At 39.6% G+C, this 72,089-nt stretch overlaps 2 protein-coding genes and 1 long non-coding RNA gene across 4 annotated transcripts; 1 reads left to right on the top strand and 2 right to left on the bottom strand.

Moving 5' to 3' along the window:
* Nucleotides 1-8,851: 8,851 nt before the first annotated feature.
* Nucleotides 8,852-9,483, bottom strand: LOC149663524 (myb-related transcription factor, partner of profilin-like). Its single transcript, XM_089841884.1, has 2 exons — nt 9,007-9,483; nt 8,852-8,899 (listed from the first exon to the last, which is right to left on the bottom strand). The coding sequence occupies exons 1-2, from the start codon at nt 9,481-9,483 to the stop codon at nt 8,852-8,854; spliced, it is 525 nt and encodes a 174-aa protein (XP_089698010.1).
* Nucleotides 9,484-13,767: 4,284 nt separating this feature from the next.
* LOC149663525 (myb-related transcription factor, partner of profilin-like) lies at nt 13,768-14,399 on the top strand. Its single transcript, XM_089841885.1, has 2 exons — nt 13,768-14,244; nt 14,352-14,399. Exons 1-2 carry the CDS (start codon nt 13,768-13,770, stop codon nt 14,397-14,399), a joined length of 525 nt encoding a protein of 174 aa, XP_089698011.1.
* Nucleotides 14,400-16,132: 1,733 nt separating this feature from the next.
* LOC149663526 (uncharacterized) lies at nt 16,133-17,245 on the bottom strand. 2 transcript variants are annotated; one of them, XR_016368421.1, is made up of 4 exons: nt 16,672-17,245; nt 16,550-16,594; nt 16,406-16,488; nt 16,133-16,306 (listed from the first exon to the last, which is right to left on the bottom strand). It is a non-coding gene; the product is annotated as an uncharacterized LOC149663526 (long non-coding RNA). The 2 variants fall into 2 exon arrangements; XR_016368422.1 differs by having other exon boundaries at nt 16,133-16,334.
* Nucleotides 17,246-72,089: the final 54,844 nt, after the last annotated feature.

Here is a 72,089-nt window from a genome sequence, read left to right on the forward strand (position 1 = left end):
GAAGATCAGAATCTGACACTAGACATGGTATACGCTGCCTTTGACAAGTACTACGAGCCTTACAAGAACTTGATTGCCTTCCGCTACACATTCTTCACCACGTACCAGGGACCGCATCAACCCTTCGACGAGTACATAACGGACTTGAAGACCAAAGCCCGCAACTGCGACTTTGGTACCTTACATGCATCACTTCTCGCCACACAAATTGTATGCGGAATCCGGAAGGAGACATTACGGAAAGACTTTCTCGCCATACGGAACCTCACTCTAGACACAGCTATAGCCAAATGCCAAGCAGATGAAGCATCAACTAACCACGCTAATGCCATCTCGGCACCTATGGACAAGGCAGAACCGACTCCAGTAACACTGGATTCATTGCGACGCAGAGAGAATCGACCAAATTCCACAAGGGGTCAACGCTTTGTCACTCAACAAGCCAACAGAACACAACAGCGCCAGCCCATGACACCGTCTCACCACTTTTCAAATCGCAGGACGCAGCAACCTAATCCTTATTCGCAAATCCGACGGGGTCAAGACGCATGCCGCAACTGCGGAACCATCCACACGCAACAAGGGTACTGCCCCGCACGCAATGATACCTGCCACGGATGTTCACGAAAAGGGCACTGGATATCGTGTTGCCGCTCCACCCAAACACACGAACTTTCAATGCACCCAGCCGTCTACATTGACAACCCTCATGGACAGTACCAAAACCAATACCTGACAAACGGTGACGACGACACAGAAAGCGACTGGCAATCATTCCACTGCACTGCACTTAGCCTCTACTGCCACGACATGAAGACTCCGCTAGCGCCAGCGGAAGAATGGCTGGAAACCATCTACTTTGCCAACTTTCCCGTCACGATGAAGCTTGATACTGGATCACAAGTAAACATAATTCATCAAGGAATTTACGACAAACTACCAGTAAAGCCACAACTATACAAGCCACCATTCACGGTACGAGCATATTCAGGACACCAAATCGAGATCATTGGCATTATATATATATCGTTTGCGCATCATTCGCTGCCTCCACGCTACAGTGTTTTTACGTGACACCGCAAAGGATTATACCTATATTGGGCGCACAAGCATCAGTCGAGATGGGACTCATTACCCGCAATACAAAACCCGGAATCGTAAAGTATAGTCATATAATACGAACGCACAGCGAAGCGACTCCCAACAGCAACAAGATCACGAAACCACCGATGCGCAGCCAATATACTTCAGCGGAAAATCGAACGGATGATGCATATACAGGACCACCATGGCACTTAACCTCATCCAGACATCTACAATTACCGACTCAAGTACGTAAACCATCACCAAAACCAGAAGACATAGACAGGATGACGCCAGCCGAGATAGTTCAGATGTACCAAGATGTCTTCGACCACATTGGAAAATTACCAGGGAAATACCAGGGCTTAAACCAAATGTAACCCCTACTATTTCGGCGCCAAGACAGATACCACAAGCACTACAGGCAGGCGTACGTAAAGAACTAAGACGACTCCAAGACTTAGGGATCATAACCCCAGTTTCCGAGCCGACTGATTGGGTCCACCCGATGGTAGCGGTAGCCAAAGAGAACGGCGGAACAAGAATCTGTCTGGACCCAAGAAACCTTAACGCTGCGATTAAAAAGGAACCATTCCCAACGCCAACAGCGCAAGAAATATTCTCAAACCTCCATGACGCAGAGATATTTACAGTCTTCGACGCAAAGAGCACATTTTGGCAGGTAGAGCTGGATGAAGAGAGCTCCCTACTTTGCACATTTGCAACACCGTACGGACGGTTCCGATTTCTTCGCCTGGCTATGGGAATCGTCACTTCTTCTTCAGTATTCCAAAGGGCGATGAGTACAATATATCCGCATAACGAATTCCCACACACATATATATCAACGGACGACTTCCTCTTGGCAACAACAAAAGGGAACCACAATCGAGCGATTGTAGCGGTGCTAGAAAGGGCTCGCCAGACAGGATTGACGTTCAGTTCGGACAAAATGCAGCTGGCGGTTGAAACAATAACTTACTTGGGAATGACAATCACACCCCGCGGCCTGGAAATAGCTCCATCAAAAGTGCAAGCAATAAAAGACATGCCAGCACCTACGGAACGTACGGCTCTCCAAAGATTCTTGGGGATGGTAAACTTCGTCGCAAGATTCCTCCCTCAGCATTCAACGGAAGCCGCACCATTACGGGCGCTGCTCAAAAAGGGTACGACCTTCATATGGGACGCCAATGCAGACCGCACATTCAACACTTTAAAACGACTAATAACCACGGCTCCAGTCCTTGCCATCTTCAACCCGAGAATCCCTAGTACCATTTCAGTCGACAGTAGCGGGATAGGAGTCGGCGCCGTACTGATGCAATCCAACCGACCAGTCGAATATGCCTCTACATCATTCACGACCACGCAACAAAATTATGCTCCGATTGAGCGGGAACTTCTAGGCATCGTCTACGCGTGTGAGCGTTTCAATACTACATAGCCGGGACTTCCTTCACGATTGAAACAGACCATCGACCCCTGGTAAATGTCGTACGAAAGCCATTCCACCTGCTCTCACCCAGATTACAACGACTGGTATTAAGATTAACTCGATATGATGCTCACGTAACTTATGTACCAGGATCCAAATTATACGTTGCCGAAACCTTATCACGGGCTCCCCGAACTGAGAGAGAGATCGACACATCGGACCTGGAAGGCACCAGCATCGTACTACACGCAACAACAACGCTACCGGATGAGAAAATAAAACTATATGGCAAAGCCACACGAGAGGATGACACGTGCCAAACGCTTCTCCAATACATAAAAAACGGATGGCCGACATCAATCAAGAAACTAAACCCGCCAATAAAACCGTTCTTGGGTATCCAAGAGGAACTTCACGTCAGAGACAACTTAATATACCGCGGTGAACAACTATACGTTCCAACGGTCTTGAGAAGAGAAGTCCTCCGACAGATTCACGTCGCGCACCAAGGAATCACAGCGTGTATAGCAAGAGCAAAACTACACGTATATTGGCCGCAAATGACCGAAGAGATCACGACCTTTGTACGGCAATGTCCAACATGCCAGCAACGCGCGAGAGCAAATACACAACTTCCATTACATCCACACGAAATTCCTCAACGCCCATGGGAAATCGTGGCGACAGACTTATTCCACGTAGGAAATAAAACCATAATCCTTCTAGTCGACTACTTTTCGAAATTCGTGGAAGCGCAAGAATTAAACTCGACAAATGCAGAAGCCGTGATACAGTTCATGCTACCCCACTTTGCACGACACGGAACTCCTCAGAGATTGATTTCCGACAACGGACCGCCGTATAACTCAAGCGCCTTCAGAGAATTCCTGCTAAAATGGGAAGTGCAGCACGTAACATCGAGCCCGTACCACCCTCAGTCGAATGGCATGACTGAACGCACCGTACAAACACTAAAAAATCTTCTTATAAAGGCCCAACAGGACGGAGAAAACCTGCATCGGATACTTATGGAGTACCGTGCCACCCCGGTTGGACAACTACCCTCGCCAGCCGAAATGTTAATGGGCAGACGAATTGGCACTCCACTCAGCACATCGTCTGGCCCTCTACACCCGCAGTTCCCGACAGATCACATAAGAGGAACACTACAGGACAGACAAGAGACTATGACACAAAATCAAAGTAGCAGGAAGATGCCGGACCCGATCATTTTTAAGAAGGGCACACGAGTTTACCATCAGATCGGCCCAAGACAATGGGGCAAGGCAACTATCGAAACAGTAGCACAAGCACCCCATTCATATAACCTGCTGACAGAGGAAGGGAAACGGATACGACGGACGCGGCACCAATTAAAAATGAATCATGAACTCGAACCAGAGAGGAGACAGTTGGGGAAAAGAGAGAAACAACCCTTACCAAACACGCCATACTCAAGGGACGCAGGCCAGCCGACAACAACTACAACACGTCATAGCACGACTACAGTTACCTCAACTGGGAATGGAACAAACAACAACAACCAGACTCAACAGGAAGAGCCAATACAGATGTCCAACTCCACGGGAAACGCACCAGGCCGGGCATGTGAACCAGAGAGAACAAGAGCTCGGCCTACTTCTAGCGAAATAAGGCCATCCGCAAAACCAAGCACCATTCCACCATTCAACCCAAGAGACTACATTTCGGTGCAAAAGACGAGGACAAGAGACAATATAAAGCCACCAGTACGCTACCCAAATGAGTATTAATTTCAACGGCAAGCCATAGCTATTCCTACGGCGGAAAGGAAAGATGTTATATACTTAGGATATAGACTTATGATATATAGACTTATGATTGAAACGGGGTAATGTTTTAGATTTATGTAAATAAAGCTTAAGATAAAAAACTTGTAAATAGATAAGAGAAATGTATATAAGAAAAACACAATTGAGACAAGGGCCCCTCACACGCTAGAAAATGTAATGACAAGTCGCTCAATAAAGTCTGCCGCTAAATCTTAAACTTAGTCGATGTCTGCATTCAAACATATAACAATAACGATTATTATATTTTACTAGTTTCTTTATTAATTAAAATGATTTTGCGTCTTTATGTTATTAGTTACATTCTCTATTTACACATTTGCGGTTTTTCTCTCCCTAGACTACTACATTCGGTGGCTACATTAATTCAAAATATGCTATTATACTAGGAAGGAAGACTTTCCCTACCCCTCCCACAAACCTATATAAGAACCCAACCAAAGTGGGATCAAAAGAAAAGCTGTCTACAGAAAGTTAGAAAGAATCACAGATCGCTCCACTCTTCCCCTTTACCGTGAGGTTACCCCGGCGTTGAATGTCTGTCGCATGACGTCGGGGAGGAGAGAGAAAGCGTTCAGTGAAAACAATTTTTAGATCCTTCTATAGGGGTAGTAGGCCTACTACCTAGTCTGAAAATCTAAACAGGCTAGTATCGTTGGATGGGGGGCAAATAAAACTATAACATACTCGAAGGACATAGCCTTATCTCTAGTAGGACCAGAGTTATGAGCCTCGAAAGTTTTGTGTAATGTTAATCCTACGGAGGGAATGTTTATGAATATTTTGCTTAATTACTCGGCCCCTAGCTGTTTAACACCAAGTGCCCAGAATATTTGTTAAAATTCTAAATTTCCCTGAGGTCTTAGTCAATATTTATTTCCCTGATTTTTCCAGGTTTGTTTGAACCCTCACAACTCGCAGCAAGACAAGGTTGAAAAGAGGCGAAAATAAGTCAAATATTTTCAGCTTCCAGGAAATTCTCGGGAGCGGAAATAAGCAAAACATTTCAAAAGTATCCATAGACACTATTTTCTAAAGATTTAAATGTTTTGAAACCCAAATCTGAACAATAGGGGTGGGTACATATGGAGAGGGTGCTTAAAACCGTATTCTCTTATTTTTCTAATCGAAATCGACATTTGAATCTCCTGCCAAACAGTTACCCACCCCATATGTACGTCACTGCCTCTTTTTACCTAATGAGACGTCATCATCCTAATGAAGCGCAATGGGACTCGCCACGTCAAATTCCCAGGCATTGGTTCAACCTATCACTCTCCAGACTAGGGTACAGTTCAAGCCCTTGATGACGCCAATAGTGTGCTTCCCATATCGATCAAGCTTTCGCTGTAGAGCCTGGTAACTCTGAAAAGGAAATGAATTAATTAATGGACATTTAACATTTACGACCAAATAATATAGATATTTGTTAAATGAGTGCTGCTCTTTGCTGATGATGTAAAGCGTATCTTCCGTGAACCTATGTGATTGGACGATGGTCAAAGTAATGTAAACTGAACCTGTGAAGTAAGAGAAGATGATTATATGCAATGAAAATAAGCAATAGAGTAATGAAAATGTCCAATATACCCTAAATGTCATAAATTAAGCCCGAAATAAATAATACATGAAACTCAGCAATACATTAATGAAATTAAGCAAGACATGAATGAAAATAAGCAATACAGTAAAGAAAATAAACAAAGAAAATCAGATAGAAATTAAATAGAAAAAGGCGCGTCATAAATTAGGTGAAGTAATTTAAAAAAAAAACAATTTGCAGATCACGTTTTGCATGTAATAAATAAATAAATAAAAAAGAACAAAAAAGAAGACATCATGGAAACATGCGTGCAACTAAGGTTTTTAACGATTCAGCCTGAACAATTGCAGCCTCAGCCTGAAGCTTTGCAGCCTCGGCTTGAATCTTAGCAGTCTCGGCCTTCAACATTTTCGTTTTAATTTGCATGCTTCTTATTTTCAGCTTTGCACTCCATCTTAATTTTCTTATAGTCTAGCCTGGCCCCTTCTTGCTCCAGCCTCGCCCGTTCATTTTCCGCCAGTACTCTCATTACGGAGTGAAGGTGTTCCTCATGCGCATAAGCAGCTCTTCTTTGATGGACAAAGGTCTCTTGCGAACGTTAGGCAATTCAGCTGTAAAAAGAACTATGTTCAGTTATGATACCAAATACTAAGAAGCCTATAAACTAAGCAGCGGACAATCACACTGTAAGTGTTAGATGTACGTCATTTATTCGCTGTTGTGTTAATGAAATAATTTCATTTGCAATGTCTTTTACTAATAGTTCTCGCAAGATGACAACTGTTTTTAACGAATGTTGCGACAAAAGGTAATGTCATCCCGTGAGGTTCAAATGTTTACGAACAAAACAAGGCCATTATTTCCCTTAGATGATGCCAAATAACTGTGTCGAGGATTATGTTCGTTACCGCAGCAGGCGGTACCAAACATATGAGGAAATAACTATTCACAGGTAACGTTATGATAAACGCCTGGGCACGTGAGTAAATTACCCAATTCATAAAACACTGACAGTATGTATAGTATACGACTTACAATTGCTATGAGACAGTGGCGGTAGGCCATCACTGGTGGTTCCGCTCACAGTTGTTGAGCAGCTTGCCTCGGGATCTTGGATAATACGGAATTAATTAATATTATTCACCATCTGTGTAATATGTCATCTTACCAAAACTCGTAAAAAAGGTTGAAACATCTTGCGAAAGAGAGTCAGATTGATCTTGAAAGGTAAGAAAAATATTAATTTGAGCGCTTGTTAAACGAAGTAAATTATATTCGCATCGCATGAATAAAGTATGTGCAAGAGGCAATTTGTTTTCACGCTAAAGGATAGGCAACTCCCTTTTTCCGACGGCAGCTTAATAGATACATGCTCTGTTCCGGCTTAGGTGTCAGCACGCACATACCTATGTGACGAAGCTTTGTGCGTGCTGACAAGAGACGAAGAAATACTGATTTTCAGCAACTGAAACCTCGTGAATTTAGGTCCTGAAAATCAGTAATTCTTTGGTCTCTTCAAACAAATTTTCATGATATCACTATATACGGAAGGCTTTCACACATACTGGAATCATTGACGCTTCCAAATCCCTCAACGCAACTGACATCCAAAACGTCGTCAAGGCGACTATTTAACGGACAAAAAAAGAACTTGGTCTTATTTTAATGTATTGAATCGTGTTAGTAATGTAATATGTGTAGGAGTTCAATGCTGACATGGTAATTGAAATATGAGAGGGAGGCAAATCGCAGCCAAATATTGAAATGTGTTATAGGACATGTAGGAAAGAATTGTATACAAACACTATACAATAAGAAGCTGCTTTGAGCGTTTTTGATATGACTATTCCATTGTTTGAATTAAACATTTAATTTGGCCATGAATTATCTCAACACTTATCATAACATTGTTGCGTTTAGACCTTTTCAAAATGATTAAAACCGGTTTCAATGTGTCTAGTTCATAATGTTGTATTGTATAATAATAATCTTAAGCTTTTGTTTATGAAGGGATATCCACACGAAGCCTATGGCCTTCATGTTCGTTCAACTGGACATTTGGCAACTAAAGGTAAACTACCCGGTCGTACACTTGCATTTCTACTGGGAAAAGTCTTTGAAAGCATATGATTATTATGTTTATACGACAAGAAAAACTAAAGTATATTACAATGTGAGACGAAGTCACAAATATTGGCATTTTTAGGATTGTTTATGAAACTATCAGTGAACGTTGGTAAGGTGACAAGTATTTGACAACTAGGCCATTTGCTACAGTATGTTTAGGTTACTTACACGACTTCGCAAGGTACAGAGCTGCAAGTCTCGCTGTAAATGTAACAATAACTCTGTTAATAGTTACTAGACCAACAAGTAACAATCTACAATTGTCCAGGAACCCTCTGAAGAAGGGTTAGGTCACAAACAACATTGCATAATTCCTCAAGGTGCTTGCTTTTACATCTTTGGCCTCGTAGTAAACAAGTAAAACAAATTATAAGATTTCAAGCCCACTTTTGATGTAAATCCACCGTTTGGAGCTGACACTAACTTTAAAGATGCAATAGCTATTGCTGTCAAGGAGTACACAAATATTGTGTCAGTCATCGAACATTAGCAAATCAGGAACTCTTTTCTTAAGAAGCCAATGTTCATGGACAGAGCAATTCTTGCAGTTTAGGCTCTAATCATTTAGGTAAAATGCACCGGGATGTAGGGCTTGAAATACTTATGTGGCAAGCATTACACTTTAGGGCCTTGATTTACAAATAGATAAAATCACGCAATAGGTACCATTAACAACAATCTCTAATAGGGAACAAAATTGTACGAATAACAGCGGAAAAGACCACTTACCACAGGTTCACTTCTCATGCTTTTGAAATAGGGAAATGAATTGGAATAGTTTCTTAAACAGTGATGAAAATACGTACATAACACGTTAGGTCACACCTGTCATTAGATGGGACTGTTGGTACAAACAATAACAATAAGATGAGGAAAAATCTGAAAGAGGTAGTTCCAAATGTAAATGCTCTCATTTATGGGTTAGTGAAACCATTTTAACTCACGATCTTCCAACCTTATCACACTTGTACAAAATATGGACTTACCGGCATAATGTGTTTACTATTCTTACCATATATCTTTGGATTACAATAAGTTACTTGCGTTTCATAAAATTGTGGCGCTGACGAAGGTCCTGGAAGAGAGGGTATTTCCGAAAGTTCGTAGCCTCCGGCTATCCCAAAAATGGAGGCCCTAGGAATCAATGCAGCCAAACGAGACTCAATGGGTGTGAGCTCGATGGCACGATTGATTCCTCCCCCAGTCTTTTTTGTTTCAGAGGCTATTGTAGCCACTTTTACATAACACTTTAATGCAGCCCACTTTTTTCTTATTTCTTCGCCAGTGCGCAGTTGCCCACTGATGTGGTTCACACAATCTGCAATCGTTTGCCACATTTTGCGCCTCTCCTCTTGGGATTTCCCGTACTGATTATTGAGTAACGAGGGTACTGCCTCAAGTTGGGAGACAAGACATTCCATCTCGTCATCGGAACATGGACCCTTCCTCAGTTTCGGTGCCATTTACTAAGCTATATGGCTTACTAATTAGAAACGAATATTAGCAAAACTAGAATGTATGAACATGTATCTGCCATCGTGTAAGATGGAGTAAAATGTATCAACCTTGATAAATTAACAGTTTCATTTATTTCCTATTTAACAATTTCATTTATTTTTGTATTTGACAAATTACAAACATGACAAGGGAAAACAAAATGATTAAAACGAATGTTTGTTAAAAATTAAAAGTCACATTTTAAATATAATCATTCAATCATCATTATTACATTACCTTATTTCGTGCAGTAAAAGCTATCGAAATGAAAGTTCGTGAATTTGTTCAAGTTTGATTAGGGGTTTCGGCGCTAGATGGCACGGTACACCGAACAGTAAGGTCAAAGGTCTCTTGCACTGACCTTTAAAAGTTCAATACACTTTCAAGTTGTGTTAACTGGCCTTGAACCAAAATATAGTTCCGATTACTTAAAGAGCTGAACTGCACCAGAATGTTCAGGTCCTGCCCATATGGACGTTCAGGTCCTGCCCATATGGACATCCAATCCCCACCCCTAGGTCAAAATGGCGTCATCAGCATGATATCCAACCAACAGCCCTAAGTTCGATCCTGACCGACTAATCAGCGAGCTTAAGTCTGGGGGAGGAGCATTCTTTTTCTGCAGAATACGGCCGTAGGAGACGAGCGGATAGTAAACCGACAGGGTCCTGTATGACGTCACTCACATAGACCAATGGGAGTTATACTTCGATAGAGGCGGGACCTATGGTTTGTTTACCTTTTTCTGTTCACCACGTGCCCTTTTCCCTTTTTTAAGTTATTCCCACGCTTTTAAGACATAGCTCACTAGCTCAGTTGGCTATCTGACTCAGCCTCTAAGGCAGTAACAGTATTGTTAATTTATGGCTGTATTTAAGAGTTTATTTTAATTTTCGATACAAATGGCTGAAAGCTCAAGAAAGAAAGAGTTCTACAAAGTTTGTGGCTGTAAAAAAGAATTTCGAACCAAGACATGGTTTTACACTCATAGAAAATCTTGTTCACTTCCTCTTCCAAATGAAAAAGATATAAAGCCTGGCAACTTCATATGTAAAGAAGGTGACTGTACTTTTACAGCAAAATATAGTGAAGATTTTAAAGAACATTTGCGAATTCCCCACTAAAAGTGAAGAAAAGAAATTCAAGAGCTATTCTGGTAAATACATTTTATTTTTAAAGCCTTTGCGAGACAGATTTAAAAATTTAAAACTACTTTCACAGATTTGAAATATTTTAAGTAATTATTAATTAGAATGTATTAGGATAGGTTCATACGAGTAATATGCATGTGAGTACGAATACCTTTTAGGGAGTGACTATTGCCACACAGTGTATGGGAATAGCCAATCAACAATTCCCACAGTTCCCTTGGACAAGTTAATTAAATTTTTACATTAAAATAGAAGGTCACATTTTGTGTGTGTCAATAGTGATGGGCCTATCAGTACGGTGGCCTGCCTGTCAAGGTTAATTGGATCAGGGACGAAAATATTTGAAATAATTATACAGGATCGTAGAACCTGTGAACTTTCTAAATGGAAAAATTTAATTAACTAATTGTCATAGGTACAAATTCAAAATCAATTAGAATTTTTAGCTTCTTTACTTTTGTGTCTTTATGTGCTTTTTATTTTCACCATTTTAGAAATTTAATTTATAGTGGGACCGGTAAAATAATAATTAATGCGAGGATCACTGGTCCCAAGGACCAGTTTAATAATTCCAACATGAGGGTCGCTGGTCCCGAGGACCACTTACAAAATTCACCTTATTTCCAACCCTGTTCATATCTTGAAGCATACATGCAGACGACCTGTTTCGTCCAATTCCCGAGTATTTTTGTCACATGACTTACATATGGCCCCTAATTGGTCTATGAGAGTGACGTCATACAGGACCCTGTCGGCGGGCCACTATCCGCTCGTTAAGTACAGGACTACGTTAACCCAGATTCGCCAGCCTTTCACGGCAAACGGGGCAACACTATATTACCCCCAAAACTTCAACATCAAAATCTAAAATAGGAGAAATAATAATAATAATAATAATAATAATATAAGCTTTTGTCTATGAAGGGATATCCACACTAAGCCTGTGGCTTGTTTACAGGTGGGTCCCTTTACAGTGCATAGAGGGGTGGTGGCTAGCCCCTATGCCACAGCTAACCTACAGCGCCCTATACTAACTATTACCGTTAACCTCTGCAAGTTTTGATGGAAAGGAGAAACCGGGTAAGACCGCGGAGGAAAACTCCTTTTAACAAGCGGGGAGAGAACTTGCAAACTCTACGCAGAAGGATTTGTTCCCAGATTTTCACCCGGTGCCACAGTTCGGGATCGAACCCGGGATCCTCTTGCTGCGAGGCGAAAGCGCTAACCGCTACGCCACCCCACTTAAATAAATCGAAACATTCCCAGTCTTTCAAGATATGAACAGGGTTGGAAATAAGGTGAATTTTGTAAGTGGTCCTCGGGACCAGCGACCCTCATGTTGGAATTATTAAACTGGTCCTTGGGACCAGTGATCCTCGCATTAATTATTATTTTACCGGTCCCACTATAAATTAAATTTCTAAAATGGTGAAAATAAAAAGCACATAAAGACACAAAAGTAAAGAAGCTAAAAATTCTAATTGATTTTGAATTTGTACCTATGACAATTAGTTAATTAAATTTTTCCATTTAGAAAGTTCACAGGTTCTACGATCCTGTATAATTATTTCAAATATTTTCGTCCCTGATCCAATTAACCTTGACAGGCAGGCCACCGTACTGATAGGCCCATCACTATTGACACACACAAAATGTGACCTTCTATTTTAATGTAAAAATTTAATTAACTTGTCCAAGGGAACTGTGGGAATTGTTGATTGGCTATTCCCATACACTGTGTGGCAATAGTCACTCCCTAAAAGGTATTCGTACTCACATGCATATTACTCGTATGAACCTATCCTAATACATTCTAATTAATAATTACTTAAAATATTTCAAATCTGTGAAAGTAGTTTTAAATTTTTAAATCTGTCTCGCAAAGGCTTTAAAAATAAAATGTATTTACCAGAATAGCTCTTGAATTTCTTTTCTTCACTTTTAGTGGGGAATTCGCAAATGTTCTTTAAAATCTTCACTATATTTTGCTGTAAAAGTACAGTCACCTTCTTTACATATGAAGTTGCCAGGCTTTATATCTTTTTCATTTGGAAGAGGAAGTGAACAAGATTTTCTATGAGTGTAAAACCATGTCTTGGTTCGAAATTCTTTTTTACAGCCACAAACTTTGTAGAACTCTTTCTTTCTTGAGCTTTCAGCCATTTGTATCGAAAATTAAAATAAACTCTTAAATACAGCCATAAATTAACAATACTGTTACTGCCTTAGAGGCTGAGTCAGATAGCCAACTGAGCTAGTGAGCTATGTCTTAAAAGCGTGGGAATAACTTAAAAAAGGGAAAAGGGCACGTGGTGAACAGAAAAAGGTAAACAAACCATAGGTCCCGCCTCTATCGAAGTATAACTCCCATTGGTCTATGTGAGTGACGTCATACAGGACCCTGTCGGTTTACTATCCGCTCGTCTCCTACGGCCGTATTCTGCAGAAAAAGAATGCTCCTCCCCCAGACTTAAGCTCGCTGATTAGTCGGTCAGGATCGAACTTAGGGCTGTTGGTTGGATATCATGCTGATGACGCCATTTTGACCTAGGGGTGGGGATTGGATGTCCATATGGGCAGGACCTGAACGTCCATATGGGCAGGACCTGAACATTCTGGTGCAGTTCAGCTCTTTAAGTAATCGGAACTATATTTTGGTTCAAGGCCAGTTAACACAACTTGAAAGTGTATTGAACTTTTAAAGGTCAGTGCAAGAGACCTTTGACCTTACTGTTCGGTGTACCGTGCCATCTAGCGCCGAAACCCCTAATCAAACTTGAACAAATTCACGAACTTTCATTTCGATAGCTTTTACTGCACGAAATAAGGTAATGTAATAATGATGATTGAATGATTATATTTAAAATGTGACTTTTAATTTTTAACAAACATTCGTTTTAATCATTTTGTTTTCCCTTGTCATGTTTGTAATTTGTCAAATACAAAAATAAATGAAATTGTTAAATAGGAAATAAATGAAACTGTTAATTTATCAAGGTTGATACATTTTACTCCATCTTACACGATGGCAGATACATGTTCATACATTCTAGTTTTGCTAATATTCGTTTCTAATTAGTAAGCCATATAGCTTAGTAAATGGCACCGAAACTGAGGAAGGGTCCATATTCCGATGACGAGATGGAATGTCTTGTCTCCCAACTTGAGGCAGTACCCTCGTTACTCAATAATCAGTACGGGAAATCCCAAGAGGAGAGGCGCAAAATGTGGCAAACGATTGCAGATTGTGTGAACCACATCAGTGGGCAACTGCGCACTGGCGAAGAAATAAGAAAAAAGTGGGCTGCATTAAAGTGTTATGTAAAAGTGGCTACAATAGCCTCTGAAACAAAAAAGACTGGGGGAGGAATCAATCGTGCCATCGAGCTCACACCCATTGAGTCTCGTTTGGCTGCATTGATTCCTAGGGCCTCCATTTTTGGGATAGCCGGAGGCTACGAACTTTCGGAAATACCCTCTCTTCCAGGACCTTCGTCAGCGCCACAATTTTATGAAACGCAAGTAACTTATTGTAATCCAAAGATATATGGTAAGAATAGTAAACACATTATGCCGGTAAGTCCATATTTTGTACAAGTGTGATAAGGTTGGAAGATCGTGAGTTAAAATGGTTTCACTAACCCATAAATGAGAGCATTTACATTTGGAACTACCTCTTTCAGATTTTTCCTCATCTTATTGTTATTGTTTGTACCAACAGTCCCATCTAATGACAGGTGTGACCTAACGTGTTATGTACGTATTTTCATCACTGTTTAAGAAACTATTCCAATTCATTTCCCTATTTCAAAAGCATGAGAAGTGAACCTGTGGTAAGTGGTCTTTTCCGCTGTTATTCGTACAATTTTGTTCCCTATTAGAGATTGTTGTTAATGGTACCTATTGCGTGATTTTATCTATTTGTAAATCAAGGCCCTAAAGTGTAATGCTTGCCACATAAGTATTTCAAGCCCTACATCCCGGTGCATTTTACCTAAATGATTAGAGCCTAAACTGCAAGAATTGCTCTGTCCATGAACATTGGCTTCTTAAGAAAAGAGTTCCTGATTTGCTAATGTTCGATGACTGACACAATATTTGTGTACTCCTTGACAGCAATAGCTATTGCATCTTTAAAGTTAGTGTCAGCTCCAAACGGTGGATTTACATCAAAAGTGGGCTTGAAATCTTATAATTTGTTTTACTTGTTTACTACGAGGCCAAAGATGTAAAAGCAAGCACCTTGAGGAATTATGCAATGTTGTTTGTGACCTAACCCTTCTTCAGAGGGTTCCTGGACAATTGTAGATTGTTACTTGTTGGTCTAGTAACTATTAACAGAGTTATTGTTACATTTACAGCGAGACTTGCAGCTCTGTACCTTGCGAAGTCGTGTAAGTAACCTAAACATACTGTAGCAAATGGCCTAGTTGTCAAATACTTGTCACCTTACCAACGTTCACTGATAGTTTCATAAACAATCCTAAAAATGCCAATATTTGTGACTTCGTCTCACATTGTAATATACTTTAGTTTTTCTTGTCGTATAAACATAATAATCATATGCTTTCAAAGACTTTTCCCAGTAGAAATGCAAGTGTACGACCGGGTAGTTTACCTTTAGTTGCCAAATGTCCAGTTGAACGAACATGAAGGCCATAGGCTTCGTGTGGATATCCCTTCATAAACAAAAGCTTAAGATTATTATTATACAATACAACATTATGAACTAGACACATTGAAACCGGTTTTAATCATTTTGAAAAGGTCTAAACGCAACAATGTTATGATAAGTGTTGAGATAATTCATGGCCAAATTAAATGTTTAATTCAAACAATGGAATAGTCATATCAAAAACGCTCAAAGCAGCTTCTTATTGTATAGTGTTTGTATACAATTCTTTCCTACATGTCCTATAACACATTTCAATATTTGGCTGCGATTTGCCTCCCTCTCATATTTCAATTACCATGTCAGCATTGAACTCCTACACATATTACATTACTAACACGATTCAATACATTAAAATAAGACCAAGTTCTTTTTTTGTCCGTTAAATAGTCGCCTTGACGACGTTTTGGATGTCAGTTGCGTTGAGGGATTTGGAAGCGTCAATGATTCCAGTATGTGTGAAAGCCTTCCGTATATAGTGATATCATGAAAATTTGTTTGAAGAGACCAAAGAATTACTGATTTTCAGGACCTAAATTCACGAGGTTTCAGTTGCTGAAAATCAGTATTTCTTCGTCTCTTGTCAGCACGCACAAAGCTTCGTCACATAGGTATGTGCGTGCTGACACCTAAGCCGGAACAGAGCATGTATCTATTAAGCTGCCGTCGGAAAAAGGGAGTTGCCTATCCTTTAGCGTGAAAACAAATTGCCTCTTGCACATACTTTATTCATGCGATGCGAATATAATTTACTTCGTTTAACAAGCGCTCAAATTAATATTTTTCTTACCTTTCAAGATCAATCTGACTCTCTTTCGCAAGATGTTTCAACCTTTTTTACGAGTTTTGGTAAGATGACATATTACACAGATGGTGAATAATATTAATTAATTCCGTATTATCCAAGATCCCGAGGCAAGCTGCTCAACAACTGTGAGCGGAACCACCAGTGATGGCCTACCGCCACTGTCTCATAGCAATTGTAAGTCGTATACTATACATACTGTCAGTGTTTTATGAATTGGGTAATTTACTCACGTGCCCAGGCGTTTATCATAACGTTACCTGTGAATAGTTATTTCCTCATATGTTTGGTACCGCCTGCTGCGGTAACGAACATAATCCTCGACACAGTTATTTGGCATCATCTAAGGGAAATAATGGCCTTGTTTTGTTCGTAAACATTTGAACCTCACGGGATGACATTACCTTTTGTCGCAACATTCGTTAAAAACAGTTGTCATCTTGCGAGAACTATTAGTAAAAGACATTGCAAATGAAATTATTTCATTAACACAACAGCGAATAAATGACGTACATCTAACACTTACAGTGTGATTGTCCGCTGCTTAGTTTATAGGCTTCTTAGTATTTGGTATCATAACTGAACATAGTTCTTTTTACAGCTGAATTGCCTAACGTTCGCAAGAGACCTTTGTCCATCAAAGAAGAGCTGCTTATGCGCATGAGGAACACCTTCACTCCGTAATGAGAGTACTGGCGGAAAATGAACGGGCGAGGCTGGAGCAAGAAGGGGCCAGGCTAGACTATAAGAAAATTAAGATGGAGTGCAAAGCTGAAAATAAGAAGCATGCAAATTAAAACGAAAAGGTTGAAGGCCGAGACTGCTAAGATTCAAGCCGAGGCTGCAAAGCTTCAGGCTGAGGCTGCAATTGTTCAGGCTGAATCGTTAAAAACCTTAGTTGCACGCATGTTTCCATGATGTCTTCTTTTTTGTTCTTTTTTATTTATTTATTTATTACATGCAAAACGTGATCTGCAAATTGTTTTTTTTTAAATTACTTCACCTAATTTATGACGCGCCTTTTTCTATTTAATTTCTATCTGATTTTCTTTGTTTATTTTCTTTACTGTATTGCTTATTTTCATTCATGTCTTGCTTAATTTCATTAATGTATTGCTGAGTTTCATGTATTATTTATTTCGGGCTTAATTTATGACATTTAGGGTATATTGGACATTTTCATTACTCTATTGCTTATTTTCATTGCATATAATCATCTTCTCTTACTTCACAGGTTCAGTTTACATTACTTTGACCATCGTCCAATCACATAGGTTCACGGAAGATACGCTTTACATCATCAGCAAAGAGCAGCACTCATTTAACAAATATCTATATTATTTGGTCGTAAATGTTAAATGTCCATTAATTAATTCATTTCCTTTTCAGAGTTACCAGGCTCTACAGCGAAAGCTTGATCGATATGGGAAGCACACTATTGGCGTCATCAAGGGCTTGAACTGTACCCTAGTCTGGAGAGTGATAGGTTGAACCAATGCCTGGGAATTTGACGTGGCGAGTCCCATTGCGCTTCATTAGGATGATGACGTCTCATTAGGTAAAAAGAGGCAGTGACGTACATATGGGGTGGGTAACTGTTTGGCAGGAGATTCAAATGTCGATTTCGATTAGAAAAATAAGAGAATACGGTTTTAAGCACCCTCTCCATATGTACCCACCCCTATTGTTCAGATTTGGGTTTCAAAACATTTAAATCTTTAGAAAATAGTGTCTATGGATACTTTTGAAATGTTTTGCTTATTTCCGCTCCCGAGAATTTCCTGGAAGCTGAAAATATTTGACTTATTTTCGCCTCTTTTCAACCTTGTCTTGCTGCGAGTTGTGAGGGTTCAAACAAACCTGGAAAAATCAGGGAAATAAATATTGACTAAGACCTCAGGGAAATTTAGAATTTTAACAAATATTCTGGGCACTTGGTGTTAAACAGCTAGGGGCCGAGTAATTAAGCAAAATATTCATAAACATTCCCTCCGTAGGATTAACATTACACAAAACTTTCGAGGCTCATAACTCTGGTCCTACTAGAGATAAGGCTATGTCCTTCGAGTATGTTATAGTTTTATTTGCCCCCCATCCAACGATACTAGCCTGTTTAGATTTTCAGACTAGGTAGTAGGCCTACTACCCCTATAGAAGGATCTAAAAATTGTTTTCACTGAACGCTTTCTCTCTCCTCCCCGACGTCATGCGACAGACATTCAACGCCGGGGTAACCTCACGGTAAAGGGGAAGAGTGGAGCGATCTGTGATTCTTTCTAACTTTCTGTAGACAGCTTTTCTTTTGATCCCACTTTGGTTGGGTTCTTATATAGGTTTGTGGGAGGGGTAGGGAAAGTCTTCCTTCCTAGTATAATAGCATATTTTGAATTAATGTAGCCACCGAATGTAGTAGTCTAGGGAGAGAAAAACCGCAAATGTGTAAATAGAGAATGTAACTAATAACATAAAGACGCAAAATCATTTTAATTAATAAAGAAACTAGTAAAATATAATAATCGTTATTGTTATATGTTTGAATGCAGACATCGACTAAGTTTAAGATTTAGCGGCAGACTTTATTGAGCGACTTGTCATTACATTTTCTAGCGTGTGAGGGGCCCTTGTCTCAATTGTTACCTCTCCGTGTGACGTAGTCCAGGAGAGGTTCTGTAACGGCCGTGTCTGTGTGTGTGTCTGTCTGTGTGTGTGTCTGTCTGTGTGTCTGTCTGTCTGTCCGTTGTTACACCCACGTGACCGCGTTCGCAGTTTGCGTATCGGAGCAAACGTGTTCGCCATTTCCGAACTGCTTTCGCAGTCACGGAAATGGCTCCTCTACTTGAGTTCTCACACCACCATCTTCTGGTCTTTGTCCATCCCACACAGACACCAGTCTGTTCTTACTGGCTTCTAATCACCACCATATTTTGTTCTTCATCCATCCCCATGGACACCAGTCTGTACATAATGGCTTCTAATCACCACCATCTTCTGGTCTTCGTCCGTTCCACTTGGACACCAGTCTGTACATACTGGCTTCTAATCACCACCATCTTCTGTTTTTTGTCAATCCCACATTGACACCAGTCTGCACTTACACTGGCTTCTAACACCACCATCCACTGGTCTTCCGTCTATTCCACATAGACACCAATCTGTATCATTGGCTTCTACTCCATTATCATCGTTTGGTTTTAGGATATACGCGGCGATCAGCTAGGGTTACGAGAAACGTCTAGCCTCCCTAAGGTGGGATCGCCACCAAAGGTTTTCGCAATTGCGCTTTTTCCTTACTATTATAATGGAAACGAATCGTATATATACCCCAAAATTTGAAGAAAGTGGGCAAGAGGGGTACCCTTCAATTTAAACGTCAATATTAGCAAAGTTTGAGAAGATAATAGGTTTAACTTTATTTTAAACGATTTAACTTTTATTAATGTTAATTATTGAAGATTAAAATAATTAAAAATAATTATATTTATTTAAATATTAAAGATAAACCTCTCGTGCAAAGAGAGAGATTATCATCGCCTCCTATATCTGCCAAGGCCCGTGCATGCGATATATTTCATTCATTGCCTCCTATATCTATCAAGGCCCGTGCATTGCGATGTATTTTTCAAAACAACAACCAAAATGGGAAGCTCCTCTCAGAAACATAACAATTTCTTTTCTCTGTATATGAAATGAAAATATGGATAATATTGCGCTCCTTCTTTAATGCCTGTCTGTTAATATTTTACGTAGTAGTAATACGTTTTTAGCGAAGTTTAGAGAGGATAAACATAAGCGAGATTGTTTCGGAAAAAAAATACTGCTTCCACTAATGGGTTTATACTCCTTGTGTCTGTGTGTGTCCGTCCATTGTTACACTAGTGCGTCGCGTTAGCAGTTAGCCTTGTGTTGATGTGTTAAGAAATCATACAGAACCTTAATATTCCCTTTTTCCATAATATAAAGTGAATATATTTTTCGTAATTATGATGCATTAAGTACTTTTGTAGCTTTAAAGCTCTGTTTCATTTTGATATTCCAAAGAGTTTTTTTAATATTGTTATTTGAAATGGCTGTTTACATATTGCTTAAGCTATACTACATCTGTATATAGAATAATCCTTGGTTTAGTGATTACATGAAGAAAACTATGACCTAGACTCCGGCGGGTATAACAAGTATTATCCGCAATAGGCTTAGTGAAATAAAGAGTGAATAATTGAGGCCTGAGGTGAAGTAAACTTGTGGCTTTGATTTTCGTGTCTGTAATGAAGAGACATCAACGGTTCAGAGTGAGCCGAAAGTTAAATACACTCTTAAATAATCATGTAAAGATTTTATAATGGAAGAAAAGATCATGGTGGCAATTTAATTAGTAAAAGGGCTAATGGTGAACGGGTAGTAGCTTCAGACTTATTATTCTCTTTATGGTGCGCATTGACTATTAGTGTGTCTAGCTACAATTTAGCTTTGGTGTTATTTAACGTTAACATTCATGTTGGCAAACTAAGAATATTGTTGAGGTGAGACGAGACGATAGTGTTTACACTGCAAACCAGTTGTGAATGTAGCTATCAGAATATAGGCTAAACAGCTGAAGCGCAGACTTCATTTCCTGTTCTTTTCCCCATTGACTGATTTCCATGTGTCCAAGATTTATCCTTATTGGATGTAAAATGTCGTCTGCTTTACTGTACATTCGCTATGTTTGGAATACTGCTTCAATATTTCGTAAATTTTTACTTCAAAAAAAAAGAAATAATTCCATATCTAGGTAAATAAGTTTGTAGTAGTAGACCTCTTGACACGGAGAGGTAATATTTTGGTTTTCCCAACTTGTGTTTTTCTTATATACATTTCTCTTATCTATTTACAAGTTTTTTATCTTAAGCTTTATTTACATAAATCTAAAACATTACCCCCGTTTCAATCATAAGTCTATATATCATAAGTCTATATCCTAAGTATATAACATCTTTCCTTTCCGCCGTAGGAATAGCTATGGCTTGCCGTTGAAATTAATACTCATTTGGGTAGCGTACTGGTGGCTTTATATTGTCTCTTGTCCTCGTCTTTTGCACCGAAATGTAGTCTCTTGGGTTGAATGGTGGAATGGTGCTTGGTTTTGCGGATGGCCTTATTTCGCTAGAAGTAGGCCGAGCTCTTGTTCTCTCTGGTTCACATGCCCGGCCTGGTGCGTTTCCCGTGGAGTTGGACATCTGTATTGGCTCTTCCTGTTGAGTCTGGTTGTTGTTGTTTGTTCCATTCCCAGTTGAGGTAACTGTAGTCGTGCTATGACGTGTTGTAGTTGTTGTCGGCTGGCCTGCGTCCCTTGAGTATGGCGTGTTTGGTAAGGGTTGTTTCTCTCTTTTCCCCAACTGTCTCCTCTCTGGTTCGAGTTCATGATTCATTTTTAATTGGTGCCGCGTCCGTCGTATCCGTTTCCCTTCCTCTGTCAGCAGGTTATATGAATGGGGTGCTTGTGCTACTGTTTCGATAGTTGCCTTGCCCCATTGTCTTGGGCCGATCTGATGGTAAACTCGTGTGCCCTTCTTAAAAATGATCGGGTCCGGCATCTTCCTGCTACTTTGATTTTGTGTCATAGTCTCTTGTCTGTCCTGTAGTGTTCCTCTTATGTGATCTGTCGGGAACTGCGGGTGTAGAGGGCCAGACGATGTGCTGAGTGGAGTGCCAATTCGTCTGCCCATTAACATTTCGGCTGGCGAGGGTAGTTGTCCAACCGGGGTGGCACGGTACTCCATAAGTATCCGATGCAGGTTTTCTCCGTCCTGTTGGGCCTTTATAAGAAGATTTTTTAGTGTTTGTACGGTGCGTTCAGTCATGCCATTCGACTGAGGGTGGTACGGGCTCGATGTTACGTGCTGCACTTCCCATTTTAGCAGGAATTCTCTGAAGGCGCTTGAGTTATACGGCGGTCCGTTGTCGGAAATCAATCTCTGAGGAGTTCCGTGTCGTGCAAAGTGGGGTAGCATGAACTGTATCACGGCTTCTGCATTTGTCGAGTTTAATTCTTGCGCTTCCACGAATTTCGAAAAGTAGTCGACTAGAAGGATTATGGTTTTATTTCCTACGTGGAATAAGTCTGTCGCCACGATTTCCCATGGGCGTTGAGGAATTTCGTGTGGATGTAATGGAAGTTGTGTATTTGCTCTCGCGCGTTGCTGGCATGTTGGACATTGCCGTACAAAGGTCGTGATCTCTTCGGTCATTTGCGGCCAATATACGTGTAGTTTTGCTCTTGCTATACACGCTGTGATTCCTTGGTGCGCGACGTGAATCTGTCGGAGGACTTCTCTTCTCAAGACCGTTGGAACGTATAGTTGTTCACCGCGGTATATTAAGTTGTCTCTGACGTGAAGTTCCTCTTGGATACCCAAGAACGGTTTTATTGGCGGGTTTAGTTTCTTGATTGATGTCGGCCATCCGTTTTTTATGTATTGGAGAAGCGTTTGGCACGTGTCATCCTCTCGTGTGGCTTTGCCATATAGTTTTATTTTCTCATCCGGTAGCGTTGTTGTTGCGTGTAGTACGATGCTGGTGCCTTCCAGGTCCGATGTGTCGATCTCTCTCTCAGTTCGGGGAGCCCGTGATAAGGTTTCGGCAACGTATAATTTGGATCCTGGTACATAAGTTACGTGAGCATCATATCGAGTTAATCTTAATACCAGTCGTTGTAATCTGGGTGAGAGCAGGTGGAATGGCTTTCGTACGACATTTACCAGGGGTCGATGGTCTGTTTCAATCGTGAAGGAAGTCCCGGCTATGTAGTATTGAAACGCTCACACGCGTAGACGATGCCTAGAAGTTCCCGCTCAATCGGAGCATAATTTTGTTGCGTGGTCGTGAATGATGTAGAGGCATATTCGACTGGTCGGTTGGATTGCATCAGTACGGCGCCGACTCCTATCCCGCTACTGTCGACTGAAATGGTACTAGGGATTCTCGGGTTGAAGATGGCAAGGACTGGAGCCGTGGTTATTAGTCGTTTTAAAGTGTTGAATGTGCGGTCTGCATTGGCGTCCCATATGAAGGTCGTACCCTTTTTGAGCAGCGCCCGTAATGGTGCGGCTTCCGTTGAATGCTGAGGGAGGAATCTTGCGACGAAGTTTACCATCCCCAAGAATCTTTGGAGAGCCGTACGTTCCGTAGGTGCTGGCATGTCTTTTATTGCTTGCACTTTTGATGGAGCTATTTCCAGGCCGCGGGGTGTGATTGTCATTCCCAAGTAAGTTATTGTTTCAACCGCCAGCTGCATTTTGTCCGAACTGAACGTCAATCCTGTCTGGCGAGCCCTTTCTAGCACCGCTACAATCGCTCGATTGTGGTTCCCTTTTGTTGTTGCCAAGAGGAAGTCGTCCGTTGATATATATGTGTGTGGGAATTCGTTATGCGGATATATTGTACTCATCGCCCTTTGGAATACTGAAGAAGAAGTGACGATTCCCATAGCCAGGCGAAGAAATCGGAACCGTCCGTACGGTGTTGCAAATGTGCAAAGTAGGGAGCTCTCTTCATCCAGCTCTACCTGCCAAAATGTGCTCTTTGCGTCGAAGACTGTAAATATCTCTGCGTCATGGAGGTTTGAGAATATTTCTTGCGCTGTTGGCGTTGGGAATGGTTCCTTTTTAATCGCAGCGTTAAGGTTTCTTGGGTCCAGACAGATTCTTGTTCCGCCGTTCTCTTTGGCTACCGCTACCATCGGGTGGACCCAATCAGTCGGCTCGGAAACTGGGGTTATGATCCCTAAGTCTTGGAGTCGTCTTAGTTCTTTACGTACGCCTGCCTGTAGTGCTTGTGGTATCTGTCTTGGCGCCGAAATAGTAGGGGTTACATTTGGTTTAAGCCCTGGTATTTCCCTGGTAATTTTCCAATGTGGTCGAAGACATCTTGGTACATCTGAACTATCTCGGCTGGCGTCATCCTGTCTATGTCTTCTGGTTTTGGTGATGGTTTACGTACTTGAGTCGGTAATTGTAGATGTCTGGATGAGGTTAAGTGCCATGGTGGTCCTGTATATGCATCATCCGTTCGATTTTCCGCTGAAGTATATTGGCTGCGCATCGGTGGTTTCGTGATCTTGTTGCTGTTGGGAGTCGCTTCGCTGTGCGTTCGTATTATATGACTATACTTTACGATTCCGGGTTTTGTATTGCGGGTAATGAGTCCCATCTCGACTGATGCTTGTGCGCCCAATATAGGTATAATCCTTTGCGGTGTCACGTAAAAACACTGTAGCGTGGAGGCAGCGAATGATGCGCAAACGATATATATATAATGCCAATGATCTCGATTTGGTGTCCTGAATATGCTCGTACCGTGAATGGTGGCTTGTATAGTTGTGGCTTTACTGGTAGTTTGTCGTAAATTCCTTGATGAATTATGTTTACTTGTGATCCAGTATCAAGCTTCATCGTGACGGGAAAGTTGGCAAAGTAGATGGTTTCCAGCCATTCTTCCGCTGGCGCTAGCGGAGTCTTCATGTCGTGGCAGTAGAGGCTAAGTGCAGTGCAGTGGAATGATTGCCAGTCGCTTTCTGTGTCGTCGTCACCGTTTGTCAGGTATTGGTTTTGGTACTGTCCATGAGGGTTGTCAATGTAGACGGCTGGGTGCATTGAAAGTTCGTGTGTTTGGGTGGAGCGGCAACACGATATCCAGTGCCCTTTTCGTGAACATCCGTGGCAGGTATCATTGCGTGCGGGGCAGTACCCTTGTTGCGTGTGGATGGTTCCGCAGTTGCGGCATGCGTCTTGACCCCGTCGGATTTGCGAATAAGGATTAGGTTGCTGCGTCCTGCGATTTGAAAAGTGGTGAGACGGTGTCATGGGCTGGCGCTGTTGTGTTCTGTTGGCTTGTTGAGTGACAAAGCGTTGACCCCTTGTGGAATTTGGTCGATTCTCTCTGCGTCGCAATGAATCCAGTGTTACTGGAGTCGGTTCTGCCTTGTCCATAGGTGCCGAGATGGCATTAGCGTGGTTAGTTGATGCTTCATCTGCTTGGCATTTGGCTATAGCTGTGTCTAGAGTGAGGTTCCGTATGGCGAGAAAGTCTTTCCGTAATGTCTCCTTCCGGATTCCGCATACAATTTGTGTGGCGAGAAGTGATGCATGTAAGGTACCAAAGTCGCAGTTGCGGGCTTTGGTCTTCAAGTCCGTTATGTACTCGTCGAAGGGTTGATGCGGTCCCTGGTACGTGGTGAAGAATGTGTAGCGGAAGGCAATCAAGTTCTTGTAAGGCTCGTAGTACTTGTCAAAGGCAGCGTATACCATGTCTAGTGTCAGATTCTGATCTTCTGGAACCGGGATAGTGAAGGTGTTATAGATGCGTCTTGCTGCTGGTCCGATGATGTGGAGAAATGTGGCGATTTGGATCTCGGCCGTTTCGGTGGAGAGTTTGGCAGCCATGGCGTAAATTTTGAAGCCGTCGCGGTACTCGGACCAGAGCGCTGCTGGATTATTGTTCCCCGGGTTGAAAGGTTCCGGCCCTTTAAATGATGTTGTCGTCATCGTGGAGCGGCGGAGTTGAGGATCTTGTGCAATGGGGTTGGAGCGACGTCGGTACGCGAACTATCTCGGGAGGCGGTGTTCGTGAAACTCTATCACCATGTTATATGTTTGAATGCAGACATCGACTAAGTTTAAGATTTAGCGGCAGATTTTATTGAGCGACTTGTCATTACATTTTCTAGCGTGCGAGGGGCCCTTGTCTCAATTGTGTTTTTCTTGTATACATTTCTCTTATCTATTTACAAGTTTTTTATCTTAAGCTTTATTTACATAAATCTAAAACATTACCCCGTTTCAATCATAAGTCTATATATCATAAGTCTATATCCTAAGTAAGTCTATATATAACAGTTATATCTATTTACAAAATTATTTACAAAATTATTTACAAAACTATAGACAAAATTATTTACAAAATTATATACAAAATTATTTAAAAAATATACATAATTATTAACAAAAATATATTCAAAATTATTTACAATACTGTTCCTTCCCCCTTCTGCCCCGATTTCAGTTATTCAGGGAATCTCCCTGGTTGAAACCCTCGATAGTTCCCATTTGGGAAATGAATGTCGGATGCGCTTGACGCCACAGGCTGGCAATACCATCCTGTTTCCCAGGCCAAGGAACCCAAAGAGGGTTAGACAAAGATTTGCGTAAGCCTTGTAAGCCCCACAAAACTGGTAGGCTTACCCTAGAGTAATACAAGTACTTTTCTAACGAAACTTTATTTTCGATTCACCCAGCCATCTCTCAAAAATATTACAATGTAAAAACTTTTGAAGTAAAATAAACAAAAAGGTGCTCGGGCCTTCCTCCTTCGTCGCTGGAGCCAAAAAGATAAAGCCCCTTCTTGGTCCCCGGCCCCTCCTTTTATAGACACAGGGTCTCGAGTCGGGTCTAAGGGTTCCTTCCCCCTTGACTTTTGGTCAAGGGGTTAAGTCTCTGTCGGGATTCCGACGAGGACAGTTGCACGGTGCAATAGGACTTTCTTAGACCCCCCTGATAGTTTTACAAGCGTATGCTCGTTCCGCTGCCACCCCAAGCTCGCTAATTTTAACGTTATGAGGAGCAACGGCCTACCAGGGGTAACGCCATTTCGCGTTTGCGATATGGCCGTTACAGCTCCCCCACCCAAAAAATACATATTGGGTAGGGCTGTGCTAACCCAATGCTGGGAAGAAAAGGTCTTCCTCCTCCTCCTCCAGCAATGGCGAAAAATCCAACGCGTCCGAGAATTTGGACGAACTCGACGGGACCGATGACGTCTCCGACCACCGGGGAACCGCGGCTGCGGCCCCCCAGTCCCCTCACTCAATTTAAATTGCGCGTATGCGCCAAATAAATTAGTCATCGAATATTTATAGGGGTTCCTATAAAACTCGGAAATCGCAAATCAAAAGAGTGTTACCCCACCCAAAAACTTTACAAAGGGTTTCCTCTGTTAGAACGTAAATTGTACGAATGCCTAGGGGGGCTCTTTTCGCTCTCTCTCCGCTCTCTCCTATCACGTCTAGGCTGAACTTTACTGATAGCATTGTCAGGTGAGTTTTCACCGGCGACTTTGCTATCCAGCGGAGAGTCTCCCGTCCAGGGTGGAGTGTACCGTTTCAGGTTTGAAACGTGAGAGATACCAGCGAATTTTCGCGTAGTTTCCTCCTCCAACCTGTACGTCAACGGGGTAGTTCTTTCCTGCACTACGAATGGGCCGTCGTACTTTTTCGCGAGCGAAGCCGTGAAACCACGACTCGCATCGGAAAGTGGGTGCGTACGGCGCAAAACAAGGTCGCCACGTCGAAAATACACGTGTCTCCGACGCTTGTCGTAGTGCAGTTTCTGCTTCAGCTTCGAGTCCTGCAGGTTATGCCTTGCATGATCGATAACATCATGAAGTCTAACCTTCAGTCTCTCAGCAAACAGATCTGGGTCTCGGTTCTGGTAAGTATTTACCGGTTCCAATTCCCAATCTAACGGAGCGCACAGCTCCCTACCGAAATTCATCGCCGCGGGCTTGAACCCAGTCGAGCTGTTTTCAGCCGACCTTAAGGCGAAGCCCAACTCAGGAATACGAGCATCCCAATCCCTATGTTTCTCAATATAAGAAATAATCATAGGCTTGATATTCCTATTCATGCGCTCAGTAATGTTTGCCTGAGCATGATACGGAGATGTATTTTTCGGGCGTATACCCAATCTTTTACATGTCTCCTTGAATTTCGGACTGGAAAACACAGAAGCATTATCAGTAATCAGTTCCTTTGGGAATCCAAATCGACAGAAAACTTCAAATAACTTCTCCCATATTTTCTCCGTAGTCATTTTTCGTAAGGGATAGGTTTCTACCCACTTAGTGAAATGGTCTACGATGACGAGCAGGTATTGATTACCCTTGGAGCTGCGGGTATAGGGACCAATAAGATCACAGGTCACTAATTCCCACGGCCTTTCGCTACGAACGCTTGATAGCAATCCGGGCTTTAATTGTGCAGATGGCTTCGATTTTTGACACATCTCACAACCCCGAACATACTTCAAAACGTCGCGCTTCATACCCGACCACGTGACTCGGGATTGTAAACGTTCATACCAGGAGCAGATGACAAAGGAGTCTCGGACGCTAGCTTCCATAATGTAGAGGGCAATGGGATCCGCGAACGTCACGGTTATTAACCAAAATCATTACGCCAGTGCCACCACTCGTAGGAAATTTGAGCTTTATTTTCCAACCAATAGCGTGGCTGCAAAGTCTCGAAAGGAGATCTGGGAAATCGCGTCTGGAAACTCTTTTTAAAAATATGTATCGTCTGCTTATAATTAGCCTAGGCTTAACGAGTATTAGAGTTAAAAAATGGATTTCAACGGCTTTTTAATCTTTTTTGGGGCTAAAATTGATAATGAAAAACCCAGCGAGTAACGTATGTACACTATTAAAAAACTAAAATGTGTTTCAGTGCCAATTTTTTCTAAATTTCTTCTAGAACTGAATGATAGCTACAAGAGGTTGGGAAAAGAAATCACTCACGATCTTTTAAAACCCAAAAAGTAAGAGACAGTGATTTCGTTTCCAACCTCTTGTAGCAGTCAATTAATTCAAAAGAAATACGGAATATTTTGGCCCTAAAACACATATATAACATTGTGTTTCGGCATCTTTTAAAACCTTGCTTTTATCTTTTGAAAACCCGACCCCAATCATTCCAGTGGGTACAGACTGTTAATTAAGCCTTGGCTTACCTGGGTTTCTCTGCTAGTTGGGACTTAATTTGACTATTTAGTAGGTTGAAGTCACAAAATGTAGTTTCTTTTATCTTAATACCAACGTTTACAGCTGTTTGAATAATGTAATTATATTGTGTATATTTATGTCGCGATCGGATAAGACGAACCTCAGTATCCACCGTTAGTCCGTTCATAGCCCACTAGCTATAGCGCGAGCAGCTTGCGTCGTGACGCGCGTGATCGAGTGGGCTATGGTCCGTTATTACAAAAAAAAATTCCCAGCAGACTTTGGTGCCAGATATAGTCCACCAAAAACATCGTCTGCTATAATGTCTGACAGCGCCTCTATGGCAAACGATACCGCTACAGCTGTGACGTACGCAGGTGCCATTGCCCTCTATATTGGGGAAGCTAGCGTCCGAGACTCCTTTGTCATCTGCTCCTGTTCATACGTTTTACAAACTCCCAGGTGGCCGGCAAGGGGCTCGTCATGAAAATATTTAATTGCCTCTAGCCTCAAGCTTCGAGGTAATACTACCTTCCAAGCTTTCTCTAGGGCATCCTCATCCTCCTCGTCCCATGGTGCGAAGTATCTTAATAGAAGACAGTCTTGATCCATTACATACTGATCCAATACTGCCCCGGCCTTTATTGCCGTTTCCGGGTCTACAGAGCTTCTAACACGCTCTAACTCCTCGATTAAACTAGATAACTCTGGATCAGTAGCTTGGGATTTTATTATCGCCTCTCTATTAAAAGGTAAACCCAACTTGGGTGTGTTACCGCCCACTACTTCATTTGCAACCAATATGACGGCTTCTTCATCGGCCAATTCGGTTTCAATTGGTGCCCGACTTAGAGCATCGGCTACCAAATTTAATTTACCAGGGCGGTATCGCACCTCGTAATTAAATGGTTGGAGGCCTAGAGACCAGCGGGCTAATCTTCCAACTGGCTCTTTCATCTTTTTAAGCCATTGAAGGGCCTGATGGTCGGTTTCGATTATCACATCAGTACCTTCAACATACATTTTAAATTTCTTCAGAGCGAATACTACTGCAAGACATTCTAATTCCGTAGTGGAATAATTAAGCTCTGCTGGAGTCAGCCCACGACTTATAAACCAGATAGGCATTAACCCTCTATCTGTCTCTTGTGCCAATACTGCACCCAAGCCGTGGCTACTAGCATCGGTTTGAATAAGAAATTTCTTATTCAAATCCCGGGAGAGCTAATTCCGAGGTACTCTTTACCTTTTCCACTAACTCCCGCATAGCGTTGGTATGGGTTTCCTCCCAACGCCACGTGGAATCCTTCTTGAATAGGTTATACAAAGGACGAGCTATTCCCGCAAAGTTCGGTATAAACTGGCGGTAATAACCTATCATGCCAAGAAATCTTTGTAATGATTTCACGTCTCGAGGGATGGGGAATTCCTCAATCGCTCAAAACTTATCCGGATTTGGCATACATCGCCCTGGACCAACCTTATAACCGAGAGGATTAACGGTATTCGTGCAAAGTTGCACCTTGCTCGGATTAATAGTTAATCCGGCATCTTTAAGGCGGCCTAGAATTTCTCGAATGTGAATCAAATGATCCTCAAACGTCTCGGAATATATGGTTATATCATCATAAAAACCGAGAGCGAAATTCCATTTACAGGGTCCTAACACACGGTCAACTAATCGCATGAAAGTTGCCGGTGCGTTTTTAAGTCCAAAGGGCATCTTTACGAATTCGTAAAGTCCCCTATGGCACACGAAAGCTGTCTTTTGTATATCGCTATCTTTCATCCTCACTTGGAGGAACCCCTTTGTGAGATCTATTGTCGTGAAATACCGCGCCTTCCCTAAGTACGCTAAAATATCAGGTATCGAAGGCATTGGATACCTATCCGCGGTAGTCACATCGTTTAACCTCCGCACATCTACACAAAGCCGTTTGATCTCACCCGGCTTTGGGTTAGCTTTCTCAACAAGAACTATCGGGGACGCCCAGGGACTATTGGATGGTCGTATAACTCCCAGTTCCAACAACTCATCAAAAGCCCTGTCTATTTCCTCCCTCATCTTATTGCTAACCGGACGGGGATGACACGCTATAGGCCTAGCGTCGCCCGTCTCTATAGAGTGCTCAATTAGCGAGGTTTCGCCAGGTTTCTTTGTGAATATACTTTGGAATTCCGAAAGCATATCCACCAACCTAGCTCTTTCCTCTTTGCTACAGGTCGATTTCGACGCTAAAGCTTTTAACACATTTAAGGTTTTTTTTTAACTTTCGACGATTTCGCCAAAGCCATTATACGCCCCTATTTCCATTTCTTCGGTATCGAACGGGATGACTTTTTGAGGGAAGGGGCCGATTGACCACCCACCTTCACTTAACCTAATGTCTATCCCCGTTCCTCGAAGAAAATCTCTCCCAAAAATAACTGAGGGTGTAAGACCTCGGACAATAAGAAAGCGCTGCCTTCTTTTCCCTCCGGGCCAATATACCTGGAGACGGATATCTCCGGCTACGCGGCATGTGCCGCGACCGAATCTAACCATTGTCCTATTGGCTTTTATCGCCATTTCTCGTTCTTCGAATATGGGTATGAATTCATCGCCCAACAAAGAAACTGACGATCCGCTATCTAACAAGCCAAGGAACGATTGCCCCATAGCTTGAAATCTCAACAATGGGGGAGTTTTCCCGCCAAAATCGGAACAGCGATTAACGGATGGCGCGAAAATTCGATTTTTCGAATTTCTTGCCTGTCTTTTGGCCCTCGTTATTTTATTTCTAAAACCATACCTATGCCCCTCCCAAGAATAATTCGGATTTCCGATTATCTTGGTTGCCTCGGCTTCCCATTTCCCGGATTATTGCAATCCCTTTGGAAATGCCCGAGTTGGTTGCACTTAATACAGCGCCCCATACTACGCTTACCTTTCCTTTGGTCTGGATTTCCGCCATTGGAATGCGCATTAAAAGTAGCATCTGCTCTTTTACCCGAGCGAATGTTCACTCCGCTCAACGCCTGTCTCTGTACTCTAAAATAAGAGTACGGATCTAAGGCTGCTAAGCCTACTCCCACCTGATTTTCCGAAAATGCGTTTACATTTGAGGAAACTGACATACTAACGGCATTATTAACCGATTGAAGCGATTGCTCAATCGAAATACCTGCCCCATATGCCAGACCAGGCTCTAAAGACTCCGCCATTGACGGTGGGGGTCTGTACATTACCTCGGCTAGGAGATCAGATTGAATAATCTTAGCCTCCTCAGCCAATTCAGCAAGGGTAGCGAAAGCTTTCCCCCTTACCATTCTACGGTATGTCGGATGACACTGCCGTAGGACTCGCTGAATTTGTACCAACTCAGACTCCGGTGTTTCTAATCGGCGAGAATACTCCGATAAACAATGGATGTACTTAGTCAACGGTTCATTTTCTCCTTGAGTTCGGTTATCCAACTCAATTTGAATGCGCCTAGAGTAATCAGTGGCCTGATACTCTTTTCTAAAACAATCTCGGAATTCCGAAAGGTTTTTGAAAGCGGCTGAACCCCCCACAAATTTAAACCAGCGATCGGCCGGCCCTTGTAAAGACAAAGGGATCACGTGAAGAAGGATATCCTTATCACTATAGCCGGTCGATGATTGATACCGCAGAAGAGCCTCGAGGAAATCCATCGGAGATTTCTCATCTGCGGGTCCTAAGTAGGTTGGAGCGTCTACTCGCAACCGTACCTTGCGTTGGATTTCCAACACTAGCTACCCCACTACCTGAGACAAAACCTTGAAAGGCTTGACGCAGGGCATCACTAATAAGTTGACTCATTTGTAGCGCCGGATCTCCGGACACTGCGCCTTCGTCATTATTAGTGGAAACCCCGGATCTAGTTTCCGGCATAATTCAATATAGTGGTATCACTTTACTAAAATCACTAATTTCTAAACTAAACTAACTTTCAATCAACTAAATCGGCTCGCGACCACAACACTCTTTTAAATTAAACTTAGAGAAAAATTAAACTAAGTACATGCATTACTCTATGTTCTCAAAGCCCCACGTTGGGCGCCAGTTTGTAAGCCCCACAAAACTGCTAGGCTTACCCTAGAGTAATACAAGTACTTTTCTAATGAAACTTTATTTTCGACTCACCCAGCCATCTCTCAAAAATATTACAATGTAAAAACTTTTAAAGTAAAATAAACAAAAAGGTGCTCGGGCCTTCCTCCTTCGTCGCTGGAGCCAAAAAGATAAAGCCCCTTCTTGGTCCCCGGCCCCTCCTTTTATAGACACAGGGTCTCGAGTCGGGTCTAAGGGTTCCTTCCCCCTTGACTTTTGGTCAAGAGGTTAAGTCTCTGTCGGGATTCCGACGAGGACAGTTGCACGGTGCAATAGGACTTTCTTAGACCTCCCTGATAGTTTTACAAGCGTATGCTCGTTCCGCTGCCACCCCAAGCTCGCTAATTTTAACGTTATGAGGAGCAACGGCCTACCAGGGGTAACGCCATTTCGCGTTTGCGATATGGCCGTTACAGCCTGAAATCTCAGGTTTTCGTTATCAAAGTCTAACCCTCTTTCCAGGATTAATTCCCTCCTCAAGCGCATCGTCAAAATGAGAAGCATGGGTTCTAAGCAAAATAACTGAAATTGGGGCCCAATGGTCAAGCGCCTGATTCTTCCACAACAGACATTCTCTCTGTCTGTGGGCATGGGCTGGCAGACCCCACAAACACATCATTGTGGCTGACCTGGGGGGGGGGGCTGAGAGATGTGGGGTGGTTCTAATTGGGGCGGTGATAATTTTAAATTTCAAATACACGTGAAAAAAGTAAATAAATAAATAAATAAATAAATAAATAAAGGTAAAACAGAGATGGGTTGACTTAGTATACATTAATTGCATTTATGGAAAATGTTTTACTTTCGCCTAAAATGGATTCCGTTTCTGGAACCATACGGGCCAACCGACGAAGCAAGTGGTCTTTCGTTGGTGTAGCTATAGTGTAGATAATATTCTAGGAAAATTTCGTCAGGTTAATTAACAGTTCGATTATGAAGACCATTTAGTTACCATACAAAGACAGATCTAGATATTTCAACGCCTGATGACGTTGGCGTTGCTTCGTCCGAAACACCCATTTCGGCGAATGCCACCCTCATGGCTGGATCCATTGGGTATCTACCTCTCCTGGCCAGGCGAGGCCGTTTCCTAGGCCTTGTTTCCGCGGGAGTAGGCTATGGAAATGATAAACGAGATCATTAATCATATACACAAATTAGCCTATACTGAAATTAGATGGGTGCTAAGTACGTAATGTGAGGTCCATTTTAAGGTATTCTCTTACCAAGAAGCTTACCTCCACCACAGAAAGTTCTTCAGAGGCTGCCTCTGGTGGCTCTTCATTTTGGGAGCCCGACTCCTCGCTGGCCGTTCCTCTTCCACCACCAAGTTTTCACGACCGAGAATTTCCGGTGGTGGGGCACTCGAGGTACTTGGTCTTCCCTAATTTTGGGAAATAAGTATCTTCTGCTCCACCACCCCACAATTGCAGCGCTCAGTGCATTCCACACCGTTGGCATTGCAATGGCAGGATAGGCGGCCACTAGCGCGAGAGCATATCGACCGACATGAACAACAGTTTTTGAACGGGTCCAAAGCGCCCGATCTCATCGCGATTAAATTCCTTAATTTCACTTTTTTAACGTCTTATTCTAGGCAAATCTTCACTAAATTCTGACTAGCTCTCCTCAAACCAAACATGTCAAAAAATGTGAGGTCATTATTGACAAGCCCCAGTATAATGAAAGTGTGACACGGGAATTCATCGCTAAAAGTCCCCTTTATGATCTTTTATGATTTATGATTATTTACCAGCTGAATAAAGGATTGCAAACGGGAGCTTCTACATTTAATGGTGGTACTTCATATAAAAATGTTCAAGTTTTCTAAACCAAGTCAACGCTAATTAGAAGGGACGGACTCATTGTAGGCTTTACCTACCCTGCCCCTTTATGTACCCCCTTAGAAGGTATAAACAGGAGCTAATCATTCAGTAAAATCGAGGGGCTACTCACTCATTGCAATGCATGTGCCTTTCATTATACTAAAAGGACTACACGCGTTCTTTATTGCTGTGCAGTTCTTAAATGACTGCGTGTAATTCGAAGGTAGTGTACTGGGAATATGAGAGTTATTTGTCCACCTCTAGAATGTAGAGTTACATAGTTTGGAATATTTACATTAATTTGTATTACTTTATTCATTCAGCTGTCAACTACATTTCCTTAAACCAGCTGTTGACCGTTTCTGGGCTAAAACCCAAAAGGAAACTTTTCAGTCCTTATCTGGACGAAAAGTCATTCTAGCTGGAGATGGAAGAATGGACAGCTCCGTACACTCTTTAATGTTTTGTTCTTACACTTTGGCGGACACGGAGACAAAAAAATTGCCTCTGTTAAGACCAAAGATGTAAGACATGGGAAGGGCAAAGTCCTAACATGGAACTTTTAGCATTCAGAGCTGCTGCCCAAGAAGTGTTGACCCTTGGCTCACAACTGAATGTCACAGTTGTGGAGGTCGTTATAGACGCACATTCGGGCATTTCAGGAGAGCTGAGTTAGTTCTTGTCTTCTAGACTAACCACGGTTGTGCCAAAGTTTCCTTTACACAAATTTCATCTTTTTCCAGGAACAGAGGAGTCATGTTTCCCTGGAGTCAAACACTCTTGGGATACTTAGCAAGGGGGAAAATTATTCTCAAGAGATTAAATGATGTATGCAATATTTTTCAAAATTTTTAATGGCAGTTAAAGTTTTATTCGAACTTCCAATAGATTGGACTTAAAAGTAAAGAGCACCTGGCATTGTGCCATTGGGCTGCTCTTTTAAGGAACCTCTTCTGGTGGTGCTCAAAGAATTGCCAGGGTCAGGTGTTTACCATGAAGGCAATTTAACAATTTTAAAAGATCGACACACATTTTGCATTATACAAAAACGCAGAATTTGTGGTTGACTTGCCTCCATCATGTGCTGAACGAGCATGAGTGGCATATGGAAATTGGCAAGTTCAACCACTGCGATCACGAGCCCCTAACCGAGGAACGGCGGGAGAAACATCCGTGGCTGGAAGCCAACTCTCCCACGTTCATCAAACTAAGGAGTTGAAACGTGCCCTTGGGGAATGCAAATATCTGGGATTTGAAACGTTCCCTTGGGGGCTGCAAATATCTGGGATTTGAAACGTGCCCTGGGGGCTGCAAATATCTGGGATTTGAATCGTGCCCTTGGGGCTGCAAATATCTGGGATTTGAAACGTGCCCTTGGGGAATGCAAATATCTGGGATTTGAAACGTGCCCTTGGGGGCTGCAAATATCTGGGATTTGAAACGTGCCCTTGGGTGCTGCAAATATCTGGGATTTGAAACGTGCCCTTGGAGGCTGCAAATATCTGGGATTTGAAACGTGCCCTGGGGGCTGCAAATATCTGGGATTTGAATCGTGCCCTTGGGGGCTGCAAATATCTGGGATTTGAAACGTGCCCTTGGAGGCTGCAAATATCTGGGATTTGAAACGTGCCCTGGGGGCTGCAAATATCTGGGATTTGAATCGTGCCCTTGGGGGCTGCAAATATCTGGGATTTGAAACGTGCCCTTGGAGGCTGCAAATATCTGGGATTTGAAACGTGCCCTGGGGGCTGCAAATATCTGGGATTTGAAACGTGCCCTTGGGGAATGCAAATATCTGGGATTTGAAACGTTCCCTTGGGGGCTGCAAATATCTGGGATTTGAAACGTGCCTGCTCTTGGGGGCTGCAAATATCTGGGATTTGAAACGTGCCTGCTCTTGGGGGCTGCAAATATCTGGGATTTGAAACGTGCCCTTGGGGGCTGCAAATATCTGGGATTAGAAACGTGCCCTTGGGGGCTGCAAATATCTGGGATTTGAAACGTGCCCTTGGAGGCTGCAAATACCTGGGATTTGAAACGTGCCCTTGGGGGGCTGCAAATATCTGGGATTTGAAACGTTTCTTGGGGGCTGCAAATATCTGGGATTTGAAACGTACCCTTGGAGGCTGCAAATATCTGGGATTTGAAACGTACCCTTGGAGGCTGCAAATATCTGGGATTTGAAACGTTTCTTGGGGGCTGCAAATATCTGGGAATTGAAACGTGCCCTTGGGGGCTGCATATATCTGGGATTTGAAACGTGCCCTTGGGGGCTGGAAATATCTGGGATTTGAAACGTGCCCTTGGGGGCTGGAAATATCTGGGATTTGAAACGTGCCCTTGGGGGCTGCAAATATCTAGGATTTGAAACGTATTACTCCCTCGTAAAATATTAATAGACAGGCAAGGATTCATACCATTAAAGAAGGAGCGCAATATTATTATTATTATTATTCATATACAGAGAAAAGAAATTATTATGTTTCTGAGAGGAGCTTCCCATTTTGGTTGTTGTTTTGAAAAGTATATCGAAATGCACGGGCCTTGATAGATATAGGAGGCAATGAAGGAAATATATCGCATGCACGGGCCTTGGTAGATATAGGAGGCGATGATAATCTCTCTCTTTGCACGAGAGGTGTATCTTTAATATTTAAATAAATATAATAATTTTTAATTATTTTAATCTTCAATAATTAACATTAATAATAGTTAAATCGTTTAAAATAAAGTTATACCTATTATCATCTCAAACTTTGCTAATATTGACGTTTAAAGTGAAGGGTACCCCTCTTGCCCGCTTTCTTCAAATTTCGGGGTATATATACGATTCGTTTCCATTATAATAGTAAGGAAAAAGCGCAATTGCGAAAACGTTTGGCGGCGATCCCACCCAGACGTTTCTCGTAACCCTAGCTGATTGCCGCGTATATCCTAAAACCAAACGATGATAATGGAGTAGAAGCCAATGATACCGATTGGTGTCTATGTGGAATAGACGGAAGACCAGTGGATGGTGGTGTTAGAAGCCAGTGTAAGTGCAGACTGGTGTCAATGTGGGATTGACAAAGAACAGAAGCTGGTGGTGATTAGAAGCCAGTAAGTACAGACTGGTGTCCGTGTGGGATGGACGAAGACCAAAAGATGGTGGTGATTAGAAGCCAGTAAGAACAGACTGGTGTCCGTGTGGGATGGACAAAGACCAGAAGATGGTGTTGTGAGAACTTAAGTAGAGGAGCCATTTCCGTGACTGTGAAAGCAGTTCGGAAATGGCGAACACGTTTGCTCCGATTTGCAAACTGCGAACGCGGTCACGTGGATGTAACAACGGACAGACACACAGACAGACACACACACACACAGACACGGCCGTTACAGAACCTCTCCTGGACTACGTCACACGGAGAGGTAAAAAATTGGTCGAGTTCCAAAAACATTTCCTACCCCTTCCCCTCAACCTTAAGTCGCGGAACACGGACGCGAGTGCTGGAATCTAGTTCGGCCGTCTACCACCGCGAGCGTCTCACGTTTTGGAGGGGAAATTTTGAAACCGCCACCAGAGGGCCAACCGTTCGTGTGTTATCAAGAATATTCACTTTCGCCGAGTGAAGAATTTGGTTAGCTCAGTACTTCTAGTCTCATATCACTTCTGCTTACAATCATCCCACCATTTAAAGATTTAGAATGAAACCAAAGAATTTGAGATCTATCACTACCGACGCTATATACACAAGCTATACACGCTGATAAAACAAGGAATTCCAAAGGTATTATCTGTACTTATTATGGGAAGGATTCTATCGTAATTGTTGTGGCGAGTCTTCCTGGCGGCATATAAATATAAATTATAATTTCATTTGCAAAATTTTTTCGGGTTACCCGGGGCTCCCCCCCGCATTCGAACTCTATTCGATTGCAAATTTCAATATTCGCACACCCCTACCATAAAACCAAAGCTGTACCAAACACGCTTTGGTCCCATTGAACCGAATTCCCATTCGACAGAAGGGGGTTTTTTTTGGGGTCCCATTCGACCGAACGTAGCCAAAGGTGCGATTTTATTATAGTCCCATTGGGCCGAAATTCTATTGAACTGGAAGAAGACATACTGTGTGGTTTTGCATTAAATATATTTTTAATTTCACAACGTATTATTGTTAAAATAAATGTGAGTTGAAAATGTATTACTGCACTTATTTTAACTAAGTTTTAATTACGGCGAACCTCACCTACCCTAGCCTAACCTAACCTAACCTAACCTAACCAAACGTAACCTAACCTAACCTAACCTAACCTAACCTAACCCAACCTTGTTTGGAGATAAAAAGATTATTTATATGAGTATTAAAAGCCCGCCTCTTACCACGAACAATTTATTAGCAATAATAGAAATATTTTGGAAGATAATTAATTGGAGAATATTTTGGAAAAGGTAGCAGCTAATTAATAGGAGAATATTTTGGAAAAGGTGGCAGCTAATTAATAGGAAAATCTTTTGGAAAAGGTGGCAGCTAATTAATAGGAGAATATTTTAGAAAAGGTGAGAGCTAATTAAAAGGAGAATATTTTGGAAAATGTGGCAGCTAATTAGTAGGAGAACGTTTTGGAAAAGGTTGCAGCTAATTAATAGGAGAATATTTTGGAAAAGGTGGCAGCTAATTAATAGGAGAATGTTTTGGAAAAGGTGGTAGCTAATTAAAATTAGAATATTTTGGAAAAGGTGGTAGCTAGTTAAAAGGAGAATATTTTGGAAAATGTGGTAGCTAATTAGTAGGTGAATGTTTTGGAAAAGGTTGCAGCTAATTAATAGGAGCATATTTTGAAAAAGGTGGCAGCTAATTAATAGGAAAATCTTTTGGAAAAGGTGGCAGCTAATTAATAGGAGAATGTTTCGGAAAAGGTGGTAGCTATTTAAAGGGAGAATATTTTGGAAAAGGTGGTAGCTAATTAAAAGGAGCATATTTTGGAAAAGGTGTCAACGAATTATTGGAACCAAACCAAACCTAACCTAACCTAACCTAACCCACCCGAAACCAAAATATTAAAATTTTAATTTAAAATTTAAAGACATTGATGGAACTACCATTAAGACTGTACTTCATTTTAAGCACAATTTGTTTATTAATTCTATATATATCTTGCCTTGAAAGGAATGAAAGTGAGCGTTTTAATTAGTATCACGAAACATTTACTTTTAATATTATTAACATACCTTTCGGAGATTTGAACCAACAACCTATCGCTTCGCAGTCCAACATCGTATCCACTACACCACCGAATCACTGACGGCTACAGTGTTTCAAGTTATATTCTAGTATTTTTTAGAGGCATATTCGGACGATTGGGATTTCGGTCCATCGGGAATATAGCCATTGGGCTGGAAATCTAAAATCATTGCGGGATATTCGGTCGAATGGGATTTCGGTCCATTGGGAATTCGGTTGAAAGGAACGATACCCCAAACACGGCTGGCAAAGCAAAGCCAGTGACGTTTTCGGCTATGATTTGACGCATATATTAAGGGATGACGTCACTATGGGAGGTCCTCCGATACAACGCTGTGAACTGGATCCTGATTGGCCAGAGATAACGGCCCCTTTCATTTTGAAATTGGAATGTTTGATTATATTTTTTTGGCGCCAAATATTTTTTTCGAAGGTACAAGTTACAATTTTATTTTTTAAGTTTTACATAAATTTGCCAAGCCCATTTAAATTACTATCCGTATTATTTATATTTTCAGAGTTTTTGACACTTTATCAATAAATGTTTGATTTTTTATTTATGGGTGAATGATCCTATAAAATTTGTTATTTTTTATTACAATACTAATAAAACATTTAATGAGCCATTTCCGTGACTGTGAAAGCAGTTCGGAAATGGCGAACACGTTTGCTCCGATTTGCAAACTGCGAACGCGGTCACGTGGATGTAACAACGGACAGACACACAGACAGACACACACACAGACACGGCCGTTACAGAACCTCTCCTGGACTACGTCACACGGAGAGGTAAAAAATTGATCGAGTTCCAAAAACATTTCCTACCCCTTCCCCTCAACCTTAAGTCGCGGAACACGGACGCGGGTGCTGGAATCTAGTTCGGACGTCTACCACCGCGAGCGTCTCACGTTTTGGAGGGGAAATTTTGAAACCGCCACCAGAGGGCCAACCGTTCGTGTGTTATCAAGAATATTCACTTTCGCCGAGTGAAGAATTTGGTTAGCTCAGTACTTCTAGTCTCATATCACTTCTGCTTACAATCATCCCACCATTTAAAGACTTAGAATGAAACCAAAGAATTTGAGATCTATCACTACCGACGCTATATACACAAGCTATACACGCTGATAAAACACGGAATTCCAAAGGTATTATCTGTACTTATTATGGGAAGGATTCTATCGTACTTGTTGTGGCGAGTCTTCTTGGCGGCATATAAATATAAATTATAATTTCATTTGCCAAATTTTTTCGGGTTACCCGGGGCTCCCCCCCACCCATTCGAACTCTATTCGATTGCAAATTTCAATATTCGCACACCCCTACCATAAAACCAAAGCTGTACCAAACACGGCTGGCAAAGCAAAGCCAGTGACGTTTTCGGCTATGATTTGACGCATATATTAAGGGATGACGTCACTATGGGAGGTCCTCCGATACAACGCTGTGAACTGGATCCTGATTGGCCAGAGATAACGGCCCCTTTCATTTTGAAATTGGAATGTTTGATTATATTTTTTTGGCGCCAAATATTTTTTTTCGAAGGTACAAGCATAGCCCCCTGGATCACGCGACTCGCGGACGCAAGCTGCTCGCGCTATAGAAGCCCGCCCAAAGAATTATTTTCCTATGTTAAAGCGCGTATCGGGGATTTTCGCTCGAAAAATCAAAGCCGTCAGCTTTTAACATGGTCTTCTATGGGAGGAACACCGTTTTTTGGCCCTAATTTGGCAAATAATGGCTCAAATCTCTGGAAATTTTAATCGGATGTGTAAAATAAGGTTTGTGATTTTTGTGCAAAGTTTGAAAAGATTATATCGTGTAGTTTTCTTGTAAAAATATTAAAACTTAGACAAAAATCAAAGCCGTCAGCTTTTAACATGGTCGGCTATGGGGGGAACTAAGTTTTTTGGCCCTAATTTGGCAAATACTGGCTCATATCTCTTGAAATTTTAATGAGATGTGTAAAATAAGGTTTATGATTTTTGTGCAAAGTTTCAAAAGATTATATCTTGTAGTTTTTTTGTAAAATAATTAAAACTTTGCCGAAAATCCGGGGGGAACCACGTTTTTTGACCCTAATTTGGCAAATAATGGCTCAAATCTCTTGAAATTTTAATGAGAGGTGTAAAATAAGGTTTGTGGTTTTTGTGCAAAGTTTCAAAATATCATATTTTGTAGTTTTTTTGTAAAATAATTAAAACTTTGCCGAAAATCGAAGCCGTCAGCTTTTAACATGGCCGCCTATGGGGGGAACCACGTTTTTTGACCCTAATTTGGCAAATAATGGCTCAAATCTTTTGAAACTTTGCACAAAAATCACAAACCTTATTTTACACCTCTCATTAAAATTTCAAGAGATTTGAGCCATTATTTGCCAAATTAGGGTCAAAAAAGTTGGTTCCCCCGGATTTTCGGCAAAGTTTTAATTATTTTACAAAAAACTACAAGATATAATCTTTTGAAACTTTGCACAAAAATCATAAACCTTATTTTACACATCTCATTAAAATTTCAAGAGGTTTGAGCCAGTATTTGCCAAATTAGGGCCAAAAAACTTAGTTCCCCCCATAGCCGACCATGTTAAAAGCTGACGGCTTTGATTTTTGTCTAAGTTTTAATTTTTTTTTACAAGAAAACTACACGATATAATCTTTTCAAACTTTGCACAAAAATCACAAACCTTATTTTACACATCCGATTAAAATTTCAAAAGATTTGAGCCATTATTTGCCAAATTAGGGCCAAAAAAGGGTGTTCCTCCCATAGAGGACCATGTTAAAAGCTGACGGCTTTGATTTTCGGCTTAAAATGCTTGATACGCGTTTTAAGGCCCATTGGGCGGGCTTCTATAGCGCGAGCAGCTTGCGTCCGCGAGTCGCGTGATCCAGGGGGCTATGGTACAAGTTACAATTTTATTTTTTAAGTTTTACATAAATTTGCCAAGCCCATTTAAATAACTATCCGTATTATTTATATTTTCAGAGTTTTTGACACTTTATCAATAAATGTTTGATTTTTTATTTATGGGTGAATGATGCTATAAAATTTGTTATTTTTTATTACAATACTAATAAAACATTTAATGAACACTTTTTTTATTTCCTTTGTTTGCTTAAAACCCTCGTTTTAACCTTTAACATATTATTGCCTTTAGAAAGGTTCCTCCATTTACCACTCAGCTTCTGGCTCGACCTTTTAGTTCCGAATTCATGGGCAATTTTATACCACGATCCAACACCGTATTTCTCAACACCAATAATCAAACGATTTTCTTCGTCCCCGGTCCAAGCTTTCCTGCATTGTTTAGCCTTAGGACTTCCATTATTATTTTGTAAATCTTTATTTAAGTTTTCAAGCTCGTTAATGCGTTTCCGTTCAGTATTTTCTTTATCGTCGTGATCTGGCAGAGCGACAGGTTTCAGAGGACATTTTTCTTGCTGCTTCACGGGTAAACGTGTTTCGTCATCATCTTGGTCTTGATCAGGTAACGGCGTTTCGCCATCACTTTGATCCTCATTTCCTTTGAGAGCTTTACTGGCGCTAATATCTACCCCTGATGACTTGTTTCCTTTGGAAACACTGGTTACATTAAGTTCACCGACATTCATCGATCTACCATGGATTTGTGTCGTTGATAAGACCAAGTCCGTTCTTATTTCTGAGGTGATACTACTAGATCTCGCCATCTCCCTATTATTAAATACATCAAAAATTAAAACGAACTATATAGTAACACAACCGCACAGAGCCTAGTACTAGACACACCGGACTAAACCTTGGCCCTAGGTTAAAGTATAACGAAGACTTAATTGAAAACCGTACAATTAAAGTAGCGGGAAATTTTACCCATCTAGTTTAAAACTTTCAATCACAAACTAATTCACACGCCCGAATCATTCAAAATAAACTAAAAACACAATCGATCAGAAAAGCAGACTGTACAGCCCAATTTCAAATTAAAATTAAAAGCACTGGACTCAATATTGACCTTTGTACCTGTGAGACTGGACTCAATATTAACGTTTGCACAGGTGAAGTTGACTTATATAATGGAGGACTAGGTGTTTCACTAAAATTTTCCACGGAGAACCTAGCAATCTCAGGTGACAATTGAAACAATTTCCTCGTTTTAGGGGCAAGAGTTCCATAATCATTGTCACGAAAATCAGTTTTTATATTTTCACCCTTTAAAAGATTGTCAAAGGCTTCTTCACATTTAGAAATTTTTCTAAGAGTGAATTTTAAACCAAGACAACATTATAAAATTGTGGGGGAAGCCAAAATTGATTTCTAACTCTACTTTCACGATTGATTTCTACTTACTCCTGCTACTTTGTTGGTGAAATTGGAAGGGTAAATAATGGTAGAATTTTCTTCTTCGGGGTAGTGACAAATTTTCTGTCTTGCCTTACCAACGGGTCCACTGTACATACTTCACGGCCCAATGCCTTATTAACCATTCGCGCGACTCGTGCTCGTGCTCGTGCTCGTGCTCCTGGGGATATTTTAAATGCTAATTTCTTGGGATATTTTTCCATTTTTGAAATAATTCTGGGTCTATCTGCGGGGAATTCCAGTTGGTGTTGTTAGTTGTTACTCCTTATGGATAGTGCTAACAGCAGCCAACCAGACCCAGCAGAGTAGCAACTTCACAATACGCAACTTAACTATGTTGTGTTGCAATTTTACAAATTACACTAGCACCAAAAGTTCAAAGATCAAGGCCGACTATACTAGAAGAGGCCGATGCGCGCTCCGAATTCGGTATTTTTTTTGGATCTTTTGAATTCGCCAAAAACTACTACTAGAGGCACACTTCGAGGGACGGTTTTACGTAACTCGCAGCTTTTGAAAATGTTTTCGCGCCGTTTAGAGGAGGGGAGAGGGGGTAGGACCGTCAGATGTAGTACTGTGAAGTTCTTATTGGCTAAACAACTTTGGTACCAGGGCTAGACATAAGGCACTAGTCAAGGCATTTGACTACTAAAAAAATGCCTTGACTTACTAAAATAAATCGAAATCTGGGGGTTCCCTAGTCAACTTGACTAGTAAAAAAAATGTCCCAAATATTCGTAAGACTGCTTCTTATTGGCTAAACAACTTTGGTAGTTGGTACTGGTCGGATATTTATCCGCTCGTGCCATGACTATACAAATATCCAAATTGCAGAGTAGCAGACTACACTAAAGAGTTCGAAGTTCAGGGATTTGCTATTGGCTTAAATAAGTGGGAGTGGCGTGGCGCTCGTTTTAAAACCGTGTGCGTAGGTATCGTTCCTTTCAACCGAATTCCCAATGGACCGAAATCCCATTCGACCGAATATCCCGCAATGATTTTAGATTTCCAGCCCAATGGCTATATTCCCGATGGACCGAAATCCCAATCGTCCGAATATGCCCCTAAAAAATACATGAATATAACTTGAAACACTGCAGCCGTCAGCGATTCGGTGGTGTAGTGGAAACGATGTTGAATTGCGAAGCGATAGGTTGTTGGTTCGAATCTCCGAAAGGTATGTTAATAATATTAAAAGTAAACGTTTCGTGATACTAATTAAAACGCTCACTTTCATTCCTTTCAAGGCAAGAGATATATAGAATTAATAATCAAATTGTGCTTAAAATGAAGTACAGTCTTAATGGTAGTTCCATCAATGTCTTTAAATTAAAATTTTAATATTTTGGTTTCGGGTGGGTTAGGTTAGGTTAGCTTAGGTTAGGTTAGGTTAGGTTAGGTTAGGTTAGGTTAGGTTAGGTTAGGTTAGGTTAGCTTAGGTTAGGTTAGGTTAGGTTAGGTTAGGTTAGCTTAGGTTAGCTTAGGTTAGCTTAGGTTAGGTTAGGTTAGCTTAGGTTAGCTTAGGTTAGGTTAGGTTAGGTTAGGTTAGGTTAGCTTAGATTAGGTTAGGTTAGGTTAGGTTAGGTTTGGTTTGGTTCCAATAATTCGTTGACACCTTTTCCAAAATATGCTCCTTTTAATTAGCTACCACCTTTTCCAAAATATTCTCCCTTTAAATAGCTCCCGCCTTTTCCAAAAGATTTTAATGGTAGTTCCATCAATGTCTTTAAATTAAAATTTTAATATTTTGGTTTCGGGTGGGTTAGGTTAGGTTAGCTTAGGTTAGGTTAGGTTAGGTTAGGTTAGGTTAGGTTAGGTTAGGGTTAGGTTAGGTTAGGTTAGGTTAGGGTAGGTTATTTTAGGTTAGGTTAGGTTAGCTTAGGTTAGGTTAGGTTAGGTTAGCTTAGGTTAGGTTAGCTTAGATTAGGTTAGGTTAGGTTTGGTTCCAATAATTCGTTGACACCTTTTCCAAAATATGCTCCTTTTAATTAGCTACCACCTTTTCCAAAATATTCTCCCTTTAAATAGCTCCCGCCTTTCCCAAAAGATTTTCCTATTAATTAGCTGCCACCTTTTCCAAAAGATTTTCCTATTAATTAGCTGCCACCTTTTCCAAAATATTCTCCTATTAATTAGATGCAACCTTTTCCAAAATATTCTCCAATTAATTATCTGACATCTTTTCCAAAATATTTCTATTATTGCTAATAAATTGTTCGTGGTAAGAGGCGGGCTTTTAATACTCATATAGATAATCTTTTTACCTCCAAACAAGGTTGGGTTGGGTTAGGTTAGGTTAGGTTAGGTTACGTTGGGTTAGGTTAGGTTGGTTAGGCTAGGGTAGGTGAGGTGAGGTTCGCCGTAATTAAAACGTAGTTAAAATAAGTGCAGTAATACATTTTCAACTCACATTTATTTTAACAATAATAAGTGGTGAAATTAAAAATATATTTAATGCAAAACCACACAGTATGTCTTCTTCCAGTTCAATAGAATTTCGGTCCAATGGGACTATAATAAAATCGCACCTTTGGCTACGTTCGGTCGAATGGGACCCCAAAAAAAAACCCCTTCTGTCGAATGGGAATTCGGTTCAATGGGACCAAAGCTGTGCGTAGACGCTATGCGATCGAAGCGCGCGTATCAAGCAAGTGAAAAACGCGCGCGCTCGCGCGCGAAATACCCGTAGTGTGGACTCTCCTTTGTAAAAGTTGAAATTTTATTTTCCATTTAAATTGCCAAATATTTTTAGTTTAAAAAAAGAAGTAAATATATGCATGCAATATGTACAATTAAAGTTATATTTCAAGCAAATAAGTTAATTATTTAGTACTTAGTTCAATGAATATTTTTCCAAGCAATTTACGGGGCAAAAATAACTCTCACAGTTTTTATTAGTAATGGTTCCTAAATGTTTTCTTACTGAATTCACCAGCACATTTTCGCTAAATTATTTTAGTTTTCAGAAGTCGCGGATCTGCTTTCACATACCGTATGGAAGACTTGCACGTTTCTCCAGGTCCAGGCAGTCGTCCTAAGGATTCAAAATGTCCATCGACTCGTCGCATCACCGTTATATTGCTCGGCCCCATTTCCTGTTGTAGGCAACGATTAGGCCTTGTTCAGTAGAACAAATGGAGGTTTTCTCGTGCTTAAAATTGACACTGTTTATGAAACGCGTCGCCAATCCCGGGTAGATGAGATATTTCCCTTTGTCGTTGAACACCAAGATATCCTCGCCAACTTTAGCCAAGTGCGTGTTTTCATGTAAGTTCGGGCATGGTTTGTTGATGGCAAATAACACAGACACCGCTTTTTCTTCAAGATTGCATTCAAAAACATTTCCACCGTTTTTGAAGATAACTTTATGGTCTTCCACAATCAAAGTTGGCATTCACTTATCGTAAAATTTCACGTTGAGGTTATGGATAGTGGCTTCGTTGCATTCTTTGTCATAGTCATAATAACGACCACTTTCGTCGCCGTATTCTTACCATGAAGATAAAGCATACCCTTTTTAGCGAACAATTTTGAACACACGAAATTAGACGGCGTTACAATCTGACACATTTCCACGTTTTACGAAGTCGTTGTCACCTCCATGACGTACAGAACGTTTTCCACCGTTAGAAAATAAAACTTCTCTTGCTTATTTTGGACGGAAAATTGTATTTTACTTGACGCCATGTTGGGGGTTCTCGAAATAAACGCAGTTGGTACTCCGAGATGTTAACTTCGGACCCACAAAACTGGACCCAAGCTGCACGCACGTTTTTCAGTGCCATTTGCTCTTGGATATTCCTGATGGAAACCGTTAGGGCTTTGAAGGACTTGAGTCTTTTTTCTTGCTGGAACATCGTAAGGATACCGTTTAACTCCTCGCGGGAGAGTTGATCACATCCGGTATGTTCGAACATTTCGACGCGTTTATCAAAAGACGTATCTTTGTTCGATTCGGACTCGACCCAATCCAAAAGCGCTTTCATTTTCTCGCAAGTGTAAAACGATTGGCGCACTGTGACCAGAAAATGTTGAAATACTCAGTATTTTACCGTATCTTCGGGGATTATCAAGATCTTCAAAACGTCCACTATTAATTCGTGTGGCGCGTTGTCTAATGCATCGTTACCATTTGTAATCATACTGACTTATTTGTAGGGTGTTATTGACTTCATAAGTGGGTATGTAACCAGTCGTTTTAGAAACAACCCCCTAATCCCGATCACCGTATCTTCATCTTCAAAAGCCTTGGCGTGGTGTTACCATGCGTGTTCACTATCTTCAAGTAACCTGGTGTTGGCAATGAACACCCGGCATTCTGCCACTAAGGAGTCCATGCAGAGCATATCCGCTAAATCGTACAAGTCCTGCAACTCCTCTACAGAACACTTTTCAAAGCGTATCTCCGCACCGTTAACGTAGTCCAAGACAAACGCGAAAGTGTCTTTTCTTAAAAGCGGAAGTTAAGCTTCTTTTAGCGTAGTCTCGATAAAGTTACCGCTAAACATGCTGCGGAAGCACTGGGATGTTTCAACGATAGGCTCTTTCAGACGATCCAACTTTTTGACTCAGCTCGATGGGTCAAAAAGTTGTATCAACTTGCCCAACTTTTGAAGGGAAAAGCGAAATAAATCCTTCCTTTTCACGCGACTGAACGTTACGAAATAACTCGTGAAAAAGGCTGTTTTAGTGATTCATTTTGATTGGCTGGAGAAATGAAATTAAAAATTTGAGTCAGCAAAAATTGATCATTGATCCAATTTTCATAGGCGTAGAGTTTCGAAAATGTTTGGTGGGGCCCGGCCCAACCGGCCTGGACCAATACATAGATAGCATCATGCATAATGCATACATCTGATGTAAATAAATTCCTAACGAAAATTAAGTTCTAAATTTATATATACTACATTATATAGTATATTTATTAAGTATATCCATGTACTATCTTTTCCTCTAAAGATAATCTAGGCCGTTTTAAAATAAATTTATTCTTATTTGCGCATTACAATGCGAATGTAAAAATCCTTACAAAAATTTCGAGACCACTTTCAAAACTCGGGAAAATCACCAACTTAGAAAACCATGAGAGCGACTTAACCCATAAGACTAATTTATACCTGTGCCTCGAAAAACATTTTGAAAATTGTTTATCAACTCTATGGAGTTTTACCAGCGCCGCGCCTTACCAGGGATACTAGATGTTTAAAGAGGGAATATCAACCCGAGCCTTTCACGTACGTTCAGACGAGACTGCGGCAGAGGGTTTTTTAACAGTGATATATAATGCGCGCCGTCTTGTTTTTCCCTATCAAGGACAAATTGAATTCCTATTCCGAGTATTTCCCCCATTTATTGCGTTCCACCGGACCTAAGCCGTTCCACAGCGCGCCTATTTCTCTCAGATTTCGCATCCTCCCGCCATCATCCTTGATTCGGCTTTGATTTGCACTAAAATCTAGAAGTCCGGTAGATTGTACTGCGCATGACACGCCGATAACTCTGTTGCAATTTCCGTCTCCCTTCGAATTCCTCTTAAAGCAACTAGTATCCCTGGCCTTACATTCGTCGCACTATTCCAAAAGCGGATTATGCTTCACACATGAAGTACGTAAGTCCCAATTTTAAATAGCTTTGGCCATATATTTCATGACATTCCCGAATTAAAAACTAAACAGACGAACAAAAAAGCTTTTAACCAATCATAAGTCCCCTAACCGTAGATAGCCTCTTTAATGCCAGACCAATCGGCGACGGCTATTACTATTTTCTTGCATGGGACCTCGACTCGACCTCGCCGGCGACATAACCGGGAAGCTTGAAAGGCAAATTTGCGGTATCGTTCGTTAGTCGTTATATTATATTCAACGTTTTAAAGCTCAAGTTTCGAAAATTTTCCAGTCATTTAATAAGTCTTCAACTAAATATTATAAGAATTTTTATAATTTCAACAGAAAAATAGCTCTGCGAATAATAGTAGACTCGAAAACTAACTAAGCCTCGGCTAGGTATCGGCGGTATCCCGATTCCCGAGCCTCCAGCGGCTGGGCTCGACGTAGCCGCGAGAACAGAAAAAAATCCTCGTAAAAAACAGATACACGGCGTCTTAAATAGTCTAAGCAAAAGCTACCCAGATTGATAAAATCTTCGTGCCTTACTCCCAAATAATCTTTGGTATTGTGTACAGTTTTAACTAAAGAATATTCAGTCTTTATAGTAGTTCCCTAATTTATGTACCTGGTAAATCGGTTCTTAAAGCGGAAGGATCGCAAGGATCCGAAGGAGCCGCCCTACCGAATTATATTCCTCCGCATAAGGGGGTTTTTTTCCCAGGAGCTTGGAGAACATCGTGTAGCTCCTCCAGGCACAATGGCACATGTTACGTACTTCATGTCTAAAGCCTAATCGGCTTCAGACTATACTAGACAAGAGCAGGCTAAAAACGCGTTATTTTCAGAAGACCAGTTGCACTTTTCAATCCCATCCCTCATTCCTTCCATTATTTGTGTCAGCGGTCAACGAAATTGTTGTAGTATCTAAATTTATTTGACGTGAAAACCATTAAAACCAGCCAATCTGGTTAGGATGGGCTGCCAGCCGCTGCTGCCTTGACCGGCCAATTCACTTTATCAACGAAATGGAAAAAAAATCTCTTAGAAACTACACTTTTTAGCCACATCGTATGATATACATCTACGATGTGGACATTAGTATGACCTGCGCTGTTGGCGGTGGCATTGTAGGAGTATCTCAGTACTGGCTTTGGTAGTATAAAATTTTTCTTTCCTAATTGAACGGTAATATAAAATTTTTCTTTCCTAATTGAACGGTAATATAAAATTTTTCTTTCCTAATTGAACGGTAATATAAAATTTTTCTTTCCTAATTGAACGGAGAGTCAATGGAGCTGATGGGATAGGATTGTGGTGAGGTGATATATTTCGTTCGTCATTGAAGTAAGAGTTAATATGAGATGATTAAGCATTGCATTAAATTTAACTAGTAAGGTTAAGCATTGTTTGGTTCACATTTGCTCTATGTTTCAAGCGAGAGAGAGGATTATGATATAGCCTTAAAATGGAAGGTTAAATCTCCCTTTAAAATTCCTATCACCCGTCGACAAGAATTTCACGCTTTCAATCCCACTCCTCTATTTCAACATTCAAAGAAATCGTGGGGAATTTTAAAAGCAAAAGCTTCTCGGAACCGGGTTATTACAATTATAACATAAGTAAATTTCAAGTTTTCTGTTTATCTCGCACTATTACAAATATAACAGAAGTAAATTTCAAATTCTCTGTTTATGTCGCACTATTTCAATTATAACAAAAGTGAATTTATTGAAGTAAGAATAATTAAGTAGATAACGATGTGGCTACTATTATGGCCCAGCTCTTGGGTCGTCTTGTTTACATTTTACAGAAAAAAATAAAACTATTCTGTTCGGAAAACACTGCTCTGTAGTGGTTTTAATGATTTTTTTGCAGTCAGTGAAACGCAAAAATTATTTTTATGAGGTCACTATCTTCATAATTTCGGTATTATGGATGACAAATTTTTGGAGGGGCCCGTGGCCACTTCAAAAATTTTTGGGGGGGCTCGGGCCCCACGGGCCTATAGAACTCTACGCCTATGCCAATTTTTCCTAGCCAACTTTTTCGGTGACTCAACTCATCCAGCGGCGTCTATTCACACGATCCAACTAGTTGATTCAACTCGAGTTGACTCATCAAGCTGAGTCAAAAAGTTGGAACGTCTGAAAGAGCCTTTAGAGACATTTGTGTACGTGGAACCGTTTCACTTCTGCTATTAACACGACGGTGCAGTTTTCATCATCCTCGCAAACTTTTCTAAAGTCAAAGGCACGTTTTTCCCGTAACATCTGACTGAAAATTGCCGCGGAAATAATAGCGCACCTATAGCAAACATGACAAGAGAGTAGGTTTAGCAAAGAGCCATGTATTGCCTAGTTCAGTAGTGACCCAACATCTTCCATCACCAAATACTACATCAATCCCTGATATCTCTTTCTATAGCAATGAAGTAGTCATTAGTCAACTTCTGGACTACTAGTTTTTTGGTCTACTAAAATTTTAAACAATCGTCAGAAGAATTATTGATAACAGAAATTCAGTTGAGTTCTAGCTTTCGGACTATGAACACCAAATTTAGTGGGATTATGCAACGAATTGTATATGATTTTACCAAATTTAAATAAATTGCGTCTTTTAAGTTTATGTATTCGAGTGTATATTTAATGGTGTTACCAGTCAACAAGCGAATTATTTTAGACTAAGTTGAACGTATTACTTCAAACTACACGAACCATAATCAACACAGTTGGGAAAATAAGAGGCTGAGCTTTGAATAATTACACTATTAGTTCATTAAGTAAGCCTCTTTTATGGATTTTTGAAGACGTATTTAAGGAACCGGAGTAGTGTTCACTTTTCATTGGGTCATAAAGTAGTAAAAACAGATGTTAGAAATCTCAACTATATTAAACTTGTGGTTAAATAATAACATTAAATTCACTTAAAATGAAATTTTACATAAGAAAAATCTAGTCAACTATCCATGCACTCAATGGTTCTCGAATAGGGAAGCCTTCACATGAGCAGTTCCCTTATGAGCGGATTTCAAAATAGCGGTCCTCATAACAACAGTTCTCTAAATAGCGGTTCCCGAAATGGCAGTTTACCCATTACAGCAAATACCGATACAGCGGTTCTCGTAAACGCGGCGTACCGTTACAGCAGTTCTCTAAAGAGCAGAAAGACAGATATGCGAAAAACTAGAGTCGTTTATTATGGTGTAAGCTGGCCCAGCTGGGTTATATGAAATCAAAGAGAACAAGGTCAGATATGGATAATTTGGTTAGGTTAAAGTTGATTATTTCAACTAAATAGTATTAGGTTAGGTTTTGATTCGTTTGGTTAGACTTAGGTTAGTAATATTTTGGAAATGGTGTAACGCCTTTTCCAAAAAATTAATGTTTACAATTATCTCCTTCCGAAATAAAATAACCTTTCTCGAATTATAATATGCCTTTTCCAAGAAATTACTGTTTAAAATTATCTACTTCCGAAATAAAATAACCTTTCTCGAATTATTATATGCCTTTTCCAAAACATTACTGTTTACAATTATCTTCTTCCGAAATAAAATACCCTTTCTCGAATTATAATATGCCTTTTCCAAAAAAAACTGTTTACAATTATCTACTTGCGAAATAAAATAACCTTTCTGGAATTATTTTTCTATCCTGGTAAGAGGACTGTAAACTGATACAGCCTGAAGAATAGTACAATATCTAAGTGTACTTTTAAAAAAAATTCATAAACACGATCAGTTAGTAGATTACATTACTGAAGGTAGTTTTTGAAACCACGAATACAACTGTATTGTTATGAAATGCGCAAAACTCAACACAAACACTGCTATTTCCCAAAACAGCAGCCGCTATTTCTAAAAGACCAGTTTTGGAAAAAAAAACGCTGTTTTTTAGAATCGCGGTTGCTATTTCAAGAACTTCTCTACCGGGAACTGCTCATATGAGGTACACCCCTCGAATATGCATTACAATAAGAGAAAAAAGAATCTATCACTTCGCAAAAAACTTAAGATGGCTCATCAGACAAGGCGGCGAAAGGATTTGAAGCTTTATTCCTTTAAAGATGCTCTCCGCGAATTGAGAAAGCAAAATCTTCTTTTAGAATAAAATGCACTGGACATTCAAGACCCGTACAAAAATTTACGGCTGCATTTTTGCTGTTAATTAGATTTTTTAGAATCTGCAATATATTGCAAATAAACTGGAATATTCTGCAAAAATACTGGAATAAACCTGAAAAAGGTTCAACTTCAGACAAAATTAAGATGCATTCCAGAGAGCAATGCAGAACATTTTAGACGTTTTGCAGAAAAAATATCTTCCGTTGGAATACAAAATTTAGCTACTCTAGAGTCATAAAATAGTTACCTTACAGCTAGAAAACAGAGGGGAAATAGTAACTCCCGTAAGAAATCAGGATGTTTGTAGGCTCATTACAGGTACTGTACCTTCCAGATATAGTGTATGCATGTTTCAGTCAGAAATTGCTAAGTTTGTAGGATAATTGCAGGCGTGTTTCAGATACTTTTTAGGATAATTGCAGGTGCGTTTCAGATACTTTTCAGGACCATCACAGGTGCGTTTCAGATACTTTTCAGGACCATCACAGGCGCGTTTCAGATACTTTTCAGGATCATTACAGGCACGTTTCAGATACTTTGTAGGATAATTGCAGGAGCGTTTCATATAATTTTCATGACCATTGTAGGCGCGTTTCATATACTTTGTAGGAAAATTGCAGGCGCGTTTCAGATATTTTTTTGGATCATTGCAGGCGCGTTTATGATACTTTTTTGGATCATTGCAGGCGCGTTTCAGATACTTTGTAGGATAATTGCAGGTGCATTTCCGATTCTTTGTCGCATAATTGCAGGTGCGTTTCAGATACTTTGCAGGATCATTGTAGGTGCGTTTCATATTCTGTGTAGGATAATTGCAGGCGCGTTTCAGATACTTTGTAGGATCATTGCAGGCGCGTTTCAGATACTTTGCAGGGTCATTGCAGCCGCGTTTCAGATACTTTGCAGGATAATTGCAGGCGCGTTTCAGATACTTTGTAGGATCATTGCAGCCGCGTTTCAGATACTTCGCAGGACCATTGCAGGTGCATTTCAGATACTTCGCAGGCTCATTGCAGGTGCATTTCATATTCTTTGTAGGATCATTGCAGGTGCGTTTCAGATACTTTGTAGGATAATTGCAGGTGCATTTCAGATTCTTTGCAGGATCATTGCAGGCGCGTTTCAGATGCTTTGCAGGGTCATTGCGGGTTTTCCTATCAATTATTGTGAATCAGTCGCCTTATATACCCTAAATTTCCAAAAAAATTTAAAGAGGCTTACGCTTGAGTTCAAACGTCAACAATAGCTATGTTTAAAATTATTTTGGGAATAAGGTTCCTTAAAACGATTTAACTAGAATTAAGGTAAATTAATGACGATTAAATTAATAAATATCAATTAAATTTATTTAAATATTTAAAAATAGCCTCTAAATTGCGTCTCGATTTGGAGGGGTTTATTTTGGATTCCCAACTTGTACTCATCCCTTACAAAAATATTAAGCTGTAATTCATCTGAATACACGCTTTTCTGACTTGCTAAAGTAATATCTGAGATGGTCCAACTGTTTAGGTACATGTACATTAAATTCTTACCACATCTAGCTAAAAAGGTCTTTTCGTCTATCTAACATCCACAACATACACACTCACAGAACATAATCGAAAAAAGTCTTCAAAACTTGTAGCTAAAAACCGATTACAACTAAAGGGAAGGGTCCCGACAGGCTTGTTTTACTTGTTTTACGTCTATCCGCAACCAGGAAAAGTGCTGTAAACTTATATGATAGCGCTAAAGTACTTAGGTTCGCAATTTCCTTCACATTTCGAGCGCCATGGTGATAGTAGATCTTGTCTTAATCGGTTTCTATCCACGCTTGTTTTTCGTGTACCCGGGGCCACAATCACACCCATGCACACACACACAGAAAGCTAGGTCTGGTCTCAAAAACTGGAATAAAATCACTAAAATAAACTGAAATTAATTTTATTTACTTTTTTTGGATGAAAAATTGTTTTTCTACGACTTTTTACCTCAAATAGAAGTAACTCTTATTTTATTTGGTTTTGAATCTATAGAACTTGACTGCCAACACCTTTGAAAGCTTGGAATCCTTATGTTGTTAGTATTGGATACACCTTAAACATAACTGCATAAGTTCGTAAGATGTGTTCCAAAAGTTTGTCACTGGTTACTTAGAGCTCTTCATGAAGTGGTGTAGGTGAAACGTCATATTCTCCTAAAGCGACGCCTGTTGAGCCATTGTCAAAGGCTTAATACAGGCTAAATAGGAAGTTGGACTGCAAAACCGAGTGTATTCAATTCTCGCGTCATTCTCGAACTAGCTCTCAGTAAGTCTATAGTATTACGAAGTTATTGAAACATATCTGATAAACTTATGATAACTGAATATACAATACTGGCCCTTTTATGACCAAAAAATGTTTCAATTTTCTATCTTTTATGGTGGTTTAAATATTTTTAGGATCGCCACGTGACAGTATTAGATCAAAAGATCTTATTGAGATGAATGAGTAAACCTTTTTAAGATGCCTTTTTAGGCCTAACCAATTTTTTATTCAAATTTTAGAAAAATAAAAGCAGTAATATTAATACCTAACAGAAGCAGATAAAAATTCAAGGTGCGCTCGAAGTTGACTTCCCGTACAAAAATTTTAAGCTGTAATTCATCTGCATACGCGCTTTTTTATCGCTACCACGCTGTAATAGGTATACATTAAGGCTACATTTCTGCAGCTCAAAAAACGGGAAAATTTCACAGCAATTCTCGAACTGCAAATTGACTGCCGTTTCTACATTTTCTGTTTGTTAACTGTTAACTGTCTAGCCTGGCAGAAATATGCAGCGCAATTCTGCAAACGCTATGCAAAAGTAGAAATACCAGCTGCTAGTTTAAAACTGTAATTTGACCGTTTTTATAGACATATTACAGATCTGCAAAGATGATAGAAAAGTAGAAATCCAGCTGCTAATTTAGAACTGTAATTTGACCGTTTTAATAGACATGTTACAGGTCTGCCAAAGTGATAGAAAAGTAGACATCCAGCTGCTAATTTAAAACTGCAATTTGACCACATTTATAGGCATGTTACAGGTCTGAAAGAGTGATTGAAAAGTAGAAATCTAGCTGCTAATTTAAAACTGAAATTTGACTACATTTAAAGACATGTTACAGGTCTGCAAAAGTGATGGAACAGTAGAAATACAGCTGCCAATTTAAAACTTTAATTTGACATAAATTGACCATTTTATAGACATGTTACAGGTCTGTAAAAGTGATGGAAAAAAAGAAATTCAGCTGCCAATTTAAAACTGTAATTTAACCACATTTAGAGAGAAATTGCAGGTATTCAAAAGTAGGAAATTCTACTTTTGAATACCTGCAATATGTCTATAAATGTGGAATAGTTACAGTTTTAAATTCAACTTTCCCATAACTTTTGCAGGCCTGTAACATGTGTATAAATGTGGTCAAATTGCAGTTTTAAATTGGCAGCTGGATATCTACTTTTCCATCACTTTTTCAGACTTGTAACATTTCTATAAATATGGTCAAATTACAGTTTTAAATTGGCAGCTGGATTTCTACTTTTCCATCACTTTTTCAGACTTGTAACATGTCTATAAATATGATCAAATTGCAGTTTTAAATTGGCAGCTGGATTTCTACTTTTCCATCACTTTTTCAGACTTGTAACATGTCTATACATGTAGTCAAATTACAGTTTTAAACTAGCATCTGGTATTTCTACTTTTCTATCACTTTTGCACACCTGTAACATGTCTATAAAAATGGTCAAATTACAGTTTTAAATTTGCAACTGGATTTCTGCTTTTCCATCACTTTTGCAGACCTGTTACATGTCTATAAATGTGGTTAAATTTCAGTTTTAAATTGGCAGCTGAATATCTACTTATCTATAAGTTTTGCAGACCAGTAACATGTCTATAAATATGGTCAAATTACAGTTTTAAAATGTCATCTGGATTTCTACTTTTCCATCACATTTGCAGGCTTGTAACATGTCTATAAATGTGGTCAAGTTGCAGTTTTAAACTAGCAGCTGGTATTTCTACCTTTTCATCACTTTTGCAGACCTGTAACATGTCAATAAATATAGTCAAATTGCAGTTTTAAATCGGCAGCTGGATTTCTACTTTTCCATCACTTTTGCAGATCTGTAACATGTCTATAACTGTGGTCAAATTACAGTTTTAAACTAACAGCTGTTATTTCTACTTTTGCATCGCGTTTTCAGAATCGCGCTGCATATTTCTGCCAGTACAGACAATTAACAGATAATAAACAGAAAATGTAGAAACGGCAGACAATTTGCAGTTCTGGAATTGCTGTGAAATTTTCTCGTTTTTCGAGCTGCAGAAAATGTAGCCTTAATGTATACCTATTACAGCGTGGTAGCGATAAAAAAGCGCGTATGCAGATGAATTACAGCTTAAAATTTTTGTACGGGGAGCGATTCATACCTACTGCAAAAGAAATGTTTAAAATTTTTCGGCATTCAGGATTAAAAAACCAAACAAAGCAAAAATATACTGAAGAAATTTGAAGCTTTGCCATGACTGTCCACTTCTATTCGCCTAAAGCGTATGAATTTTTAAAGAAAACGTTCTGTTTGCCCCATCCAAACACGTTACGTGATTGGACAAATAAAATTTATGGCCAACCCGGGTTCACTGCCGAAAGCTTCGGGTTTATCAAATCTGAGGTGGAAAAATCAAAACATCCAATATTAATAGCGCTCTCCTTGGAAGAAATGTCTATTGAAAGACATACGGTATGGACAGGAAAAGAGTTTTCTGGCTATGTTATCTTTGGGTTAGGCCATTGCGCTCAAGATTCCGCCGAGATCGCAACATCAGCCCTAGTTTTTATAGCTGTTGCTGTAAATGCACATTGGAAATTGCCAGTAGGCTATTTCCTGGTTCCTTTGAACCCCCAGCGTTATGTTCAAAACTCTGCTAACAGAGTGTATTTTCAATATACACAAACAGGGGCTAAATGTATCGCTCTTGTGTGTGATGGGCTGAAAAGTAACCTCACAATGGCTCAATTACATTGAGTTATAACCCTGGTACTTCTTGTTTTTTACCTGGTTTTTAGCCTTTACTTTAGGTCTACACTGTTTCTGACTCAATTATTTTACACTATTCAGCAGATCCTAATGAGAAGGTATATTCTATTCTCGACGCATGCCACATGCTGAAACTCTTGAGAAATTTATGGGAGCACTATGGTGTTTTGCTTGACCAACGCACTGGCGAAGTACAAAAAAATAAACCCTTTTTTAAAGTTATATAAATAACAACGCGTAATTATTTAGCGAATTGACTGGGGACATGTCGGCATCTTGCATAGCTACCAAGATTACGAGGGTTTAACCTCGGCGAATAAGCTTACGAAATTTCACATACATTTTTAAAGCCAAAAAATGAAAGTAAAGGCAGCGCAAACCATAAGCAGCTCTGTATCGAAGGTGTAGAGTTTTTGAAGGAGGCTGGGGATCCAGTATTCCAAGAAAAAGGCCCAATATCAAAATTTATAGGTAGATAAGAGTTTTTAAGCTTTATTATATCTTGAGACCTTGGACATATCTTTCCTCTCTGTGACTTCCACAGATTGTTTGATGTTTTGAATCGAGAAACCCTATGAGTAAAGGTTTGTAATTTCGAAATTTGACCTTCAAATTTCGAAATTACAAAAAGGGATCTTTAATTGCAGTGGTAGTTTTGGCCCGAACCAAGACGCTCTAGATTTTTCTTTAGTTCTCGGTCTCGAGTCCGGCTACCGGCGTTTAAGGCGTGTGCACTTAGTGCGGTGTAGATCTAGTGCGGTGCTTTGGAATTTGGATACCAAAATTACTATGAGCTCAAACGAAGAAAGTTCTCCAATTATTACAAAAGAAAAATTAAAACATTTACTTCAAAACAGGGATCAAACGGTTAGTTTTTTATGTCCGCCAAATGCGCGTTCCGATGTTTGGAAGCGGTTTAAACAAATCAAGGTTAATAATGTGCTGACCCCGTATGTTGTGTGTTTGGACACAAAATGCAACGCGATTCTCAATTTCAAATCCAAAGATGGGACGAGTGGCCTGAAAAACCATAAGTGCAACTCACAAAATATAAAAGCACAGTCTAAGGTAAGAAAGAAATTCTTTCTAATTATGTTTAAGTGATAAAATAATAAAATAATAACCATGTGAAATGGTTTAAGATTACAAATTTTCTGAGTCATGGACAATCGTCAATAAGCTCAAGAACCAAAAAGCGAGTACTATCAGCTTGCTCCAAAATGGTTACAATGGACATTCGACCCTTCAGATCAATCCAAGGTGAAGGTTTTCGCATATTAGCAAATTCACTTGTTGTTGGTTCTCAGCATGGAAATATCGACGCGTCGTTAGTACTTCCAAACCCAACTACCGTTAGCAGAAACTGCGAGGATCTCTACCGTGAAGTGAAGCAGAAACTAATTCTGGATTTGGATTCAGTTAAATCTATAGCTGTCACAACAGACGGCTGGACAGACAGCTTCAGAATGGTGTCGTACATTTCGGTAACGGCTCATTTTTACCAGGAAGACTTTAGACTTCAGTGCAAAGTTTTAGGTACAAGAGAAATTGACCAAAAAAATCAGGCGTTAATATCCGTGAGCTTGTTTTAGAGGTATTGAAAGAATTTAAATTAGAGAAGAAAGGATATTTATTTTGTTACGGACGGTGCTGCCAATATGGTATCAGGTTTCAGAAAGTATCCATGGTTTTGGTGCACCGCAAACCAATTAAACCTGATTTTGGACCACGTTTTTACCGAAAAAAAGAAAACAAGAGAGAGAAGCCCGATTATGTAAACGAGCTTCCAGATATAACTGAAATGTTTCATCAGTGTAAAGCGCTAGTAACCTACTTCAAAAAGTCTGGATTGCAAAGAAAGTTGGTGAAAACTCTGAAACAGGAAGAGTGTACTCGATGGAATTCGCGATTGGAAATGATTGAGTCCGTGTACGAGGCGAAAGACCAAATTAGAAAATTATTGTCAGAACGAGGAGAGACTTTTTTTCCAAATAGACATGGAACGAAACACTTATTATAATTGTATTTCGTAGTGCAAAGAGTTACTGCTTGCAGAGCTTCAAAAGTGCACGATAAACAAGTACCATAAAATGGCAGTTTTCTTAAACCCTAAAATAAAACTAATGAAAGCAATTCCTGAAGAGCAACGACCTAGTGTGATCAGTTATATTCGTGATGAACTGGAGCAGGATACTACACTCAATGAAGATGATGATGATGAATGCTCTGACTCGCAGCCACTTTCAAAAATAGCCAAAACTAACGTGGTTAGCTGATTTTTAATATATAAATTAATTTAAAAAAAGAGTTATTGCAAAAGCAACTCTAAATTCATTTAGGAAAAGGATGACATATTTTCAGACCTACTGGACGAGCAGCCTATTAGTTGTAACGTAAATGAGGATGAAGTGTCGACTTATCAGTCACTTGTGTCATTACCTACAACGTCAACTTCACTTGAAGATTGGTGGAAAGACCAAAATTTGCCAAAACTCAAGTCCTTGTTTAAGCGAATTATGTCCTTGTTTAAGCGAATTATGTCAATTCCCGCTTCAAGTTCAACCAGCGAACCTTGTTTCAGCAAACAGGGTAGGATTTTAGAGGAAAGAAGAACGCAGTTAAAGCCAAATAAAGTGGACATTCTTTTTTTTTCACGAAACCCTTAAAGATAACCACTAGTGTTTTTGTTAAAACATTCGAAATAAATTTATATTTTTGTTGTGGCTAATTTTGTGAACTTTGTGAAGGACAAATAGGGCAGATTTTAGAAGAATGCTTCGACAAGTGTAGAAATTCCAGGTGAGTTCTCCTTGTTTGTCATTTAATTATGTAATTTTTCTTCAGCCACAAGGATTTGAGGTAATAATGGTACTAATTACGTTGTTCATATATAATATTGAATATCGGTAATGGTATGGAAATGGTTTTCTGCTATTGTTGATTTCGGTAATGGTTGGAAATGTGATAACGTTTCTTAATCGGGAATGGGAATGTTTGGTATTTGGAAACCAAGGATCGGTAACGGATGGGGAGGTTGATGAAATCTATGGGTGCCATTGGGTGGAATTGGTAAAAAAAATATGAACAAGAGTGGTATGGAAATGGTAACGTTTGAAACTGTCAATACCCTTAAGACGTTACCCAAGACGCTAATCTGTTTCTCTTTAATAGACTTGCCACCTTTATGTAAGGCCACCAGTCCAGCTGGCCTGCTGTATCATCAAGGAATTATAGAATCTAAAGTATCGACACCGATAAGTACCGCCGAACTACGCGTCCAACGTCTTTAAAAAAAAACGATTTTCTAAAAAGTGCAACTTAAGTGCGTTCTACCTTAAAAAGCTCAACGTCGACCAGTTAAAAAACTCCAACACGTGACCAAGAACAAACAACTAAACCACGATTGATTCCGAAGCTGAAATTCCATTTACTGGCGGAGCCCAATACCCTTAAGACGTTACCCAAGACGCTAATCTGTTTTTCTTTAATAGGTTGGTACAAAACCACTTCTATCTATTTTGACCTAAGCTTACTGTGGGCTTCGCCAGCTCAATCAAACTTTAAAAATGCATAAGACTAGATCAAAATCGAACTCTGAAATGCCAGTTGCTGATCCCGCAAACGATGCAACCTCACCGGACGTCCTAACAGCGCTTAACGCTATAGCTAAAAAAATAGATTCCCTAACAACAAGCGTCAATGATACAAAAATATCCATAGACGCGATAGAAGCTAGGCAATTGGTCATGGAAAGATCGCTTAACGATGTCCAGCTGTCCATGCAAAGTGCTGCACTCTTGGATGACAGGGTCACTGCCCTAGAATCAGGTGCTTCAGCACTGGAGAAACGCGTCAAAGACAATCACGAAGACACTAGAATGAGAGTTGGTAACTTAGAAATAATGCTTAAGCGAAATAATTTAATAATCAGAGGGCTAGTAGATAAGGACACTGAATCTAGAAAGGAGTTAGCAAATGCCGTGGAGAACCTGTTCTCAAGTAAACTAAACGTCAATATTAATATCTTACTGTCGCAAATCTTCCGTAAAGGCCCATATCAACAAAATAAATCTAGATCTATTGCATACCCGCTGAAACCTATGACGTTAAAATGTCCATCCTTACGAAAAATGTTAAATTAAAAGGCACCCAAATATTTATTGAACACGATTGTACGGCAAATCAGCTATTCGGAAGGTACAAGTTACGTCAATTTGCAAAGACCAAACACCCTGAGAAGTACATCTGGCTATCTAGTACCTCCATCAAAGTGGGAGCCGATAGCTTTAAATTTGATTTCTCAAGCGACTCGGTCGTGAAAATTTAACTATATCTAAAACTATTTATTTATCTATTTATTCTATTTATTATTGTACATCTACTAAAACCCACTCTTTATGTTGAATATAATTTCAATTAATATTCGAAGTGCGAAAGCGAATTTTGGTCAACTAATCGCAGCATGTGATCTGATAGACAGAGATATTCATATATACGCTTTAACTGAAACATGGTTCAAGAAAGACTTCCCTGAAAGCTACCCTGGGTTGAATTTTGCTGGTCATGGTCGTGATACACGCAAAGGAGGGGGGGGGGGTAGGATTCTATCTTAGAAATAATATAAAATATGAAATCGCTAATGAAGCATGTACTTCAAATGAGTTTCTCGAAATATTCACTATCATAATAGACCAAATATATATATATAGCTGTTGTGTATAGGTCAGGTAATAAGGTTAGTGAATCTTTAAAAACACTTGAACACATGATCCTGAAAATGGGCCCACCAAATAGTAAAATGATTATCATTGGGGATATGAACATCAATCTCCTATCTCAAAACAAAGAAACAGAAAATGTAATAGACACAACTCTTAGCTATGGACTAAAACAATTCATAACAACCCCAACTAGGGTGACCAATAGCTCAGAAACTTTAATCGACCACTGCTATTCAAATTTTCAAGTCGAAACCAAAGTTTTAACAGGCATCGATATCACCGACCATAAACCAATACTTTTGAACTTTAAAGTAGCTACCCAAATCAAAACAACCATTAGCATACGAAATCTGTCTAAACATAATATTGCAAAATTTATCACCAATATAAGTATGGAGTGATGGAAACCCCAGTAGTAGTATAGAGCCGCACTTCCTACCTCCGTAGGTGTAGAGTGTAGGTGTAGAATTTCAAGGTCACCCTCTGCCACGCCCACCTGGGAAGCCACGCCCCCTGGAAAACTCGCGCGCGCCCCCTGGCGCGCCCCCTCGCGGGAAAACTCGCGCGCGCCCCCTGGCGGCTGCACCCCCTCGCGGGAAAACTCGCGCGCCCCCTCGCGGGAAAACATTGCGCGGGAATCTGGCAGTCCTGTCTACAACTGTCTCTGTGACGTCATTGGCGGGAAAATCTACAACTGTATTTGTGACGTCATTGATAAGAGACGAGAATTTATTAAACGTACATGGCCAAGGGTTAATGATAGGCTGAAAGTTGCGCAATCCATTGTAATTTTTAGTTTGACTCAAAATTTTAACCTTTTTTCAAGGAGTTTATTTTGATTATGGTATTGTTTTTAATGGTAATTAAAAGTCAGTCTCTTCTACAACTGTGACGTCATAGATAAGAGACGATAAAAACTTTAAACGTACATTGCCAAGGCTTAAATCTTCTACAATTGTAGCTGTGACGTCATTGATAAGAGACGAGAATGGAATCTTTAAACGTGTATTGCCAAGGCTTAAATCTTCTACAATTGTAACTGTGACGTCATTGATAAGAGATGATACGGGTGTAGAGTTACACTTACAAAAGGAACAAAGATTTGTCAGCCCAAACGGAATCAAATACCAGTACTTAGTTTCAAAATACAATCACAGAAAAGTAAGCGTGTGTAAATACTCACCTTTTAAATCTGGCGTATTCAAAGCAATTCACGTCTAATTTTCTATTAGAATGGTACTAAAGCCAAGGTGGAGGCCGAGGCTACCCCGTTTACAGGTCAACACCAAATGCCAGGACTCGTCCTAACGTGTCTAAACCTAACCGCTTAGATCCATTAACGGCTGAAGAAAGTCGCAGAGACCCTTGTAAATCTTTGATAGATAAACTACAGTCAGTCAGAGTTGCGGGTGAAAACTATAGCCATAAAGTGCCGTACCCCAACAACTTATTACGTAAGATTCAAAATACAATCACAGAAAAGTAAGCGTGTGTAAATACTCACCTTTTAAATCTGGCGTATTCAAAGCAATTCACGTCTAATTTTCTATTAGAATGGTACTAAAGCCAAGGTGGAGGCCGAGGCTACCCCGTTTACAGGCCAACACCAAACGCCAGGACTCGTCCTAACGTGTCTAAACCTAACCGCTTAGATCCATTAACGGCTGAAGAAAGTCGCAGAGACCCTTGTAAATCTTTGATAGATAAACTACAGTCAGTCAGAGTTGCGGGTGAAAACTATAGCCATAAAGGGCCGTACCCCAACAACTTATTACGTAAGATGGCGAGAAGAAATTCCCCCCACAGAATTTGTATAAGTCTTAGACGTCGATATGATGCCCAAATATAACCTCCACGAAATGTTCCTGGAGTATGCCTGAGAAAATAGACTCCTTCAAAACTAAGTTAATCTATACTTGATATTCAAGTAATCTCATCTGTATAAATGTTGATTTAAATATAAAATGTACAAACAACAGCTTCAAAACTAAGTTAATCTATACTTGATATTCAAGTAATCTCATCTGTATAAATGTTGATTTAAATATAAAATGTACAAACAACAGCTTCAAAACTAAGTTAATCTATACTTGATATTCAAGTAATCTCATCTGTATAAATGTTGCTTTAAATATAAAATGTACAAACAACAGCTTCAAAACTAAGTTAATCAATACTTGATATTCAAGTAATCTCAATGCTGTTTGTATATGATCTGTATACTTTCTCATTTAAATAAAAATGTACAAACAACAAACCTACAATCGTAAATTCATACGCAAAGATAAATTATCACTATGCAGCCAAAGGTAGAAAAACTAGTTGGTTTATATTGAACTAACATTGGGAGAAAAATGTTCAAAAATGGTACACCTACTGTTTCCGTTTTGTCGTGACAGATGTTCGTGGAATGGTTAGTTGATTCAAACGAAAAATATCGTTATAATATTGGATTGCTATTGGGAATGTACAGTTATTATATGTGAAAAACTAAGCAACATTTTATTATTATTTTTAATTTTTTACACAAAAATGATTTTCTCTCATCAGGTAAAGTTTGTCGCATTTGAAGCAACGGTTTTTCGTGTCGCATTTGGTGTTTTTTAAATGCCAAAAAAAACAAATTTTACAGTGTACGGTCGTGGTGCCTCTCGCTTTTATAACGGATTTAGCCGTAAACCGACAAGTTGTGCCTTCTTCGGAACATTCGGCGTTACGAGCGTCCTTCGCTGACGAATACGTACCGCATACTAAACACACTCTATCCGGACTCAAAGGTTGAAATTTTTCTTCTATCGGGTGTATGTGATTATTTTTTGTTACAAAAACAGTGTGATGTCTTAAAGGACAATCGAGATCTCCATCGCAATAAAACGTTTGTCCGGCGTGATCTGGAAACTCAATAAGGCTTCCGCCGCATTGATAACATCCAGTCGGATAAGGTTTCATTTTATCAGTAGACATATTATCAAGAACTAGAACTAAACGATTTTTTCGACTAATGCGTTAGCAAAAACTACATTGGTTATTCAGTAGATATACTTTTCGTCACGGGGGGAAAGAATCATATTATATTAATAAATCCACGGTACTATAGTCATCAACCGAATACACCCTCAAGTAACATTGGCTCGCTCGTTAACGTATCTGCCTTTAAACTCGTTGTTCACGAGTTCGAATCCCCTTAGCGAGAGTCCTTAACAAGCGAACCAAGGTTACTTTTGTAAAGGATATATATTTATAATAAACAGTTGCTTTTATAAAGCGAAAACAAGGTTGGTTGACGTCAAAGATAATTGGAAATATATTTTTATATCTTATAACAAACAGTTGCTTTTATAAAGCAAAGACAAGGTTGACGTCAAAGATAATTGGAAATATATTTTTATATCTTATAACAAACAGTTGCTTTTATAAAGCAAAGACAAGGTTGACGTCAAAGATAACTCGAAATATACGTATAGAAAATATATTTTGCTCTCTTATAACTAACAGTTAGAGTATTTGGTTAATTTTTACACCATCAGGGACGAATCAAAAGCGTTCTCCGAAACTGACAATACATCGGACACCCCTTCCTAACCTATCTGCTGTAGTGAGGATTGTAGAATGAATTCACCCATTACTTTAGAAGCCGTCGTTAGACGAAACAACTTAAGACGAATTGAAAAATTTGGTGCTATCGGATGGGATAAAGATTACGGAAAATCCGAAAGGACTACAGATCCCGAAACGGGGTATTTACTAATAAACCCCACACCGAATGAAGTCTATAATATAACCGATGGTGAAGGTTATATATGGCAATACGTTAATGGTCCTAATATAAATTTTGGATTGAAACACTTGGCAATGTACAGATTACTAACTTCTACAGTGCAATTACCCCCAGGGTCATTAATTAACATGTTTGCTAGACAGTTTCCATGTATCATAAATAACAAGGTTCATCAATTCAAATTGAAAGAATTCACTGGGGATAGTATCCACGAATTTAACGTACACCTGACACCGAACAAAATGTATGGAACCTCAAATATTTGTCAGTTAGGTAGTTGCCATCCTCGCAATGAGGAGGGATGTAAATTTCGTACATTTTATTATGGAGGATACGAATTTCATTGTCCAAACCAATACTTAAGAGTTCTTAACTTAGCTCTTCATATGTGTATGTTTATGGTATATAAAACTAACAAAACCATAAGGAAAAATTATAGTGATGAAAACGACACAGCTACGCATTATATATTCAAGGCCATGCAGATTTGCAGGTTAGCCGAGTGTTTGTGTGATAACACTAACAGTTTAATGTTTCATGAAGTTCATTATCACATGAGATCCAATGACGCGAATAATTATTTCGCGAATAAGTATTTCGCAGACTTTCTTTAATATAAGCCTATTTTCAAACCTTATCTTTTTACCATTTAAACAACTGTCTATCTGAACGAGGTTTAATTCATGGTTGTACAAACCTGGGAAAACTAAGGCAAATAAATAACTTTCAAAAAATTCAATGTTTTTCTTCTTGGCGGTCTAGTGTAACCATGTTTTACTGTAGTTTAGTGTGTTTTGTTTTAATTTATGGGAAAACTAAGGCAAATAAATAACTTTCAAAAAATTCAATGTTTTTCTTCTTGGCGGTCTAGTGTAACCATGTTTTACTGTAGTTTAGTGTGTTTTGTTTTAATTTAAGTGAATTTTAGACTGTTTTATTGTAGTTTTATAGCAATTTAAATGTTTTATTGTGCTTTTAGTGCGTTTTATAGTGGTATAGTGTAGTTTTAGAGTGTTTTATTGTGTTTTACTGTATTTTATTGTAGTTTTATTGTACTTTTAGTGTATTTTATTGTACTTTTAGAGTGTTTTATTGTAGTTTTAGAGTGTTTTATTGTATTTTAGAGTGTTTTATTGTGTTTTACTGTGTTTCATTATAGTTTTATTGTACTTTTAGTATATTTTATTGCAATTTAAATGGTTTATTGTGTTTTTAGTGTATTTTATTCGTTTTATAAAATACTATGGTTGTTGGTTATAGACTTCGTTCCATAAAATAACTTAATCTAGCTAGGATCCGAGGATTCGTTATACCTGAAGGTGAATAATATAGCGCCTATACCGTGTTATATTTTGCTTCGTTATAATTAACAGGTGTTTTAATAAAGCGAAAACAAGGTTGACGTCAAAGGTAATTCGAAATATACGTATGACGTCAAGGTTATAATATATTTTCCTCCGTTATAACTAGCAGCTGTTTTTGTAAAACGGAAACAAGATTTTTTTACATCTATGTTAGTTCAAAATGTACTTATTTTAACGTGATACGTAGACCGCTTTAGATCTAGTATATAACCCAGCAAGTCGCGGCGTACAATCACTTGAGGCAATATCTCTCAACCATAAACTAAATTCTCTCGATGCCTTTAGACATGGTAAGATTTTTTTTCCACGTTTTTAAAAACTGCATGTCCAAATGTATCATTATTGTCTTTAGACGGTAAATCAAACGTGGGAAACTATCGAAATTAAATTTAACGAGAGCGACAATATCGGTGTAAAATTAGTTAAATTAAACAATAAATTATATATAGATATTAGAAGATACGCTTTTAAAAAACCCCTTATATATGGAATATGTATTTCGATAGACGTGATAGAAGAAGTTAAAAAAAATTTAAGCAAACCATGCGGTATCATAAAACAGACCCTATGTTTCCCGGGAATGTTGGAACTGGAAAATTTTAAAGATACGGGCTATTTATTAACAAAATATAGGGGGGAAATGCGCGAAAAAAAATTAAATTTAAAGTTTGATGAAATACCAGAGGTTGTCAGTCTTATAGACAAAGTTTTAAAGAAAATACCTGTAACTGTATAAGAAATTTGAAAATGTACGCAATAAAGAATTTTTAAAACGTATTTTTAGAAAATTAATACTTTTTTATTTTAGAACTTGTAGTGTATATTATTTTAGATATTTTAGTTTGTTTCCTAGGTCTACGTGAAGAGTTTTATTTCGAGTCGCGCCTAAGATCAAATAGAAAACATGTCATCATCCGAAGAAGAGCCTTTGGATCTTTCCTATTTCAATCCTAAAAGGTTTTACGAATTATCAAAAGTTAACCAAACTGTCTCTCGAAAGTTCAACTGTTTAGCCTCTGAATATAAAATTATTTTTAAAGACCTTCATATGCTCAAATTGACAGAAGTATATGAACAATTGAAAAAAATCTTTCAATCCATTATAGAGACAATTTTAGAATCTTCTTCAGGTTACAATAGCGTTAGATTTTGTGTTAGGTCTGACTTACTGGAAAATGCTATAAATTTAAATTTTATGGCCCTAAATGAGTTAACGGCGGAAAGACTAATGACTGCCATTAGTCAAGTAAGTCAAAGCCGAAGAAATTTTTTTCTCGAGGGTGATGTCAGGCTCGATGCTATATTTTTAAACGTTAATGTACCAATATCAGGTCGTCGATCTGTTAAAAATAGATCGATGATAGCTCTCGACAAATATATTCAGAAAGGAAGGACATTTTTACCCATAATAAACGATGACGAACTATGCGTATCAAGAGCAATCGTTTGCGGGACGATGGTTGCTGATTTAACATATTTAAAGAAACAAAAGCTTAGTACTTTGACTTTTGATTTTAATCGTTATAGACGTATACAACTAGGTCATAGACCTTTGCAAAAAGAAGAAGCGTTAAAGCTTCATGCCAAGGCTAATGTGCCTATTGGTCCCGTTAGTTTAGACAAAATTGCAATGTTTCAAAAAGTATTGCAACCCGAGTATCAAATAGTTATTTTCAGTGCTAATGATAATTTCAAAAAGGTTTATCAAGGTGAAATGTTTTCGGAGAAAAAAATTTTTTTATTACAAATAGATCAACACATGCACGTCATTAAAAGTTTAGCCAGTATGTTTGGGGCCATGTCGTATTGCAATACGTGTTTAACAACGTTTACTAATTCAAAGAACGCAAAAAAACACAAATGTTTTAATCAAAAAACCAAATGTTGGCGTTGTTACTCTGAGACCTTTCACGAAGACCCTCAGCTTGAAATATCTCGCTGCCAAAGCTGTAATAGATACTTTAAAGGGTCTGAATGTTTCCAATTTCACATAGAAAATGGCACTTGTTTAAAAATTAAACGGTGCTTAAAATGTTGCAAAGAAATTCGCGATGACAAACATAAATGTCTTACAACTTGTTCTAGATGTAAAATTGAGCACCCTCCCAAAATGTGTTACGTTCAACCCCTTGATGATACTTTTAAAGAAACTAGATTTTGTTATTTTGACTGTGAAACTATTGATATGAACTCTAAACATACCCCAGTTCTATTAGTTTCGGCCATGCAAATTAATGATACCGAATACGATTATCAAATTTTTAGAGGTTTTGATTGTGTTGATAAGTTTATGAAATATCTGACCCAAACAGAAGATGAGACATCTTATACAAGGAACAATAAACGAATAAAAATAAGTAAACCTAAATTTGAAAATTTGACTATAGTGGCCCACAACTTTAAAGGTTTTGATTCGTATTTTATATTAAATTGGTTAATTAATAACCATGTAAAACCAGACGTCATATTCGACGGCTCTAAAATTCTAGCTCTCTTTATTAAAAGTCAAAATTTTAGGTTTATTTGTAGTTATTCCTTCGTGGCCCTTCCTCTGAGAGCTTTTACAGAAACCTTTCAATTGGGTAGTTACAAAAAACAGTTTTTTCCTTATATTTTCTTAAAAGAGGACACTTTAAACTATGAAGGTCCGTCACCTGAAAAGACCGCGTTTCAACCTGAATTTATGAATGAAAAGGACCGACAAGCCTTTGATTTATGGTACAGTGAAAAAGGTAAAAAATCCACGTACAAAATAATGACCGAATTAGAGGAATACGCTGTACAAGATGTAGTAGTTTTACAAAAAGGAATTACAAAATTTAGAGAACTTTACAAAAAAGCATCGGGTCTAGATCCTCTTAATTGCGGAGCTATTACAATATCGGGGGCCTGTACTAATGTGTTTTTACACAAATATTTAGAAAAAAATACATTGGGTGTGGTACCTAGTCCGGGTTATCGCGGGTCATACAACCAAAGTAGTAAAGCTATAAAGTGGTTGGCTTGGGTTAGTAAAGAAATGAAGGTAGAAATACAGACAGCCCT

The sequence above is a fragment of the Phalangium opilio genome, unplaced genomic scaffold, assembly GCF_054372755.1.
Source record: "Phalangium opilio isolate 3A_F unplaced genomic scaffold, DU_Popi_V2 ptg000061l_1, whole genome shotgun sequence".
In the NCBI taxonomy this organism is placed as follows: Eukaryota; Metazoa; Arthropoda; class Arachnida; order Opiliones; family Phalangiidae; genus Phalangium; species Phalangium opilio.

Coding starts and splice junctions, on each gene's coding strand:
- LOC149663524 (XM_089841884.1), bottom strand. CDS start 9,483: ATGGCACCGAAACTGAGGAAGGGTCCATGTTCCGATGACGAGATGGAA. Junction 8,900..9,006: donor ATAGTAAACACATTATGCCG/GTAAGTCCATAT, acceptor TACCTCTTTCAG/ATTTTTCCTCATCTTATTGT.
- LOC149663525 (XM_089841885.1), top strand. CDS start 13,768: ATGGCACCGAAACTGAGGAAGGGTCCATATTCCGATGACGAGATGGAA. Junction 14,245..14,351: donor ATAGTAAACACATTATGCCG/GTAAGTCCATAT, acceptor TACCTCTTTCAG/ATTTTTCCTCATCTTATTGT.